Below are 72,089 nucleotides of genomic sequence, written 5' to 3'. Positions count from 1 at the left end.
TTTTCTATTCAGGACTTCCCTTACACTGGGATAGATTTTCGTGGTGACCCAGACATGGTTCTTCCACCAGGAGAGCAGTGGGATGATTCAGGTAAAATCATTTTCAACATTTTTACTATTTTAATTTTTTTTATTATTTTTCCATCGTCTCAAAACTGATAGTAAAAGTTTGAAATGCAGATGTGGGTCCACATCGACCAACCGCTCTCCGACCTTACGAGAGGAAACAACCAGTTGCACCTGCGCCAGCCCCACAAGACGAATCAGTAGAGGTTTTGGCCAAGTTGGAGGGTCATCTCGAGCGCTTGACAGGAGATATTCCGGAGACCACTATAGATGACATTCCTCGTCGACTTCAACGCTATGTGATTGGGGTCCCAGGACCTTTTTAGAGGTTCCTTTGCAAGGTGGCCCGTGCAGTGGTTTCTTATAGAAATCATCACCAGTGATAGGATGATCGCCTATTGTGGGCACATATGACATTTTTGTCTTTTGTACTTATCATTTTTGTCGATCATAAGGTGTTTTTCAACCTATGATCGAAGACGATGTATTTTTTGACACACTCCTATATATATATCACTATTATCGGCTTATATTGTAAATCATGTTATGGAATGGTTTTAAATTTACATGTATGATTATTGCAAATGTCTATTTAACATTCGAGAAGCAATTGCATCTGCTAATGTATTTAAAGATCTTGGAATATGCTGATATTCAATATAATCAAATTCACGTTCCAAGAGACACACTCTCAAAAATAATCTTAATAACACTGGATTTCTAATGGCATACACTCTATTAAGCTGTAATACAACGAGTTCAGAATCTAACCTCACTATCAAACTCCGAATCCCAAATGAAATAGATTCAAATAATAACTCAATCACTGCACTATACTCGGCAATGTTGTTCGTTGTTTGACCAAGGCTTACCCCATGCATAGATACTAACTCGTCAGAGGGTGAATAGATAACCCAAGCTGCGGAAGAAATGTTCTGTGTATTACGACAAGCACCATCAGCGAAACCAATGTATGTTTGGAGAGGCATCGACATCTGCAATATCAAGAGTAAAACCAAGATAAGTAGGAATAATGACGAAAAAACACTCTCTAAGCTAAGCACACTGTTTAAACTAAAACACACTAGCTAGAAAGAAAAATTATCCTAACTAAAAATCTCCATACCCATTCTTTAAGCATAATACCTCTTCAAGTAAAGACCATTTCTGGGTTTACCCAAAGAGTCCCCGTCAAAGTCTACCAATTCATAGGTCCCTTTTGCTAGCTTTCGCTTGACAACATAGGGACCATGCCACATAGGAATGAATTTTCCAGCGCCTAATTTATCATTAGCTTGATCGTAAACTAAGACTAGATCTCCTTCCGAAAAATTTCGAGGGCTCACATTTCGATCATACTGAGCTTTCATGCGTTTTGCGTGAGTCTCGATCGCCAATGCAGCATCACGTCGATTCTCATCTAATTGAGCTAAGTATAACAAACATTTTTCCTCTTTGGAAGTGGCTGGAATTAACTCGATGGTCATTTGCAGTGATGGGATTTCGCATTCAATGGGTAACACAGCTTCCAAACCATAGACTAGTTGGAAAGGAGTGAACCCTGTTGATGTTTTTACTAAAGTTCAGTATGCCCAAAGCGCTGAAAATAGCATGTTATGCCAATTCGACCGATGAATCCCAATGATTCGTCGGATCGTGATAACTAGAACTTTGTTGATGGATTCAACCAGACCATTAGCTTGTGGATAATAAGGGGTTGAACTATCGTGACGTAAACCAAGCTGGCCTGTAAGTTCGGTCATCATAACGTTTCAAAAATAACGCCCATGATCAGTGATTATCGCTTGCGGGACACCAAACCTAGCAATTATATGATTGAACATGAAAATTGCAGCTGTCTTGCCGTCTGCCTCAAGTGTAAGCATCGCCTCGGCCCACTTGGTAAAATAATCTACCGCAAGGATGATATACGCATGCCCCCCCCCCCCCCCCCCGAGTGAGGGTTACATGTAATAAAATCGATACCCCATTTGGCAAAAGGACCAACGGCAATTATAGGGTGGAGAGGAGAAGGTGGAGTGCGCATCTTTCGATCAAAAATTTGGCAGTTGTGGAATTTTCGGACCGCCGTAATACAATCTTTAAATAAAGACGACCAGAAATAGCCAGCGCGCAATATCTTTTGGGTTGTGGCATACCCAGACATATGGCCGCCACACGCTCCAGAGTGACAGTCATTTAGAACCCTTTCAGCTTCCTCGTGAGTTAAGCAACGTCGAAACACAGAGTCCGCCCCACCGCGATAAAGAGTATCTCCAATAATCCTGAATTTTTGGGACTGGAATCGAATTTTTCGACGTTCTGGCCTTGAAATTTCTGGCCGAAAGGATTGGGTCTGGAGATAAACGATGATATCCCAACCACGGATCTAAAGTGCTAATTAGAAACAAGGATTCGTCTGCAATGGGCTCCTTCGCCACAGATTCCATGTCAGCATGCGAGAAGTCACACATTAACTCCGCAAAAACTAAAGATTTCTTAGACTTGGATTTTTCGAATTCCAAGTCGAACTCCTGCAGGATAACAATCCATTTAGAGTACTTGCCCCCTAGCAATTGCTTGGTCAAAATGTAGATCATAGGGTTGCAATCCGAAATTACTGTAGTTTTACGTAGTAAAATGTAGTGACGAAAACGTTGGACAGCTTGAACAGCTGCCAATGCCAATTTCTCCACATGTGAGTATTTTAGCTCAGTTGGATTTAAAGTTCGACTAAGGTAATATATCACATGTTCAGTTCCGAATTCATTTTCCTGAACTAAGACCATTCCAATGGTGGAATGAGAGGCGGCGAGATACAAGAAGTAATCCTGGTTGTAGTTGGGAGGATGCAATAACGGTGCATGGGTCAACGCGTGTTTAAGTGCATCAAAATATTTCTGAGCTGTCTCATCCCAATAGAATTGAGTATTCTGCTTCAACAACCGGGTAAAACCCTTTGTAACCTTGGCGTAGTTAGGAACGAATCGTTGTAAAAAGTTTGCTTTCCCTTGCAAACTTTTGAGTTGGCGAAGACTCGAAGGAGGAGGCAATTTGATGATAGCTTCGACCTTCGAGGGATCAACGCGAATGCCGGCTTTCGAAACTACAAACCCCAGTAATCGACCCATTTCTATACAGAAGACACATTTGTGTGGGTTCAACCGAATCCAATAATGCCTACACCTCATAAAGATTGCTCGTAAATGGACGAGGTGATCAGCTTGATGTAATGAATGAGCAGGCAAGTCATCGAGATACGGTTGCAAAATGTGCTTGATGTCATGAAACGCATAAGACATGGCCCTTTGAAAAGTTGCTCCGGCATTCTTGAGCCCAAAAGGTAACTTGCAATAAGCAAATGTCCCCCATGGACAAATGAAAGTCGTTTTTGGTTGATCGGCAGGTAGAATATTGATTTGATTGTATCTGGAAAAACTATCCATGAAGGAGAATATTTCGTTGTCGGCACAATCATCAATAATTTGATCGATATAGGGAGTTGGGTAATTGTCCTTTGGACAGGCTCGATTAATGTCCCTATAATCGATGCATATTCTTATTGTTCCCTGCTTTTTGATAACCGGAACAATATTCTATACCCAATCTGTTAACGGGATCGGATAAATGAAACCTGCTTTCAATAATTTTTCAACTTCTGCTTTAATTGCAGCAGCTTTTCGTGGGTGAATCTGACGCAAACGTTGCCGGACGGGTTTAGCGTCCGGGTAAGTCTTGATCTCATGAACAACAATCGCGGGATCAATTCCTGGCATTTCCTCATAGGACCAGGCAAACACGTCGCAGAATTCTTGAAATAGGGCCTTATATAGCTGAATTTCGTCATATGTACACGAGGCACCTATATGAATGTTCTCAACAGTTCCGGGCTTAACCGAAATGTCAATAGGAATAGTTCGAGAGATGTTTCCCAAATTTAACTCTGAATCGGGATGTTTCATTGGATTCTGAGGTTCCTTGACATATTCAGTTGTAAAAATTGATGAGAAATCATTTTCAAAACGATCATCCTTGGGTAAAAACGAAGATCTGTGATGGAGATCTTCCCATGGAAAATCATCTACACATAGGATTTCACGAATCTTCTCATCAGAGTGAACAAGTTCAGAAAATGTGATTAAATCCGAGCTTGATGTGAAAAGTGATTCCTCACGTACCACATTCATGAAGTCAATTTCGGTTGAAGATGGGTCAGTAAACGATTGCACGAACTCATACGCAATTTCATATGGACTCAAAGGCATGACATCACCGAATGAGTCTATCTCAAATTCAAAAGGAATGATCCAAGGATCATCATAAACAATGTTGTCTGATGTAATCATATGAATGGTTGCAAATGAAGACGATGCGTTGATTGGAGGAAAAGGAAAAGTTCCCAGTAAACCAACATCTTTAACTAGTCCTACTCCAACATCCTTGTATGGGATAGTCGTTTTACCGACATGCTGAATACTCTCGGAAGAGGCTGGGTCGGATGAAAAGTAAGCCAACTGGTCTATTGTTACGATCTTTCCATTATGTGGAAACTTTATTACTCGAAAGACCGATGAAACGACCGCTGTCATAGCGTAAGACCAACTTCGACCCAAGAGAAGGTTGTAATCTAGAGGGGCATCAACCACCTCCACATCTAGACTAACGATTTTTCCTTCAACCCCTATAGGCAAATCCTGTAGAATGCCAAAAGGATGAAACGCACGGCCATAAAAGGCCTTTAGAATCGTCGGGGATTGGTTTAGCGAAGGAGAACCAAGCGATATCCAACACTGTATCGACATAATACATGTTAAGGCTCCTTCATCAATTACAGTCCGATGAATAGGCTTGTTTTTGACTATCACCGGAATCTCGAAAGCCATTTGATGAGGCAAACGCGGTGTACTATTTTCTAGATCGAAAATTATTAGGTTCGAGTCCTGAACGTCAACAGCTCCTATAGCTGACAAAACTAATTTACGTTGTGCTGGACATGATTGCAGCACTTCCAAAGCTGACATTGCTAAGGGTGAAACAGCTAAATCCTCAACAATGTTATAATTCTGAGCCGCTCTTGCATGTGGATTGAAAGTTGAATTTCGAAGTATACCCTTGGCGGGCGGTTTGATTACCAAGTCTGGATTAGGTTTCTCGATCTGTAGTGGATCAGAACCGAGAGCTGAGGTTGATGGATTAGAATGAGAAGATTCTGCTTCTTTACCATCAACAGGACTTTTACTACCATAATCTTGCGATCGAGTCGCAATCCTAACATGGGACATCATCAGTATGGGTTCTTCATTGGCACTCGAGGACGAACCTATCATCTTACTGTCTTGAGCTGGAAAAGGATCCTTCAAAACAGCATGAGTTTGGGAACCTTTGACAATCTTCGCAACCTCTGCATGATGAGGGCAGTCTCTTGTAAAATGTTCATCGTCACAAATGAGACAAGGATAACGAGGTTTGCGCTTTTCATCATTGGATTCCGATTTTTCAGGTTTCTCCTTTGAATTTTTGTCCATTTTATTCTTCTTCTTTCCTTTCTTCTTCCCACCGGATTTTGATTTGGCTGTAGATGACTCTACAATGTGAATATCGGCGGAAATCTCTGCAGAAGAATCTCCTGTTGGGGAATCAGGCAAGGTTATGATGGGAGAAGAATTCTTGGAATACTTCTTCTTATTTTTAGTGTTAACCGTGCCAATCATACCATCGGTGGCATGAGATCCCGAAAGAGCTGCAGCGATTTGATTTTTCTTGGGAAGATCGAGGATTTTCTCATGTAACGTACCTGACTGAGTATAGACCAAGTCAAAGTACTGTGCTTGAGCAATTACTTGCTCCTCAGTAACAACTTTGGCTTTAGCTACATCTTCAGTGATCTTTGGCAACAAAGATTTTACAAACCACTCGACCAAGATTTGATCCGGAATAAACACCTTCACTAAACACCGTCGACGTCTCCACTCATGGATATGATCTGAAATGTAAGTGGATGTCGATTGTTTTAACGAAGTTAACAATTCTGTGCCATTTTCATATTGGACTGGCAACTGAAAATGAGTTAAAAACGAGGTAGCTAACTGACTAAAATTGTAAAAAGTGCCTCTCGGTAACTCAATGTACCACTTGGCCGCGAGACCAATTAGAGTGTGCTGGAAAAGTCTAAGATAGATTGAATCATCTGAAATGGAGTTATACGCACACTAGAGGTGGTAAGTCATCACATGGTTCGACAGGTCCTCTCCTGGTTTACCTTCGAACTTAGGAATGTCACTGGGCAACTTATTCGGCATTGGCGGCCAAAACAGAAGATAATTAATGGGATCATTTGTTAGGCGTGACAAGTCAGGCAAGTCCAAAGTTGCGATAAACAGTAACTGCCGATTAGGATCCCTAAAACTCTGGGTCATGAGACCAGCCCCAGGAGGAGGATATCCAGGATAACTAGGAATAGGAATTGCATTTGGGATATTGTATCCTCCCGGAAAACCAGGATTAATCGGACCGTACTGGGGTTGTTGAGGTTGTTGATAAGTGTACCCAGGGTACGGTTGATACTGATAGACTGGCTGCTACACAGCAGGACCGAATTGGTACTATCCCTGGTACGGTTGATAAGTAAATTGTGGCTGACGTGTGACAAATGTACTTGAACCAGGTTGTCCTACAAGCATCTGAACCGAAGTTTGAATTGTAGATCCAGACGGTGGTAAAGATTTCTGAGGAGTAGATACAGAAATAGTAGAAACCGGAGCTGTCGATACTCCAGAAGTAGGTGGGGTATATTGAACAGATGTTGTGGCAGTTGTAGCAGTCGTTTGAGGCGGAGTACGAGGTGTACTAGGCCCAGGCTGAGAAACTACCGAAGGTACAGAAGTTTGAATGTTAGACTGGACTGGTTGCTGGGGTGTACCAGAAACTAAGGGTTGTCCAGTTTGAGATGACAACTGTACATTTGGATGCAACACCTGTTGAGTTTGCGATGGATCCCACACTATATTCATTCCGGGGTACTGACCCATAACAGGTTGAGAATACTGAGGACCATAACCGGGTTGAGGGTAGGATTGATAATTGAAAGGTACATTTCCCGTTCCTTGAACATACGTTTGACCAAAGGGTGGTTGGAAACCTTGGTTCGAGTACTGACCTTGGGGTTGATACCCTTGAGGCACGTACTGATACTGCGGTTGACCTTGAGGTATAAATTGATACTGGGGTTGACCTTGGGGTACATATTGAGTCTGGGGTTGACCTTGAGGAACATACTGTCAAGTAGGTATGTACTGTCCTTGAGGTTACCCCCAGATGCAAATTGGGTACCTTGAGGTTGCCCCCCAGGCGAGAATTGAGGCTGCCCCCTAGGCGGTAACTGGCCACCTTGAGGTTGAGGATTGGCAATAGAACCTAACATCATAAGAATGTCTTCTATGCTCAATGGCTTAGTACCATTGCTTCCAGTTAATAACCCTTGCTCAATGGGTTGAGGAGATGCTCCCGAAAAAGTACCAGAAAGGGACTGATACCCAGAGGGAACAGAAGGACCGCCGTACAAAAAGGATTCGGGCGATTGAGTAAACATGGACGACTGATTCGACATATTTAACGAAGGATAATAACCTCTAGGTGTTGGGTGATAAGGAGCGCGAGGTGGTGAAAAACTTAACCCTGGGTTTTCTAAGAAATTAGTCAAAGAAAGATACCAAGTACTGCTCCTAGGTGGACTGTAAAAAATTGATTCACGCTCCCTTAGCTCAATAACAGGTTGATTTTTAGGGATAGGTATGCCTACTTCTTCTTCTCGAGTAGCAAGTTCTTCAATAGCAATAAGTCCAGAAGGAAGATCTTGGGTGATTACTCTTTCTATCCTAGGTGAACCAGGACCACTAGAAGCTGGAGAAACAAACCCCGATGTCGGAGTAGCAGCAAATTCACTTTCAGGCTCGGATATTTTAGGTTCCTCACCTATATCACTAATAGATGAAAAGCTACCAGTAACTTCGGAAACAGACACTGACTGTGGATTATAATCTGCCGCTAACGTTTGAAAATCAGGATGTACTATAAAAGAAGATTCTCCTTCTTCAGGTGACCCAACTCTACTGTCTCTAAGAGTTACGAGGACTTTCAAGCCTTCAAGCTGGCTCAGTACTTCCTCAGGAGGTTTGCCTCGAAGTCTACGGGACTTCCTCAGTAACTCAACACGTTTACAAACTCAGGAGGTTGGCCCCGAAGTCTACTGGACAGCGTTGGAAATTTAGCCACAGTTAAAAACTTTTAACTACTTCACACGCAAACAAAGTAAAATCTCAATGAAAAACACCTAAAGTCTCTAAAGAACCAAACAAGTTTGAATCACACGTCTGAAGAATCTAGGAGATCAAACACACACAAACAGTAACTTTCCGTACTGAAAACACTAGTTGGTGATGAAATCCAACGTCACAGAGTTCAATACAGAAATGGCGGTTGGAACAGTTACCCCGGCAACTTGCTTAATGAATAGACTAGCACAAGTTCCTCCACTTAACCTTCTCGAGTGAAGAGAACCCCCCAGAAAATCCAAGTGAGTCTAGCCGACGTCTGCTCCAGGTACAGTGGGACCTTCCCACCACTGTCACCTTAGGATGAATCCTAGAGAATATGGCCACTAAGGTTACCAACTGAAACAAATACACCTGGGGGAACAGTCTACGATTCGATATGAACGCAAGGGCAGAGTAGCAAGCTCAATCCCCTTGAAGGCTCCTTGACATAATCCAAGGTTTACCAACAAGTGACCCCAGGCTCCTCGACAATGGTTAATCCGAGGTTTATCGTTTTTAATACGTGAATATCAGGCGTCGTTCCCAATGAGGAAGGATTGATTCCCACACTGGTTCGGACACGATCTCGTGCTTCTCCTTTAAGAGGAGCTTTCCCAGAGCATAAATGCAACAATTGGATTTCTTAACTACCACAAGATACATCTACTTGTTTGTTTTTATTGTCTTGGAGAGTTAATTACTCCCCTACTCCAAGACACTAGCCTAAGCTAAGTTGGTGTATTAGAGCCCTAGAAATAAAAATGTTACTAGATGAATTTTACTTTAAGCGTTATTTTTTATTGGTTTTTGTTTAAGTCAAAAGGTGCGGAGATGAAACTCGTGGTATGAAGACTCGACTCAAAATCACTAAAAATGCACCTAAGATGATTTAAACAATCTTTTTCTCTTCGATGAACTTCTAAACTAAGAAAGAGTTTGAGAATGCAAATACTTTGTAAACACAAATCCTTCTTAAGAAACAAATTAAAAGAAGAGCTTTTGTCCTTTCCAATGCACTCAAAACGAGACAACTAGTTATTTCACAAAAATTTCCCTTTTTCGTTTCAAAGCACTCAACCACTACAAAACAAACTTTTTCCAAAAGAGATTTTTTATATTTTTTATAAAACACTCAAAACTATGGAAATGACTAACTTTGAGATTTATAAATTATAAAAACCTACTTGAAGTCAAAGCCTACTAGATGTCTTTTTTAAGGATGTTTTACTTAGCTAGATGTAAGCTAAGGACCAATTTATGCAGAATCACAAATAAGTCAAGAACAACCAATTTTGTTTTCTTTTTGAAAATGAAAATCCAAACTTTCAAACACAAGCTTTTCGAAGTTTTGTAAAGAGAAAACTCAAAGCGGATTCCTCAACAAGGGGAGATTTCATAAATGGTCAGACTCATAAGAAGGCTGGTAGACACTAAGGTGATTTGAAGTCCCTACAGCTTCTAAGCTCAGAGCCACTACACAACCAAAATGAAAAACAAGCCCAACAAGCAAAACTCCTAGGAATTTCACCTAAAACCCTAACACTAATGAAACCAACCTATGGAAAGCTTCTGACAAGTTATATGCAGGTATGGGCAGTGGATAACAATTTCTAAACAAAAACTAAGCTGACTAACAGAGGAAATCTTTAGGTTTTTCAAAATTTTGACAGAGTCCGCAGGCCCACAGTTGACACAGGTGCGGTCCTGCTCTATGCTAAAAGCAAAGGTGTGGATAGGTACGCACTGTGTCAAAGGGTTAGGGTGCAGTCCTCTCCCAAAGCTATGAAAAACAAAAAATAACCCTGGATCTACAAACTCTACCCAATTTTACACACAACAAGCCAAAAACAGAAACAAAAACAAAGTTTCTTTGGTCAAAGTAAAAATAAGGAAAACAATCAAGTCCCCACCGGAGTTGCCATTTTGTCACACGGAATAAGTCGATCTTGCGGACAAGATAGACCTTCCTAGAATCTAAAGAAGACCTAATGACAAGCAAACCAACCAGACACTATCGTTCTCTAAATATGCTTTAATAAACAATGGCAAACAAGTGTTTTTAGGGCCTACCTTAGGTCCAACGCAAGTTTGTGGATGCCCTCGCTCCTTCGATCCAAATGAGCTCCTTTGTCGCGAATCTGCAAACAAAAACAAGGCAAACAAATTAAATAGCACCTGAAAAACCAATATCATAAAACATATTTAACATGAAAGTCAAGGAGTCCATGAAACAAATAACATGAGATACTTGTTGAGAAAAATGAGTTTGATTGTATTAATTCAAAAAGAAGAAGAAATTTACAACCTGTGACTTGACACTATACAAGCTCCTCCTAGGGTCCAGCAAGAAGTCTCCTCTACTTTTACAAGTTTCACTCACTCCCCAATGAATCCAAAAAGGTATGTGATCTCTCCTCTTAAGCTCAACTAGGAAGTCTTGATTTCAGCAGCATTTACCCTAAAAAATGTTCAGCTTCTAACCTCACCAGCAACCAGCCCAATGCCTATATTTATAGTGCAATGGAGGGAGGTTACTAGGTCCTCCTTCAAAGGGATAAATCCCTCCTTCAAAGGGATAGCTCCTCTCATCAAGGGATTAGCTCCTTCTCTTTTGGGATGCATGAACCACCTCAGAGCGAACAATCCACGTCAAAATTCCTTCTAGAATCCTCTAGAATTAACCCAAAGTGAGTTTTTTAAGATAAAACTTGCGCCTTTTGACTTTCACAGGGGTCTGCACCCACACCGTTAGGGACAGAGCGGGCAGGTCCGCAGTTTTTGTAAACAAAAGGTGTGAGACCGTAGGTGACAGTGAGAGAAAGTGCGGAACCAGAGTTTCATTGATTTTTAATGTCTTTCTCCCATTTTCAAAGCTTGACTTGAAGAGCTGAGGTCTGAGAATTGCTTAGGAGGACAATACAAGTGATGATAAACCCATACTGACTGCAAATAATCATGGTGACGATATTTTTGTGTAACATGTTCCATGTGTTGTTGTGCCCTCTTGATCCGAATTGGATCCATGAAAATTATTAGATTTCTATGACTGTATCAAATCAAGACAGACTTCAAACTTGCGAACAATGAGCTATCAAGAAGACCTCTAGACAGTGGCAGTTTGTACCCAGCAAGGAACGACGAGGACCTCGGTCAAAGCGCGTTGACCGAGGCCCATGGAGACCGCGCAGGACGCAAACTAGCAGTTAGGAAGTCCGGATCAGAAAACAAAGGCCGTTTCTGATGTGGGAAAAACCCCTCGAAATGGAAAGGCCCCAAGCGCTCGGTCACAAGGAAAAGTCGAAAACCGTGGGAAAAGCGCTAAAGTGAAAGGCGGGTCCCGCGCCCCAAAACCGGTGGAATATTGGAGGCATGTTGGGTGGTTAGCAGAATTGTCAGGAGACCCATCGATGCCATATAACGAACAACGTGTGGCCGGCGGATGAGAGAGAAAACCGCCTCTCATCGCGGGCTAATGTCTGAGCAAGTCAACTGCGTGACAAGAGCGAACACCGTAGGATCTGGGGGCTCCAAATCTAACGGCAGAGGATGCACCCGATGGGAAACCGGATCTGGAGGGAGAATTAAGTGACGACATATAAAAGTCTGAAGTCCGATTTGACCGCTAAGTTGGCAGATGAATTATTACACAGAGTAACCGAAATAGCGAACCATTTGAGGAAGAGATGGCACAGTTTGTGGGAGGACAAGTGGCCACTTCCCTGTGAGACGTTACATAGTGGCGATGACGCAGAGGCAGGGAACTCCAAGTGAACAGCAACAAGCGATCTGAAGGGGCAGAAGAGGAAATGAACAGTCATAAGACGTATTGGCTTTAAGCCATGAAAAGACAGAGAACAAAACAAGGGAGGAAGAAAAGAAACACTGTCAGAAAGAAGAGAACAGTGAAGAAGGAGACAGAAGCAGACACAGAGAGCCAAGCTAACCTACAGAGCTAAGGTAGCATCGAGCAGACAGAAAGCTTGAGAGGTTCAAGCAATCCCTGTGAGGATATCTGTCGAGAACTGGGTACCAAATTGGACTCATCCCATCAAGACTAGTTGAAGTCAAGACTTAGTAAGAAAGAGTCTATGCACTCTAGTGGCTTGGGGAATCCAAGAACCACCCTACTGAGCATCCTCAGTTTTGGGAGACTCAATTTTAGATCCTCGTTGTAAAAACTCTGCTTTAAGACACAATAAAAGAAGGCCACCAATGAAAGTTAGACCAGAGACGTAGCCCAGGAGGATTGGGTGAACTCCTTATTAATTTGTTGTTCTTGTATTTTCTTACTGTGTTTCTCTTACTATTTTCCATTTTCCCATGTCTATGTATTTTGCAATATTATCGATTCGTTGCCTAAGATAACATAGACACACACCAACACATGAGTCTGTAATGCCTTTATTCCTTCGTTACTTAACTGAGGTCACTCACGAGTGATTTCCATATCAAGTGGTATCAAAGCTCTAGGCTGTTAAAGTTAGACAAGCTTGTGTTGGATTTAGCTGTTGAATGCTAACTAGATCAAAGCTCAAATTAGGAGAAGGAGAGTTGGTCGAAACTAATCCTGAAATTGGGAGAGTCTATCCTTGGAAGACAATATCAGAGGAAGATTCTGTGGGGCCAAACCCTCAATTATTAGATAGTTTCCTAGCCCTAACGTCCATGGTAGAGGAAATGTATAAGGACTTTAGAAAACATAAACATGAAGATTCATCAGGCTCCAAACAAGACAAAGGAGAAGATGAGTCTCTCCTCCATGACCACCCAAAAGGCAAAGGGAAAGAAGAAAGCTTTCTCACACCTCTTAATAGCCCTGAACATAAAAGGAAGGCATATTTGATTAAACTAGATGTTAAATTTGATTTACCTATATATGATGGAGAGTTGAATGCAGAAAAGATGGACAATTGGATTAGACAAATTGATGTTTATTGCAGAGTGCAGAGTATCAACTTAGACAAGAGCAAGATTCAACTAGTAAGCCTATGCCTTGGAGGCACTGCCTTAGTTTGATGGGAAGGCAGGACCCAAGCTGACATGAAAAGACATGGTAAGACCATTTCTGTCTGGAGTGAATTTGTTTCTGCAATCAAAAAGTAGTTCTATCCATTGGCCTACATGCAGCAAGCCATGATGAGTTGGTAAACTCTTCGACAGTTGAAAGGGCAAAGTGTACAAGGATACACCCAAGAATTCATAAAGAGAGCCTTGATTCTATGAATCTCATTAGACTCACCTGAGACTCTGTTGAAGTACATTGGTGGTCTACATAGCTACATGAGGGACACTATCCTCATGTTTAATCCCACTAGTATAGATGAGGTATATGTTCAAGCTACTCATCTAGAAGCTAGAGGAAAGAATGGAAGTCCAGAAGTTGGGGGATCATCCCAACCCATTGCAAGAAAGAATAAGGAGAAAAGAAAACAGAAATGAACATCAAGGAAGGCTAACACTGCACATAAGAGCAAGTCTTCATGCACTCACTGTAAGAAGGATGGGCATGATGATGAGCACTGTTGGATTCTACATCTGGTGCTGAGACCTAAGAAGTTCGAGGGCAAGAAGAAGAAGATTGTTGTAGCTATTCCGAAAGATTTGGGGTCAGACTCAGGAGATGAAACAACTATTGCAGCCATAGGTATAAGAGGTAATAATTCTGAAGCATCTACTAGTAATTATGCACAATCTACTATTGATGAAGAAAATGAGAGAAAAAGACATGAACTTTTCCATATTCGAGTTATTTCCAAACATCAAAAGATTGATACTTTGTTTGATAGTGGCTCACAAGTAAATTTAATTTTTGAAGCAACTGTAAAGAAATTGGGATTAGTGACTACACCTCACAAGAAACCATACCCATTAGGATGGTTAAATGATAAATCACAACTACAAGTGACTAGACAATGCAAACTCAAGTTTTATTTTGGGTCAGCATTTGTAGATAATTTTGAGTTAGACATAATTCCTTTGGATATATGTGGAATTGTTTTAGGAAGTCCTTACATGTATGACAGAAAAGCTATTTTCTATAGAGCTGAGAATAAGTATCTACTTGTTAAATATGGAATCAAATACTTTGTAAGAGCTCATAAGCTCAAGAATAATTATACTCTCATAAACTCAGGGTAGATGAAACGAATGATAAATTCATGCAAACAATTCTTACTGATGGTTGTAAAGGAAAAGAAACCTGATAAAATCAATGTATTTGAGGGTTGTAATGTTAAACAACAAGTTGATTTAGAAAATGTTGTTTCAGAGTATGATATCTTGTTTCAAGAACCTAAAGGTCTACCACCCAAAAAGGAAATAATGCATGATATTATTTTGCAGCAAGATGCTCCATTGCCTAACATTGGAATGTACAAGTTTTCCGCTTTAGAGAATGCTGAAACGAAGAAGCAGGTGAGGAGTTGCTCGAGAAAGGGTTCATCAGACCTAGCACATCACCATGTGGGTCACCAATCATCTTGGTGAGAAAAAAAGATTGCTCGTGGAAAATGTGCATTGATTACCGAGCACTGAATAAGATAACAATAAAAAACCATTATCCCCTTCCTCGCATAGATGATCTTTTAGATCAATTGAAAGAAGCTGTTTATTTTTCCAAGTTAGACTTGCATAGTGGATACCATCAAGTCAGAGTTGCAGAACAAGATGCATGGAAGACCGCTTTCAAAATAAAGCAGGGATTGTATGAGTGGCTGGTTATGCCTTTTGGCTTAACTAATGCTCCTGCTACTTTCATGAGACTAATGAATGATGTACTCAAACCTTTTCTTGATGATTTTGTTATTGTGTATTTGGACAACACTCTGATAATTAGCAAAACATGGGAAGAACATTTAAAGCATGTTAAGCAGACACTAGATGTTTTGAAAAGGGAAAAACTTTATGTTAAACTCTCAAAATGTGAATTTGGTAAAACATCTCTGAATTATTTGGGACATATAGTAGGGGGTGGTGAATTGAAGATAGATCCCTCTAAAGTGGCAGTCATTGTGAACTGGCCTAAACCCAAATCTGCTACAGAAGCTAGAAGCTTCGTAGGAGCAACACAATATTGGAGAAAGTCCATTTCTAACTTCTCCTTAATTGTAGCTCCCTTACATGCTTTAACATTATTGAACAAGGTGTTTCAGTGGGGAGGCAAACAACAGAAAGCCTTTGACACCTTGAAAGAAAAGATTAGTATATCACCTGTACTAGCACTGCCTGATCTTGAAAGAGCATTTGAGATCCAAACGGATGCCAGTGATTATGCCATGGGAGCAGTGTTGACACAACATGGTAAACCCATATGTTATCGTTCTGAGACATTTAATTCTGCAGTAGTTAACAATCCTACATATGATAAATAATTGTTTGCATTAGTACAGAGTGTGAAAAAGTGGAAACATTACTTAATGGGCAAAGAGATAGTAATACATATTGATCATCAACCAATTCAATATCTACACTCCCAAACTAAGTTGCAGTAATGAAGACACTATAGATGGATGGGTTTTCTACAACAGTTTCATTTGATCATCAGATATAAGAAGGGAACACACAATAAAGTTGCAGATATGTTATAGACCCATTATAAATGCATCTACTATACTTAAGCATAATTTTGTGTTACATGAGAGCTACATTGAACAATATGCTCAAGATATAGACTTTAAAGATGTATATGCAACTTTAAGTCAAGTAAAACAAATAGAAGAATTGGATTATCATGTAAAGGACTAGCTCTTATATCATTGTGGGAAGATATGCATTCCACAAATTGAAAGAGTAGAGATAATTCGAGAAGCACACACTTCTCTAATATCAGGTCACTTTCGGATAAGTAAAACAGTTGCATAGATGCAAAGATTTTGTTATTGGCCAGAAATGAATGAGACAGTTTCTAGATATGTAAGAGGGTGTATTACGTGTGCTAAAAGCAAGCCCAACAATAGAAAAGTAGGCTTGTACACTCCATTACCAGTTCCTTCTCACCCTTGGGAAAGTGTTTCCATGGATTTTGTTGGAGGACTGCCTAAATCTAGGAAAGGTCATGATTATTTGTATGTTGTTGTGGATAGGTTCAGCAAAATGTGTATTTTGATACCTTTTAATAAACAGATTACAACTGAATAAACTGCAAAACTATTCTTTCAACATGTATGGGTTCATATTGGATTACCCACCTCCATTGTATCTGATCGTGACACCCAATTTGTGGGAAAGTTTTGGTCAAGTCTTTGGGAACTAATGGACACCAAACTGAAGAAAAGCACAACTTTTCATCCACAAACCGATGGCCAGATAGAAGTAGTTAACAGGACAGTGATCCAGTTGCTCAGAGGATATTGCAGCAAGCATCCTAAGCTTTGGGATGAACATTTGTGTTATGTGCAACATGCTTGCAATAGAGCAAAACATTCTTCTACATAGAGATCTCCTTTTGAGACCTGTTTTGGTTTCACACCAAGGTCTCCTTTGGATTTTGTCTTTGGTAAAGACACCATAGTTGAGGGACACAGCGATGTGGACAGGGCAACTAGGTTCATTGAACAAATCCAAGAGATCCACCAGGTAGTACAAAAACAATTGGAAAAGAGCCAAGCCAAATACAAGGCCAGGCATGACAAGCATTGGATGGAGCATAGTTTCCAAGTTGATGACCAAGTCTGGTTGTATATCAGTAAGGACAGAATGCAAGGTGAAGGTAAAAAGCTAAAGCCTATCAGGTATGAACCTTTCAAGATACTTGAGAAAATTGGTGAGAATGCTTTTCGCCTTGATCTACCAGCTTACATGCACATCTACTCAGTCGTAAATCCAGATTGCTTGAGACTATTTGAACCTTCACTAATTGAGGATCCCAAAGAGCAGATTCAATTGCCTTCTATTGATGACCTGTTACCTGAATATCTTTATGAATTGCAGGAAGACACAGTTCTAGACAGAAAGGTAAGGATAACGTGCGGGGGAGATGTTGAGTACCTCAGAGTTGGGCTCAAGGGTTCAAAGCCAAGCAGTGCAAAGTGGATAAAGATTGGAAAAGTGAGACAATTTTACCCTCACGTAGTCGATGCTTGAAAACCAACTTTTGGTGGTCCAAAAGCTTTTTCAGTGGGAAGGCCGTGATCCGAATTGGATCCATGAAAATTATTAGAGTTCTATGAATGTATCAAATCAGGACAGACTTCAAACTTCTGAACAATGAGCTATCATGAAGACCTCTGGACAATGGCAGTTTGTAGCCAGCAAGGAACGACGAGGACCTCGATCAAAGTGTGCTGACCGAGGCCCATGGAGACCGCACAAGACACAAACTAGCAGTTAAGAAGTCTGGATCAGAAAACAGAGGCCGTTTCTGATGCGCGATTAGCGCTAAGCACTAATCCCACACTGGGAAAAACCCCTCGAAATGGAAAGGCCCCGAGCGCTCGGTCATAAGAAAAAGTCGAAAACCGTGGGAAAAGCGCTAAAGTGAAAGGCAAGTCCCGCGCCCCAAAACCGATAGAATATCGGAGGCATGTTGGGTGGTAAGCGGAATTGTCAGGAGACCCAGTGATGCCATATAGTGAACGACGCATGTCCAGCGGATGAGAGAGAAAACCACCTCTCATCGCGGGCTAATGTCCGAGCAAGTTAACCGGGCGATAAGAGAGAACATCGCTGGGGGCTTTAGATATAATGGCGAAGGATGCGCCTGATGGGAAACCAGATCTAGAGGGAGAATTAAGCGACAACATATAAAAGTCTGAAGTCCGATTTGATCGCTTAGCTGGTGGATGAATTATTACATAGAGTAACCGAAATACCGAACCGTTTGAGGAGGAGTTGGTGCAGTTCGTGGGAGGACAAGTGGCCACTTCCCTGTGAGATGTTACACAGTGGTGATGATGCAGAGGCAGGGAACTCCAAGCAAATAGTAGCAGGCGATCCGAAGGGGTAGAAGAGGAAACGAACAGTCATGAGACGTATTGGCTTTAAGCCATGAATAGACAGAGAACAAAAGAGGGGAGGAAGAAAAAAAACACTATCAGAAAGAAGAGAACAGTGAAGAAGGAGACATAAGAGATAGAAGCAGACGTAGAGAGCCGAGCTGACCTGCAGAGCTAAGGCAACATATAGCAGACAGAAGGCTTGAGAGGTTCAAGAAATCCTTGTGAGTATATCTGTCGGGAACTGAGTACCAAATTGGACTCATCCCATCAAGACCAGTTGAAATCGAGACTTAGTAAGAAAGAGTCTATGCACTCTAGTGGCTTCGGGAATCGAAGAACCACCCTACTAAGCATCCTTAGTTTCAAGAGACTCAATTTGAGCTCCTCGCTGTAAAAACTCTGCTTTAAGACACAATTAAAGAAGACCACCATTGAAAGCTGGACCGGAGACGTAGCCCAGGAGGATTGGGTGAACTCCTTATTAATTTGTTGTGTTCTTGTATATGCTTACTGTGTTTCTCTTACTGTTTTCCATTTTCCCGTGTCTATGTAGTTTGCAATCTTATCGATCCATTGCCTAAGATAACATAGACACACACGAGCACATGAGTTTGTAATACCTTCATTCCTTCATTAATTAACTGAGGTCACTCACGAGTGATTTTCAAATCACCTCTAGCCTTTGCCTCTTTACAAGGCTTGCTAGTTTGTGCAGCAAAAATCCATAATGTTATATGCATTAAGTCAATTTTGACATCACATAGGAAAATTGTATTGGATGTTGAATGTTTCTGATTTCATCTCACTTTAGTTATCAAACACGAGTCAATTTATTTTGTATTGTTACCATTTCTTTTGGATAACTCAAAAAATTAACAATATTCTTCTTGTCTTATATTAATAGGAACAACTATTTTTCATATACAAAGCCACAAAGAATTTTTACCAGCACTGCAATAATATGAATCTATTTATTTTGGTTCAGAATTATCTGCGAGAGTAAAAAAAATGTACATATGTTCAAGGCTTGATTTTTGGATACATAAGTGACTGGTGAAGAATTATAAGGGCATGCTCTCCAAAGGTTTGACCAAACAGTCATATCACCTTAGTACACCCCTTTTTTTGTTACCCTTTAGAGATAAAAAAAAATCGAGTGTAAAAAGGTGCTCCTCAAGTAAGGTCAGTAGAGTATCAAACATAATTAAACATACAATGGAAATAAAAAAAATCTTCGAAAGTGCATACAAAGTTGAGAGAAAACATAAGGGTTAGTCAAACAAAATAGACCATATACACATAGAGAGACAAACTAAACTCTATGAAACTAGAAAAAATGTAGTAAATTTTGCTACCTAATAACCACTTACAGGATCCGTTGATGCAGAAATGGCATTTATCATGTTCCATGTTAATGTTCAGAAACCCTTGCAACAACTTTGACAAATATCTTGGCTGCAGTTAGCCATAATTCAACCAGGACCAGAACGTATTTGTCTGAAAATAAAAGATTCCAATAAAAGTAAAAATTGTCATCCACACAATTTGAGAAAAAGGGGATTTCTTACAAATAAAGAAATGATAATATTAGTCTATAAAACCTTTAGGACATGCATCAGAAACTACAATGAATGCAATACATGTGTTCTGACCATTCTCTAAACAACAACTTGTAATACATGTTTTCTGACCATTCTCTAAATAACAACAAGCAAAGTGAAAATACCTGATAAGATAGCTATCAAAAAATAGAATAAGAGTAGTAGACATTATTCAACCACTATCAGAAAGCATGGTTTCCAATATGACAAAAAAAACGAGACTATACCAACCCATTTTGATTGGAGAGGGTGGAACTCTTTAAAACACTAGCTTTACAACAGGCTCACCTTTGGCTTTGAAGTAGCCACTAAGGTGCCAGAACATTGAACTATTTTGTGAGAAAAATAAAGAAAATTTTCAATATAAAAAAAAAAAAGAAAATTAAATAATCAAGTAGTTATAACAAAGCTTGAACAAGAAGAATGCATGCTTGTAGGTTGTGCGTCTCCCTCTAATCTCATAGTAGATAGAGCATCAAAAAATGCTCCTCCATCTCCAGCTTTGTGAAGAAACGAGACCAGAGAAATCCCCTACTTGGCCCTGCTTGGCCTTATTGATCGAACTAAGGTAGGCAGGTGAGTTAGCGTGGAAACATACATATTTCTCTCTGATCTATACATTCAATAAACAATTTTTTTTGTCATATGTAAGAATGAATGAGAATGTTAAAAATAAAAATAATAAAGTCAATTAAATTAAATTAAATAGAGACATTGCCACACCAAGATCATGCTTCCCAAGTGTTGGAGGCATGGATTTACAAGTTCCGATGTGTAAGGGTCACATCTCCCACCAATGTCCTTGGCGGGGAGATCTTTGACCTTCACGACCCGAACATACAAATACTGCATATGATCTACCAGATCATAAGTGCTGCCTGTCTTATCTCGAATCGTGGTTCCTACACCACCACCACCAAGCTGAGGATAAGTTTGCTTCAGTGCAAACTCCATCGGCGGACTGGGACCCAGGAACAGAACCCATACCAGGACCATGACTACTCATATGCATCACTGCAGGCCTCACTTCCAATTTCTTCTCCTGCACAGACTTCACCGGTGTCTGAGCCGCCTGAGCTGCCTGGTGCATTACATTCGTAATGATGCTTGGTTTACTTGCAACTTCTTTCTTCATCTTCTCATCAGAAATCTTCTTCTCTTCCTTGGATTCTTTCTTACCCTTTCCCTTATTGTTCTCCTTCCCCTCTTTCCCATCCTTAACTGTACTCTCTCCTCCAGATTGCTTTGCACCTCCAACATTAATGCCAACATTAGATTAGGTAGTATTTTTACGAGTTTCAAAATATCAAGCAAACAAAAAATTATAACCTATTCTTTTAGCTTCGATCCTCGAGAAGAGGTCAAGTAACATGATAAACCAATATGTGTCTGCAAACTTTGTTTATAGTTGATAAGCAAGAACTGAAGGCAGTGCATATAATACTAAAGTGCTCATTTCCAATTATTATAGTCCCATGATGAGACAAGAAGGACTAAAAAAGAGTAAAAACAACGACAACTAAAGTATGCCAACATCTTCTATTCTTAATCATAATATCAAAATTTTAAGTAAAAGAAAGAGAAATTAATATATCAATTTTCAATAATATATATATATATATATATATATATATATATATATATTATTATTTTTTCCTAAAAATATAATAGCTAAAATAGAAAAAAAATTATAATCTATAATTACCAAAGTTTAACAATAATTGTTATGAAAAATTTAAAGTATTTTTCAAGAGACTTCTTAGTGGATAAAACTTTAAAAAAATAATTAGTTTTTAAAACGTATTAGTTTTAAATTATGTGTGTTTATTTATTAATTAAAAATAATTAAATGAATTATAAATATATAATTAAATGATTTATTTAATGTAAATGTGAATGAATAAAAGTTGAGTAAAATTTCTAGAAAAGTAAATATGAAATTGATTATATACATTAGTTTAGATCTATTTTATTTCTAGATTTATCAAGTTCTCAGAGGGATCAAATCTTATTTCATTCCAAAAGAGATTTCTATCTAAAGTGATTTGATCTCTCTTAGTGCTTAGTAGATTTAAAGCTAAGATGGATCTAGACTAGTTTTATTATTAATTATAATTTATTATATTTATAAATGTAATTATTAATTATTATTTTATTTTATTTTTAATTTTAGTTTTATGTAATATGTAAGATATGTTCTAATGTGTTGTCCTATAAATAAATATTTCGAGTAAGACAAAAAAAAATAACCCTATATTTTTATTATATTAATTTGAAGTTACATTTATATATTATCGTTATTATTATTGATGATGATGATGATGATGATTAACGTCCACTGAGACCAATGCAATTATCTGACCTTGAGAAAAGAAAAATAATCCAATTATGATTATTCAAAAAATTATTTCTATGATAAAAAATAAGGGAAAGAAGTGCTCCAAAATCGCTATAATTGGGTTGGCTTAACAAGTCAAGAAGATTGGAAGTGTGGCAGATGTTAGGGAATTGGGAGTGGATGTGAGTAAGAGTTGAAAAGTCTAAAAGGAAGTGTTTTTCATCTTCTGCCATCTTATTATCACAAATTTGACAGATTCTGTTGTCCCATGGGAGTCTTGGGAGTATACCACTGCCGAGTTTTACTTTGAAGCTCATGAGAATTAGTTCTTATCCTAGCGATGTTAAATTTTTTTCTTAGTGCTGGTCAGCATAGAGATGTAATTTTGGTTATCAAGGGTAGGGTTGATCACCTCCTTATAGTATCTTAGCTTTCTTTTACCCTCCAACTCCTTATTATCTCATAGCTTATCCTTAAAATTGGAGATAATAGTACCTTTGAATCTATCTTTTCTTCCCATGATGATCTCCTCCTTTATCCCCCAATGGTTGAGCCAAGACTGGGAATCCTTATGCCACCCATGCTTGAGGTGAAGGTGAGGGTTTTGACTCAAGTTAGAAGCATTTTTTCGGAGCCTCTTGGATTCCATGTTGTAAAGATTTTTCTTATACATCAAATATCTAAACATAGCATTATGCAAACAACTCCCAAAATAAAAGAGGATATAGATCAACGACTTCAAAATAAGCTTCTTCAAGGGGGCAACTTTCTTTACATGACACAAATGAACAATCCTTGGATCATTCAAATGGAAAAAATTCCTTTCTATATATAGGAGTCTAAGCGGTCACAATATAATCAAAGATGGCCTAACAATAGTAATGTAAGGACACAACAATAATAATAGTGGGCTTCTATCACGCTTCTATGGGACACCGAAATAACAATATGTAGAGTACATGGGCAAAACAATAACAATCAGGGGCTACACTAGTAGTATAGGGACCTAACATGCATAACATTTGGTGTCAGAGCTTTGGATTCTAGGGTTTCATTGCTTCAAACAGTGACACGTGGCATGTCGTACAAGTTCACTCTACTGAACGATTATATAATCAGGTGATCACGGGAGATTTGACATAAATATTTCTTGGAGAATCCAATGTCGATCAGATTTGTGGGGTTAGAAAGATGACTAAGAGGTCTACCATAGGAAGAAATTGCAGGCCTTGGATATCCAAAATTACACAGATACAACAGATTCAAGATCGAGCTCCTAAAAGCAAGAGAAATAATGACTCGAATAAAGAAAATAGAAACACCCAGTAAGAAAAATTGGAGGGGGTTTCACTAATAAGAATTAGGGGCTACACTAGTAGTATAGGGACCTAGCACATAGCCATGATTTCAATGGGAGACATATCATCTTTGATTAGGAGAATATGATAGGGAGCATTTCCCTTGATCTTGAGGTTGTAGGTTATGAATTGCTTTTGGATCATCTCAATATTTCTCCATGACTATGTGGATATACTGCAACCCCAAACTTCACATTCGTATAAGACAATAGCGGTGACAAGAGTCTCAAAGAGGAATTTATTTTTACTCCAAATATAAAGATCGGCCGACTTACAATTGTTTTAAAAAATGAGGCTTGGCTAAGGTGTGGCTAATCATAATGGTCCTATAGTTGCAGGGAACTAGTTTGTCCCCATGTTTAAAGATAGTCACAATAAGGTTTTGGGTCCAAGGCTTAGGGAAGCCATGATTTATTGCCAAATTGAGAAGCTTGTGGACATGAGGAATGAGGATATATCTTCCAATTTTAAAGATCTCATCTTGGTATCATTCAATATCTTTAACTTTTGCATTAGCAAACTTATTAATCCTAGACTCAACATCTTCTAGAGGAAATATATCTTCCTTAATAGGAGTGTTTATGATGGTGCCCATGGTGTCCGAAGAGTCATATTGTTTCTTAATATAGTTGTCCCAATTTTCTAAGAGGGTTGAATGATTATCTTTAGCTTTACGAATAAGTACATTCTACCAAAACTTCATGAGCGCAACTTTAGAAAGGTGGAGAAGATTCTTTTTTCTATTATTAATATATGACCTCTTATTCCTTTCGATGAGAGATTTGTATATACTTATATTTCATAGCTTAAAAAATTTATTAGGAGTGTCTTTGATCACTTTCCTGGCAATTTTACAGTGTTTGTCATACCAAAGGTTAGAAGTTTTGTATTTTTGCTTATACGAAGTCTCATTAGAGAAATTTCTAATGGTAGTGGAAAGGGTAGTAGTAAAATTGTAATAAATTTGTTCAATGTTGTTTATTATTAGCCATGGAGCCTAAATCCCTTAAGAAAAGGTCGAAATTACTTCTATCGAAGTGAGTGTGTCTTTTTCGTTCACTGGTCTTCTGCATGTGGATGGTATGCATAACAAGATTGAGGGTTAAAGACAAAGGCATGTGGTCAGAGTCAGGCTCGTAACCGTTAAGTAGCTCAATGTTTGCAATACGGTTGAGGACATGGGCATCAGAAATTACATAGTCCACAACATTACTACCCATCACATGGAAACATGTCATCTAGCTGGAGGAAGACAACTTGTTAATACCATTACAAATAATTAGGTCTTGGGAACTACAAAGCTTGAGGAGCTCGGTGCCGAATAAGTTCTTGATTATGTCTTCAAAGTTTATCTTGAATCTATTAGCTAAGTTACCATCTTCTTCGAGCCACAAGGGGTCAGAGTTAGAGTTGTTACTTAACATAATAGCTTGGTTAGGAGTAATTCTAGCATTCAAGTCCCCAATCAAAAGGATATTACCTTCATTCCTTTGGTTGTGGATGCAACACCGCTCTTCACTGATTTTGGTGAGCTGATGCAACAACTTTCTTAAAAGTGGGTGCTAGTGGCTCAATGAGAAAGAAAACTCTTCAGAGATTTTATGTAGACCTCAACGGATTCTGAGATCACATACAACAATATACAACATCTATCCCTGGTCTTACACCATAGTACACAGCTTCACGATGTTCCAAGCTTGGCAAACTTCATAGGTCACTGGTACCCAACATAAACAAATAAAAAATCACTTGGTCTTGGATATGGGTAGTTAAGGTAAATTTGACTTGGTGAAGTCACCTATGGTTTTTGAGCTCTAGGTTTAAGAGTACCCATGGTAAGTACTCATGGTATTCATGTCGAATATAATCTTTTTAAAGGAGGAAATTAAAACAAACTAGATCCATCTTAACTCTGGATCTATTAAGCCTTTAGAGATCAAACTTCTAGGAATGCAAACCCATTTTAGAGTGAAAATGGACCCCTTTTAGAGTGAAAATAGATTTTTTTACCTAGAATGGATTTAATTATTTAGATTACTTTCTTTTTATTATCAATTGAGTCACCATTTAAATATTTACGCTCATTCGGAAACATAACAACATATACTTGTATATTATTTTTACCTTTTTATTATTTTCTAATTGAGCGCACATGTAAATGTTTCAAACATTTACACCACCACAACATCTTCCTCATACTTTTTGCTTTTAGATTTAATTTTAAAAACATTATAAAATAAAATTAAAATAAAATATTTTGATTTTGAAATGTATTATGGTTTTCGGGCATGTGCTATTGGTAAACCATGGTGTTGGTCCATAGTACTATAACAAATCCTATTTTGAAGTAAATAATATTCATGGTAAAGTATGGGTGAATATGTATGGTTAAGAATCTTGTTATATTGTAAGTTTATTGTAAGTATTAAATTTTTATGTGCTTATTAATTAAATTTAAATATGGTTACGAAATCATCATTTTAATTTATATGCTAAACGGAATCTTAATTTATAACTACTATTTATATATTATATATTTTAATGAGATGTATATTATGATTTTCTTTTATCTAAAAATTTATTCATAATTTTATTAATAAAAACAAAATTACAATAAAAAATTATTGAATTTAAAAGCATAGTAATTGTTTTACAAAATAAATTAAAAAATCCTTATAAATTAATGCAAGACAATTGTGAAAGAAAATATATAGGGAAAAACATATGTCATTTTATTACTAATTGAAATTTTATGTATAATCAAGATTAACTTAAATAGTTTCAACAACTAGAATAAGTTATTTAGTTTATTGATTCTTATACTTAGGTTGTTCGGAAATATTAGTTATAATTTGCAAATAAATAAGATATAAAGTAAAAACACAAAATTTACCTAAGAGTAAAAGCCTCTAATTTCATCACAAGGGGCAACTTAATTGGTGATTGAAGTGATACCAAGTTATGGAAACTAAGAGTTCCAACCTGGTCTATAGAGAGGAGGATAAGTGGTAGGCCCCTAGAAATATAGTGGTAGTGGCCATAAGCGACCCAATTTCACAAAACGATGAGACTAACCTAATTTCACATTCCTCTTAATTACAAAAAAAAAAAAAAAAAACACAAAAAACCTCTACTTTCATCTTAATTTTGGACATTAAATTGTAATATGTTTGTTGCTAAAATTATTAAGCTATTAAAATACAAAGAGAATGAGCTAAAATGTGATGTGATGAAAGTGTTTAACCTATTCCTTTTAAATACATTCTAAAAATTAATTCTTAGGTTTTTCATTTAGAGATTGAAAGAGTGGGAATTTTGAAAGCGGTCAAGTAACATAAAATTACAGCCCTAGGTTTATCATTTTTATTAAATTAATTAATACAAACTGAAATTAATTCTGTTGATGTAAATATTCATTAAAGTCCATTTAAAGATAATTTCAAATTTAACAACTTACCCGTTCTATTTCACATTATCATATATATATCTATATATATATAGAGAGAGAGAGAGAGAGAGATAATTTAATTGTGTAATATCATTAGTATCTTGAAATATAACTAACCTCAAACCATCAACTCTATCCAATTGTGTTATATAATCCATCAAACTCATTATATTTCAGGCTCTTCCTACATTAGTGAAATGAAAAACACAACCCATTATACATTTTATCCAAAATGAAACACCGCACATTATATTTATGGTAAAATCATTATAGTAAAATCTAAATTAATAAAGTAGCATTGTTAAGAACATTAAAAATTTCTAAAAGATATAAGTACCCACTCAAATACATCATTCTCAAAAGGTGTAATTATTTCTAGTGATAATACGCATATTGAGTTCCACGTTGGACTCTCCACTGTTTTTTTTCCCTTTGTGATCAATGATAAATGAAACTTCTTTACTTTAATTACTCAAAATCATGTTGTACTCTCCACTTCTTCCTTTGTAATTAGTGATAGATAAAACTTCTTTACCTTAATTACCTAGGATCATATTTATTGTGAACAGTGATATCAAATAAACTTTATATTTTAGAATGCATAACTAATTATTAAAAATATCTATATGACATATAGAGTAAATATAGAAAAAGAATCCAAAAAAATAAGGAAAACCATTATATATATATAATGGTATGACAAAGATTGTAAAAATGCGAGGAGAGCAATTAAGGAAGTTGTTGATGATTCTCTTAAAATGGACAAGATAAGAATATACAAAGCCCTAATTAAAAGGAAAAAGAGGTAGTACATTCGTCAAAGACAGGAGAATCTCTTACACCTCTCTAAGGTATCTCCTAAGAAATTTTGGAGGCAGATTCTGACTAGGAAGACTAAGGATAATAATAAAATTGCTCTTCACGATTGGAATTCTTATCTTAAAAAGCTTTATGAATCTCCTAATGTCATGGATAATTTAGAAACCCTGCTCACAACGAAAGAAGTCTTCTCTTTAGAAGACATTAAGTTTGGGGTTAATCGCCTCGCGAATGGGAAAGCTAAGGACATTGAAGGTTACCAGGCAGAAATCTTAAAAATTGGAGGCCCTATCTTCATCCCCCACATCCACAAGCTTTTCAACCAAGCTGTTAAGCAAGGGTTCCCTAAACCTTGGACTGAGAGCCTCATTATCCCTATTTTTAAAAGTGGAGATACAAATAACCCCTCTAATTATCGGACAATTATGATCAGCCCTCTCTTAGCCAAGTTGTATGGTAGTATTCTGGAAAAAAAGTTAAGCATATGGCTTGAAAGTGAAGGTAAGCGGGCTAAAGGCCAAGCAGGTTTCAGAAGGCATCACTCAACAACAGACCACCTTGTTACGCTTAGGATCATTGCGGAAGAATGTCGTAATGATAAATCCAATTTATTTTGCTGCTTTGTAGACTTTAGAAAGGCTTTCGATACGGTTCCTAGATACAACCTTTGGAATAGGTTAGAAGAGCTAAAGGTTCCTCTTGAGTTGAGAGCTGCTGCTATAAGGCTATACGAGAATGTAATTGCCAAGCTAAAGAACAATGAGGGGTGGTCAAAAGATATTAAGTGTAACATCGGAGTTAAACAAGGTTGCCCCCTCTGCCCTACCCTATTTGGCATTTACATCGATAAGCTTGAAGGTTATTTAGAAGAAGCAGGATGTGGTGGCACAATCTTAGCTGGGATAGTCGTTATCCTTCTTCTCTATGCTGACGATATTGTTCTTTTGGCAAGGTGCCCTTCTGATCTTGATAAGCAACTCAAGCTTCTTAAGGATTTCTGCTCTACCATGGGTATGACTGTTAACACTGACAAAACAAAAGTTATGATTATCAAATCCAAGAAGGACACTTGCGCTAATTTTATGTATGACAATAATAACTTGGAGGAAGTGTATTCTTACAAGTACCTAGGAATTGATATCCATCACAAGCTCAACTGGAACCATAGCATTGAGAAAATGATCAATGGGGGATGGAAAGCTTATTTTGGTCTTGAAAATAATTGTAAAACAGCAAACCTCGTAATGTGGGATAAAAAGAAGTTCCTCTTTGAAACTTTAGTCATCCCTGTTATCTTATATGGCTGTGAAGTTTGGGGCTGCAGCATCTCCAGAGAATCATGGAGAAAGATTGAGCAAATCCAGAAGCGTTTTATAATTTATAACCTGAAAATTAAAAATAATACACCCTATCCTATTCTCCTTATAGAAGCAGGTCTTTCTCCTATTGAGAGCCTAGCTATGCTCAGGTTTCTGGTGTACAAGCACAAGCTCAATAACATAGACAATCATAGACTTCCTAAGCTAGCTTTAAATTCCAGCCAAAACCACCTAAGGCTTAACCGAGGATGGCATAAGGACACAAGGGCCTGGTTAAACTATTGGGAAATCAATGAGAATGATGCTTTGCAAAACATAAATAACATTAAAGATATTGTTACTTCTAAGTTCAAAGAAAAATTGTGGTGTGAGAAAGATTTAGCGTCTAAAAGAAAATTAAGTTATTATAAGAAGGTCATCAACCCCACCCTTGAAGATCAAAAGTATCTCTCTATTTTAACTAGCTCAAAGAAGAAAATTAATATAGCAAAGATTAGAACGAATTCTCATGAGCTCCATAGTGAAACTGGCCGTTGGGCAGTTCCTAAAACGCCATGGATAGAAAGGATCTGCCATATTTGTGAGAATAGGAGCATCGAGGATGAAAACCACTTCCTCTTAGAGTGCCCTGCATACAACCACATTAGATCTCAATTTCACAACCTTTGTTACAATACTGACCTTCCTAGCCTTTTACAATGCCAAAATTATAGTGAACTCGGGAGGCTTCTCTCCAAGCTTTTTGAGAATAGGAATAAAATCTTAAATCAAAATAAATAATTTGTCTTTTTAGGTCCGATAGATCATTATTTGGTCTCAGCGGACGTTAACCACCATCATCATCATCATACTCTTAGATTTGAAATGTACTAATAGTATTTTTATTTTATAATTGTTGTAATTGTTTAATAAAAAATGAATTAAGAAAATAATAATAAAAAATTATAATTATTTATTATTTATTTTCTTAATTTATTTTTTATTAAATAATTACAACAACTATAAAACAAAAATATTCATATTACATTTCAAACTTTACTAACTTTACTAACATTATAACATTTCTTATTATCAAGTTTAATTAAAAAAAAAAAAAGCATACAAACTCATCCTTATTTCATTTTAATATTAACAACCTAAATTATACTTGTAAGGATTTTTGAATTTATGGTTGCCCCACACAAAATTAACTATGCAAAAAAATGTGCATTCAAATTTTAGAAACAACATGCAAATTAATATAATTCTAAAAAAGTTACTAGACAATATAACTACTTTGGTTATAGCTTATTAGGTATATATCACTAAACATCAGAAACAAAATGTTTTTTTAACCTTATATAAAAGGAGTTAGTTAATTAACTATGCAAACAAAATTAACTATGCAAAAATATGTGCATTCAAATTTTAGAAACAACATGCAAATTAATATAATTCTAAAAAAGTTACTAGACAATATAACTACTTCTACTTTGGTTATAGCTTATTAGGTATATATCACTAAACATCAGAAACAAAATGTTTTTTTTACCTTATATAAAAGGAGTTAGTTTTCAATACTTTTAAATATTGTGCATAATTTTTAAGGAATTTTATTACAATCTCATACATAACATGATTATCCCAATAAAGAGACGATTAAATTCTTATACAACATTTAATAATAAAGGTAATTAATTTTTGTACACCAAAGTAACAAAAATGTCAATTGGACATGGTTAGAGTTCATTGTATATAATGAACAACAATATCAATGAAAAAAAACCCTTATCAATCAAACCTTAAACTTTAGTAGATTTTATACGAATAACATAAATAATATACCATTGAACTTGTCGTGGCTTGCACTCAACACTATTAAAGATGAAATTTTCCCTGATACATAATATTTAAAAAGACCAATAAAAATCACATGTATATTTTATGTTAACTGCTAGTAATTAAAAAACTTCATTATTATAACAAAATTTCATTATATATGATATTTGAAAAGACCAAAAAAATGTCGCATGTATATTTTATATTAAATAAATATAAATACTAATAATTAATGAGAAAACTTAATTATCATAACAAAATTCACATATATGTTATGCAAATTCTAGACATTGAATCGCCAAATTACCATAACCAAAATATCACCCAAATATTATAAAACCACTACCAACAATGCGACAAAAAAAATTAAAATGAAATGCCTTTAATCCTCTTCATTTCGCTTAAACCACAATAGCTCAACTAAGGAAAAAAGTTTCGATAGTCCAGAATATGAGGTGTGTCACTATGGCTGCGAGAGGGAGCACCGTCCTGGCGGCCAACCAGCGTTCTTCGCTCTGTCATTCATCCAATGGGCTTCTCTGCTTTGAGCTATTTGCTTCATGCGAGGTGGCTATGTTCCCTCTAGCCTGATTTACATGGCGCTTGGAGGTTTTCCATTCTCGGAAGTTCTCAAATCCCATTAGAGTCGGCGCACTACCATTCGTCTTTTTCTTATAGGCTCCTTTGTCTTCTTGCATGAGATACCATCTGTCATCTCATGGAGACATTTCTGCATGAGACACCATCTATCTCCTCCCGGTGTCTCTATCTGCAGGCTAAACCTGGTGGCAGTCTATATATAACAATCTTAGTTTTTCTTCCATTATCGGTTTTGGTCTCCCCTTCCCCCTTCGCGCTTTTGCGCGGGGAGGCCTGTTATGTTTTCTCTCATTTTTATAAGTCTTCTTCGCCCTCGCCATAACATCTGATATACAGATTATTGGGTGGTTTTCCGGATTCACACTTATACTCGGTTTCAGTTTAGCATGTTATTTTCTCTTTCATAGCTTTTTCGAAGCTGCAGGGATGATTTCGGGCTGGTGGTGTATTGCTGGCTATGGCGGTGCTCGTCTCTTCGCGGTTGCATTATTATGAAGGTTAGTATCATTGTTTTTCCATTAACTCAATTTAGATGTTGGTGAGCTGATTTTTCTCCGAATATGGAGTGTGATGGATATTCAGAGTGAGATGGTATATACAGTGTTAGAATTCTTTTCTGCATGACTATATTTTCATCCTTATAGATTACGATCATATATCATCCTGAATTTCAGTTTTTGGTTATCTATTGTTTAGCTATATACATTCCTGGATGATAGGTTGGTTATCTCTGTATGTCGGTCTCTTCTCTATCTAGTTCTTTCATTTGGTCTATATTTTACAGTGTGATTTGGGCACCTTTCCCGAACATCAAAAATTATATAGTGCGGTCTAAACCATGTTCTGATTACAGTATCAAAAGACGCCTGCCACCTTCTCCACTTAGCCTTCGTCGATCCGGGAACGTGGTACATCGACGTTCACCTGCGCATGCACGCCTCTCGTCTTTCGGGGTTAAGGCCCACCTTCGCTCTCCTTACATAATCCAGCTCAAAGCAGACTAATCGGTTTTCCTCCTCCAGCCTTCAGTGCTGGAGGCTCATTTCCTCACTGTCTTTCTGCTTGGCCGCTCCGTTTCCTCTGGTTGTTTGGCGCTCCCCGCATGGTTTCGGCTGTCTGCTCCTGGTGTTGCGTGGCTCCCTGTCCAGGTTTGCACATCTTCTATCTCGTCTTTTCCTTATCTGTGTTTTTTAGTGCATATTACGGGGTTAAGTTCAGTTTTGTGCATATTATGGGGCTACTTTCAGTGTTTTCATAGAGGCTATCATACAGAAGTTAAAACATGGGTAGGTTTCTGCGGCTTTGAGGGGACCTCTTTCAGAGGACTTATTACAACACCAGTCTTCCCTCGGTTCACACAAGTCCCCCACGGGCAGTGAAGTTATCTTTTGCCAATTCTAGGAGGGCTCTGGTCTCCTTTCACTGAGATTCTTCCTCCCCATTAAGGTAAAAATGTTAAAAGGCCTCATCAGCAGAATTAGAGCCTCCTTTTTCATTTACAGCCCTTGTCAGGATATTCGCTTTCGCATAGGAAAATGGTGGTGTGTCTTCCAAATCTTCTGCTGCTGTTTCGACTGCAACAGCCCATCTGAAGCGAAATAGCTTCTCTGGTTCAGCCTTCGAATCCCCTCGGGTCTCCAGGGATTTCCGGCTTCTTTTTCCGGCAACAAGAAATTCAAATCATTTTTCCGGGGTCACATATCTCATCCATCTGAATTCTCAGGCTTTTTCCTCTTGTTTCCATTAATGATCCTACCACCCTTTTGCTTGAACATGGCTTTTTGGCGGCTGGTTTTCGTCACAAATCCCTTCAAGGTACTTTTCTAGAGTCTTCCCTTTTCAGTATTTTGTCCTTCTCTCTGCCAGAGACTCTGGAGTTTGACCTAATCCTGTACCTTTCATAGTTCCCTCCCTGCAGAAGTTTTATTATCCAGGTTACATTCTCTGTTTGGCTTCCTTTCCTTGGGATCTTCCAAGGTACGGGAGATCCCCTTTTGGGATTTTTCTTCTGACCAATGATGGCAGAAGAAAGTGACTCTCCCGCCACGAAAGCTCTTTTCGCCGCGGCCATTGAGGCTGAGTCTGCTCGGAACCTTGCCAGTGGGAATCCAAGGTGGCACAACTCGTTGTCAGACTCTCTCCCCCCGGGGCTGAGGGACCCTCCCATTCTTGGGAACCTTGATCTACATAGGGGTCGCTATAAGCATAAAGCACCGGTCAAGACGGTTCCTCCTCCCAAGGCGATCTCTGTCTCGGGTCCCTCCCTGGTGGATCGCATTGAGAGTCTCCAAAAGCTTGCACTGGTGGGGAAATGGTTCTTCCCGGAATTGGACGAGGACCAAATAAGGAACTGGGTTACAAAGTCTTGGTCTCCTATCATTGGATACACTCCGATTATCTCACGCCTCATGAAGGACTGGTTCTCGTTCCACTTTCAAAAGGAGGCTGACTTGGAGCTGGTTTTGAATAGACCATGGGTCTCGGGCAGAAGTTTTCTCTCTCTTTCAAGATGGTACCTCGGCTTCGATCCTCTCAAAAATACTCCCTCTCATAGCATGATCTGGGTAAAGCTCCCTAATCTCCCTCTTGAACTGTGGACGCCGGAGATTTTAGCCACCATCGGAGATGCCATTGGCAAGTTCATTTACGTCGACCCATGGGTCCGGGGGGAGAGGGATAAAAGAATCGCCTGGATTCTCATTGAAAGACCATACAAGGGCGGATATCCCGACCATATAGAAATTTCTTGGGAGGGCTCAAAGATATGTCAAAGGCTTGATTTTTGGGGCATCCCGTTCCGCTGCTCCTCTTGCCATCGAACGGGTCACCTCATTAGAGATTGCCAATTCCGCCGACATAGGAAATTATCTCTTCTCTCACAAAAGGTAGCGCAAAAGGATTCTGACTCCCGCTCTGAAAAAGCCAGTCCCCCGGGGGAAAACTTCTCCTTCAAGTCCACAGATCTTCGAAGCTCGCAGGATGATTCTCTGTTTAGGCCTGAGTCGCCTAATTTTGCAGGTTTTAAGAGCTCCCCATTATCGGCCGCTCTCAATGAAGCAGCTCCCTCCCCTCCACTCATGAACGCGGCCGGTTTCTCCAGTCCTCCAGTCTTAGAACAGTTTGAAGAGGACGCGGTCCCCCCTCCTCCGGCGATGAACGTGGCTGATTTTGTAGTGGGATCTCACCCAATTCTCATCTCCTCTTCCTCGCCATCTCCCATTCGATCGCCTCCTCACATCCAAAAAGGGAAAGAAGTTCTGTTGTCCCCGACCCCGTTCAACTCTCCATCTGACTCTCCGCTCAACAATTTTGACAGTGATATAGACCAGCTTCTCAATCGTCATCCTTCCATTCTCGAACCACTCACTATCCACAAGCCTTCCTTCCCCAACATTAGTCCCAACTCTGCCAAAAATATCACTGTAAGGAAAAAGCATAGAGGTGGGAGCCGTCATTTCAGAGGTAGGACCATCGCCTCCGAATTGGGTATCTCAAATCTCCCCCTGATAGATGTTCCAATCTTCGAGTCATCTCCTCCTCAGCCTCTTAGAGCGAGCGCGGCTGGTCAGCCATCTAAATGACCTTCCTTATCTCTTATAACATCAGGGGTCTGGGAGCCGCCCCAAAATTTTTGGCTCTAAGAGAGACTCTTGTTTCTGCTCGGCCCTCCATTATCTTCATCCAAGAAACAATGCATTCCAGCACGGCTTCATTGGCTTTCTTCAGAAAGATGTTTCCATCATGGCACATGGCCGCCACAAATGCAGAAGGGCTGTCTGGAGGTTTGGTGGCTATGTGGGATCCGCTCATGATCAAGGCAAAAGCCTATAAGTGCAGCGCCGACATTCTCATCTCGGCCTCCATCAGAGGAAGATCACAAATCCTTAATATGTTGAACATATATGCGCCCTACAGGCACAGACTCCCTTTCTGGGATTCTTTGTTCAATTCGGAAATTTTAGACATTGACTCTTTGCTTATTGCAGGTGATTTTAACCTCACTCTCAGCTCGGAAGAGTGCTGGGGTCACTGCCGACCTGTGGACAGTATGGCCGACAGGATGAGAAGGGAGTTCCTAAATAGGGACCTAGTCGATATACCCCCAGAAATCATGACTCCCACATGGGACAATGGTAGGCTGGGCACAGCCTACATCGCAAAAAGAATTGACCGCTTTCTCCTACACTCCAGCATCATCCAAAAGTGGGGAATGCCAGTCGCAAAAACTGGAGGGGACTTTTCTTCGGACCACAAGGCCATTTTCCTGGACTGGGGGCATTCCGACCGCAGAATGGGCTACTCCTTCAAATTCAACTCTACCCATCTCCAGGACGAATCCTTCAACGAATTCATCAAGTCCAGTTGGGGGGACATCATCCATGCACAGGACGCTTCTTTTCTCACTTTTCGTGACAAGATTCAACTGCTTAGGGAGAAAACAAAAACATGGCAGTTTGAAAAGAAGCGAAGCGATTCACAGGATCTTCTCCACACCAAGCTAGAATTAAGTCGGCTGGCTTCTTCAATTCATCTCAGTGGCCTGACGTTCGATAAAGCAACTCTCATCAGCTCCCTCAAAAGAAAGAAACAAGATCTGCTCAAGAAAGAGGAAGCATCTTGGAGGTTAAAAAGCCGAGCTATTTGGCTCAAGGAGGGGGACAGGAACACTAGATTCTTTCACAACTTCGCAAACGCCCGCAGAACAAAAAATGCAATATGGAAAATCGAGGACGGGAATGGGGATTTTCTTTTCTCCCAACAGGATATATCCGCAGAAGCTACAAGATTCTTCAGGGAGCAATACAAAAGGCAACACAGTGATCTAAATGACATGCTATGGGCAGTAGACCACTTGCCGGTTATGTTTGACGATGCTGCCAATGATGATTTCTACAGGCCCATCACGGAGGGGGAGCTTTCCGAGACTCTCAAGAGCTTCAAAAAAGAAAAGAGTCCCGGGCCAGACGGCTGGCCGGTGGAATTCTTCACTCATTTTTATGACCTCTTTAAAAATGATCTGTTGGGCATGGTGGACGCCACTCGCCTTTCTGGTAGCATTAACAGTGCTCTTTCGGCCACTTTTATTGCTTTAATTCCCAAGCAAGACAAATCTACATCATTTGGGGATTTCAGGCCGATCGCTCTATGCAATTCTCTATACAAGATCATCTCCAAAATTATTGCTGAAAGAATGAAGAAGTTTCTAAACATCTTCATAACAAAGGACCAGCATGCATTCCTAAAGGACAGGCTCATCATGGACGCGGTCGCTATGGCTCAGGAATGCCTCTTCTCTATTTGCACAAAGAACACTGATGCTGCAGCTCTCAAAATTGATCTCAAAAAGGCTTTCGATTGCGTGGATTGGAGCTTTCTTAGATTTCTCCTTGCAAAAATCGGTCTAAGGCCCATGGCAATCAGCTGGATCATGGCGTGCGTCGAAAGTGTCCGCTTTTCAGTGATTATAAATGGAATCCCGTCCACTTTTTTTCAGGCTGAGAGAGGGCTCCGACAGGGATGCCCTCTCTCCCCCCTCCTTTTTATCTTAGTGATGAATTGTCTTAGTTCGCATATCAACCATGCTGTTGCCGAAGGTAGATGCAAGCCTGTTAAAATCTGCAAAGACATCTCCCTTTCCCACAATCTTTTCGTTGACGATATCTTAATCTTTGCTATTCTATGCAAATCCACCTGGGCCTGCCTTTTCGTGATTTTCAAGAAGTTTCAGAATGCTACAGGCCTCAAGATCAACTGCGGGAAATCAACGCTATACCATAATGATACAAACCCCATTATTGCCCAGTGGATTGCCGACCGCTTTCAGATCAATCTTGCCCAAATAAAAGATGGTTTCACTTATCTGGGGTTCCGCTTAAAAGCCAAGGGATATCGATGTCGGGACTGGACTTGGCTGGTTGATCGTTTCTACAACAAGATCTCAAGATGGGAAATGCGTTTTCTGTCCCTTGCTGGCAGATACATCTTGGTTCAGGCGGTACTCTCCCAACTAGCGGTGTATTGGAGTCATCTATTCCTCCTCCCAGCTTCTGTTATCAAGAATATGAAATCCATAGCAGCTAATTTTCTGTGGGGAGGTCGATCGTTCCACTCTAAAATCCACCTTGTCAAGATGGACTCAATTACCAGACCGAAAAAAAATGGTGGATGGGGCCTTCTGAACATGAGTCTTTTTGGGAAAGCGCTCATTTGCAAATCTCTCCACAGGGGTTTATATGGGAACAGTCCATGGAGTACTCTGATCAATCAAAAGTACCTCAAAGGTCGGAATCTGGCTTACTGGCTCAGAAGGTCCTCTCTCGGCATCAGGAATGGATCCCCCATCTGGCTCAGCTTCAAAAAGATCCAATCCTTTTTCCTGCAGAATTTAAAATGGACCTTTTTCTCAGGCTCTAGCGTCTTCATTGGCATAGATCCCACCTTATATAATCTAGAATCCATGATCCCTCCAATTTTACTTTCCTTTTTTCACTCTAGGGGCATTTTCACCTGGGACAAACTTATTCTTTCTTGGTCCTCTCTTGAGCCTATTTGGAAATCTGATATCCAGCTAGCCATCCCCCCTCCCCTTCGACCTCTTTGGCTCTCATTCACATCCAGATCTTCACAACGAGGGATTCTCCAATTAGGTACCAAGGATGAACTGATCTGGTCTATTGGCTCCTCAATCCATCCCATTTCCGTCCGGTCCCTCTACTCTGCTCTATCAGCTGTCTTCCCTCCTCTTCCCTCTGTCTTTCCTGTCAAACTCTGGAAAGCCCCTTGTCCTCTAAAATCCATCCTTTTTTCATGGCTCCTCTTCTCCAACAGGAACCTCTCCTGGGATGTTCTTCAAAGGAAAGGATGGATCGGACCTGGCAGATGTCAACTTTGCCTTGCGGAGCTGGAAACGAACAATCACATGTTCTTTCTCTGCCCCGCCTCCTCTGCTATCTGGTTTGATCTATCCTTGTTTTATGGTTTTCCTCACAGGTTGTTTTCCTCTGTTCAGGAAGCTTTCTTATGGTGGGGCTCCCAATGCCCCTCCTGGCATGCTCTCTTCATTATTACATGCTGGAACATCTGGAAGTGGAGGAACAGTCGCATCTTCCAGGACTGTCGCCTGCCGCTTGTCTCAATTATTCCAACCATTATGGGATCTATGCCCACTTCGCTCTAATTCGGTTCCTTTTGCTTTCTATTTTTAGTCATGCAACATATTATCGCTAACAGCGCATCTGTATTTTTGCTTTTATATTAGTTTTTTGTCACAACTGGACCAGCGCCTCCAGATCTTTTTGGATGATTCTCTCTGGTCGCACATCTCTCTGTTTCTATATGTAATTTTGGATGATACTCTCTGGTCACATATCTGTCTGTTTCTATATGTAATTTCCAGTTGAGGCTATTCGCTTCCATGTATTCACAAACCATCCGTCTAATTGGGGGCCCAACTGATCTGCTATTTTTCCTTTGTTAGACTGTTTGAGGCATGATGCCTCCATGTATTCCGATCATTATATATTCTTAATATAATATATATCGCTTTTCTCTTCTGAAAAAACATTTCCAGAGTCGTCATAGTTTTCCCTATGGTAGATCTTCTACTTTCTTGATATCCCTGGGGTCATATCCCTCTGGGGATCTGAAATTCGAATTTTGAATTTTCTGTAATACTTTTCTTATCTAACGACGTTAAGGGGAGTAATACCTATAATCAATGTTAGCCATCATCATGGTTTTCCCGAGGTTTTCCCGAAGCTCCTCCTCTTGACATTGTGTCTTTTCCATTTATTTAGGATGTCAGTATCGGATCCATCCTTATAGTTTATTACTCATCTTGGTCAAGGCATTTCATGTGTTTTTGAGGGTGATTCCTATTTCCGCCACAATTCTTTAATTAATGCCCCCTGACATGCGGGGGCATTAAGGAAATATAACGCGAGCTGTTTTTTTTTCACCTCCAGTTTTTTCAGCTCGCGTTATATTTCCCTAATGCCCCCGCATGTCAGGGGGCATTAATTAAAGAATTGTGGCGGAAATAGGAATCGCCGTTTTTGAGATTCTAAATCCTTTTCCGTAGAACGCCATTCCTTGTATATCGTCATGGGATTATTATAATATCTTTTGAGATTTAGGGTACTCTGCATCCCTTGGATAGTATCTTCTGGGCTGTCAACACTGATTTCCGTTGGTCTTATCAGATCATTTTTTATATTTTCCATCCTATCCTGATTTCTTGTAGTTTCCTTCATTTGATATGGACACGTTTTCTAATCCTTCTATCACATCGGCCATGGTACGAGCGACCATGGAGGCTGAACAAAAAGGTGGTGGGACATCCTCAAAGGTGAACAAACTACGTTGTCTGAACATCTAATTCCTCAATCATACTTTCCCATCTCATTCCTCAAGCATACTTTCCCAATCTTGACTATCCTAATGCCGATTCTAGCTATCAGTCGCATTGTGGGAATCAGCGTCTTGCCAAAACTTCATCCCCTCCCTTGGCTGTGCATTTTTTTTATCGGACAGGATTGTCACTCTTCAGAAGAGAGCATTGGTTGGTCGTTGGCACTTTCCATCTATGGAGGATGGTCAGTTCAGAATATGGATCGGAAATAAATGGAATGTTTTATTGGGTTATATTCCTACCATCGTTAGATTAATGAACAACTATTACAACTTCCATTTTTAAATCCATTTTTAAAAAGAAGAAGAGAGCATTGGTTTTTAAATCCATTTTTAAAAAGAAGAAGAGAGCATTGGTTGGTCGTTGGCACTTTCCATCTATGGAGGATGGTCAGTTCAAAATCTGGATCGGAAATAAATGGAATGCTTTATTGGGTTATATTCCGACAATAGTTAGATTAATGAACAACTAGTACAACTTCCATTTTTAAAAAGAACGTGACCTTGAGAAGATTTTCTCTCTCCCTTGGGTTCATGATAAGAGTTCTATGACATTACATAAATGGTACGTAGCTTTAATCCTTTAAGATCCACTCCACAAAATAACTATATTTGGGTTAAGCTTCCAGGCCTTCCCATTGAATTATGGTCCAAAGAAACCCTTGCTATGATTGGAAATGCCATTGGTAAGTTTATCTATGTAGATCTGAAGCTTCCAGGCCTTCCCATTGAATTATGGTCCAAAGAAACCCTTGCTATGATTGGAAATGCCATTGGTAAGTTTATCTATGTAGATCCGAAATGTCTTGCAGCTAAAGATAAATGTGTGGCTTGGATCTTAATTGAAATTGAATATGGGGGTTTTCCCGAACACATCGAATTATATTGGGATAGTCTTCCATTCATTAGCGTCTGGACTATTGGGGGATTCGTTTTAGGTGCGCAATATGCCACAAAACTAGACATCTTGAGGCTTTTTTTCCTCGTCGTTCGGATGGCTAGAAAAGAGGCAAGGATTATATCAGATTATCCACTGGTTCTAAAGCTGTTTTACATAGCTCAGATCATACTGGTGACTTGGATATTGACAAAATCCCCAATGTAGTTAACATCCGTCCTTCGATTTCTAGGGATATCACTCAGGAGAAATCATCTTGCAGTCCTATCAGAAAGTCTAAATCTTTAGAAAACATCAGGCAAGATCTTTGTTCCCCTGAGGAGATCAATTATATTTCTCCTCACAAATCATCGTTTCCACATTCATTATATGTCTCTTCCACAGATAAGAGGTCTCATTTCTCTGTTGTTCCCTCTCCTCTCGAGCCTGATCTTGATCGAGCTATTCCCTCTCCTCTCCCGGTGCCACATCCTCTGAGTGATTTCCCTTCGGTTCCCAATGTCACTTACATTTCATCTTCTCCTCAATCTCTTGATCATCGTCCTAGTGTGCATAAGCGGGTGGTTTCCCCTCGTCCCTTAGCACCCTCCTCTGCTGCTCCATCAACGAAGATTGACATCAAAGGCAAGGCTGCGGAATTGACTTATACTCCTCATAATTCACCTATATACTCCTCATAATTCACCTGGCTCCTCCCCAAATAATACATTTGATGATGATCTAGATATCCTGTTGAAATGTGATTCACTTAATTTACTTCCACTGTCAATATCTAAGCCTCATAATCCTATTTCTCCTTCAATTAGTCCAAATTCGGATGCAAATATTACAGTCAGGAGGACTCAGAACAGGGGTAGCAGACACTTCAGGGGTAGAAAAGGTAGAGTGGATTTGCATATTAGGGATCTCTCTTTGATTGATGTCCCCATTGTGGACCTTGCTGGTAACGAGCCGCTTAGAGCAAGTATGCCTGGTGAATGTTCCAAATGATAAGCAAAATATCTATGAATATAAGGGGTCTTGGTGTAGGCCTGAAATTTTTGGCACTCAAGGAACTTTTCAGATCTTCAAACTCTAAGATTATTCTTATGCAAGAAACCATGCATGGTGGTCAGGATTCAATATCATATTTTAGGCGTATGTTTCCCACCTGGCATATTGCTACCACAGATTCATCTGGTCTCTCTGGTGGGTTGGCAATTTTATGGGATCCACTTTGGATCTCAGCATTGGCTTTCAATGGCTTTGCAGGTATTCTTCTTCTGGAAAAATTCAGAGGATATAATGGTCCTTTTCACATTCTCAATATATATGCTCCGTATAAAGACCGCTTTCCTTTTTGGGACCGATTCTTATCTTCTGAGTTTTTTGACATAAACTCTTTGATCATTGGGGGGATTTCAATTGTACTCTGAGCATCGATGAGGTCTGGGGTAAAGGCAAGAAAATGGATCATGTGGGATTCAGGCTTAGAGAAGCCATTCTGATTCATAACTTTGTTGATGTTCTCCCTTCCAGAAGCGAGCCTACATGGGACAATGGGAGATTGAATGAAGCATTCCTTGCTAAGAGATTGGATCGTTTTCTCATTCACAAATCTTGATTGACCATCTGGGATCTCCCTCTGTTATAAATATTCCCAGTTTCATATCTGATCATCGTCCTATCTCAATCAATTGGAATCTGGTGGGTCATAGGCAGGGTTATCCATTTAAATTTAATATCTGGTGGGTCATAGGCAGGGTTATCCATTTAAATTTAATAGGGTCTGGCTGGAGGATGAGCAATTTAACTTGATCATTAAGGAATACTGGTCATCTCACTCTCTTTCTAATTCATCCAGGAAGTCAAAATCTTTTCTGGATCATTTAAAGGGCTTAAGATCTTGTGTAAAATGTTGGCAACGAGGTAGGGTGATTTCCAACAGAAAAGAACTAAAGAATATTAACGAAGAATTGGGAGTATTATCAGAACGACTTATTTCAAATAATGTTTCATCTGATACGAGGGCTAAGATCAGGGACCTAGAGAGAAAAAAGAAGAACTTGTTGGCTATTGAGGAGGCTTCTTGGAGGCTCAAGAGCAGAGCCATTTGGCTCAAAGATCATGGGAATAAGAATTCAAGAATTTTTCATCGATTTGCGAACAAGAGGAGAGAAATAAATTCTATTTGGGAGATTCAAGATGAGATGGGTGGCTCGGTTTTTTCTCAGCAAACATATCTAGAGAGGTTGTTAAATAATTTCAATAGGCATATAGCAGCAAGGGGGGATGTGAATTTCCAGATATTTTTTGGGGCATTGAGCCATATCCCACTATGTTTAATGAGGAGCAGAATGATCTTCTCTTTGCCCCGGTCACTGAGTCGGAACTCTTGGCCATCATGAAATCATTTCAAAAAGATAAGAGCCTGGGTCCTGATGGTTGGACCATTGATTTTTTTATCCACTTCTTTGATATTATGAAATCAGATCTTTTGAATATGGTGGAGGAATCCAGGACAAAGGGCACTATTCCTCATTCTATTACATCTACATATATTGCCTTAATTCCTAAAAAGAAGCTATCCCTTTCATTTAAGGATTTTAGGCCCATCTCTCTCTATAATACTATTTACAAGATAATTTCTAAAATTATTGCAGTTAGGATGAGAAATATGCTCTCTATGTACATTACTCCTGATTAGCATGGCTTCCTGAAGGATAGGAACATTTTAGAGGCTGTTGCCATTACACAAGAGGGTCTCCACTCTATGCACACTAGGAAGGTAGAAGTTGCTTTTTAAAAAATTGACCTCAAAAAAGCATTTGATTGTATAGATTGGGGTTTCCTTAGATGCCTTCTCATCAAAATTGGCTCATCAAAATTGGCATTAATAGTAATAGTTTGAATTGGATCATGACTTGTGTGATTGATGTGAACTTCGCTGTTCTAGTTAATGGTATCCCTACATCCTTTTTCCTGGCAGCCAGGGGTCTACGGCACGGATGTTCTTTGTGCCTGCTCCTTTTTATTTTAGTTATGGATTCACTCAGTCTTCACATAAGGAGGGCCATCAGTGTTAAGGCATGCAATCCGATGGCTATTTGCAGCAATATTTCTTACTCTCATAATCTATTTGTTGATGATATCTTATTGGTGGCCATGCTGTGCTGTGTTTCTTGGGAGTGTTTCCACTCTATCTTGGTGAAAATTCAGAAAGACACAGGGCTTTGTATTAATGAGGATAAATCATCTTTTTACATGAAGGATACTAACTCTGAGATAGCTATGTATCTCTCCAATCTCTTTCATATTCAGGTGTCTCCCCTCCATGCGGGCTTGAAATACCTCGGCTTCCATCTCAAGCCAGTCGGTTACACCTCTGCAGATTGGTCTTGGATTCATGATAGATTCATCCAGAGAATCACGGGATGGGAATTCAAATGTCTCTCTCTGGTAGGTAGATATATTTTATCTCAATCGGTCTTGGTTCAGTTATTGGTTTATTGGGCTCACCTTTTTTATATCCCTACTAAGATCATCCATAAATTGAACCGGAGCATGGCTAATTTCATTTGGGGAGCTAACAGGCATCATAGAAAATTTCATTTAACTAAGCTTGTGAACCTATCACGGCCAAAAGCCCTTGGGGGCTGGGGTATTCTGAATATAAGCTTATTCAATTCTGCTCTTCTTTGCAGATCTCTATGGAAGGCAATTTTCAGGTCCAGTACTTGGAGCATCATAATCAAAGCTAAATATTTGGATAACAGAGATATTCATTTTCGGTATAGACAGGGTTCATTTGGTCCTCCTAAAGGTTCTGCCATTTGGCATAGTTTTCATAGAATCAAAGGATTTTTTCTAAAAAACCTGGCATGGAATTTCCAATTGGGCAAAAGATCCTTATTGGCTTGGATCCTTTAGTGGGAGAGGCTTCGGATTTTAATATTCCTCATCACCTACTACATCATCTTTAGAATATGGGTTTTATTTTATTGGGATCGGGTTATAGATAAATGGGTGGGCTCAATTCCAATTTGGAAGTCTGCTGAAATGATTGGACTATATGGTTCTCAGTCTTCACAATGGAACAAGATAATATCTTATATGCAAGGCAGGGGTATCTTCAAATCATCTGAGGAAGATTATCTTTTATGGAATGGTCTTAGGGGGCGATCAACTGTTTTTGTAAAAGACATCTATCTCATGTTTCAGATGGAGTTCCCTACTACCACAAGCAATATTTTCCCATCTATTTTCTGGAAAGCAAACTGCCCTACCAAGGTGATCTTATTTGCATGGCTGGTTTTTAACAATAAGAATTTGACGTGGGATAATTTGCAAAAAAGAAATTGGCATGGGCCAGCTATTTGTCCCATTTGCAAAGCAAATGCAGAATCGAATTATCATATTTTTCTGGTTTGTCCTCTTGCTAAAATGATATGGAAATCTTTGGCTGATCAATTTGGGTTGAATAGGATTTCATTCACAACAATTAGAGAGGCTTTTCAGTGGTGGAGCAAAATGAGACCGGACTGGAGGCATATTCCCTTGATCACTATTTGGACCATTTGGAAATCGAGAAATAAGGTTCTATTTCATGAAAGGAAGATATTATTTGCTCATATTATAGACTCAATCATATTTCTGATCCCAGCAAGAATCCTCAAAATCATCATTCTGCCAAAGATCAAATAGGTCGCACAATGGACCTTTCAGTTCTTCCTTGGGCATTTTTTGATGGGGCAGCCTAGAATGGAATCTATGCTTGTGGAGTTTTCATTATTCCTTTCATGGATCAGTGTATCAAAATCTCATGGAATGGTGGCAAGGGATCGAACAACAAAGCAGAGGCTATGGCCTTAGCTAGTCTCCTGAGTTTTTGTGTCTTCCTTGGAATCCGAGGCTTGCACCTTTTTGGAGATTCCAAGGTGATCATTGATCACGTGAAAGCTGTACATCTCATTCAGAATATCAATCTCATGGGGTGGCTGGAAAGAATTACATCTATATGGAAGGCTCACCAGGATTATTTTATACATCACATTGGAAGGTCATTCAACTCAGAGGTAGATGCACTGTCCAAAGAAGGTCTTTCCTCTTCATCTGAATCTTGGCAGGTTTCCATCACTGTTGGAGATATTCAGCACAATATTTAGGAGTTCCGCCTCACCTGTACATAGCATATAAAATTCTCTTCTCTTTTCTGGTACATTGAAGGCACATACTTCTTCTAAAATTTTGAATCCCCATATATGGTACGTAGCTTAACCTGTTATATTATGTATTTCCTCTCTGCTTCATCATTTTTCTATTCATCTTCATCTTTTCTGATGTTAATTATACAGCACATCGTTATTATATTTTGATATGTTTAGAGACAGTATCTGTCATATACCGAAAATTTTGAATCCCCATATATGGTACGTAGCTTAACCTGTTTATATTATGTATTTCCTCTCTGCTTCATCATTTTTCTATTTTTTCATCTTTTCTGATATTAATTATACAGCACATCGTTATTATATTTTGATATGTTTAGAGACAGTATCTGTCATATACTGATCTGATTGGGAACTATATCATTCCTCTGCTATTGGCATCTTATAATTTTTTTTACACAAAATTTTCTTCATGAGCTATTTGGGTTACTTCCTACTATCTGCCATATGATGTATATTCAGAAATATATATGAATATAATTCAGCTTTTTTAACTGAAAAAGGCTTTGATTGAAGTCACGACTAAAAAACTAAGGAAATCATTGTCAATCAAAATGCACCATGGCTAAAAACTTATAGCGATTGTAAAGTAAGTAATAACAAAGATATAAACCGAACGATCGGAGGTCAAGTGCACGCAAGAGGTTGAATAATATAATTGGATCTTTGCAAAAGCGTTGGCTCTAACCAACAAAATTGAACTACAAATATTGTTGGGAGCTAAATGATAACATAAAACACTTATTATAAATTTTTAATATAAATAAGGAATGAAACTAACTTAGTTATGTAAAATAGAAATTAATTGTTAAGGATCGATTGTTTTTATTCCATTATTCCAAATTCAATTTATAAACTTAAAATATGTAATCAAATTAGGCACTTATCATAAAATAAATATATAAACTTAACAGAAAAGACCCAATATTTAAGTGAGAAATCGAACTCCGAATGATTCTAACAAAAATCCAAACTCAAAAATTTTTAATACAAAACACAAAACCAACACATATATCACTTAGCTTGAAAGGAGGAATTACAAAGAGTAACTCTAATGACAAAGTGGTAAAAATGTCAAATGCAAATATATGGACTGAGGTAGGGAAAATACATTGTAAAACCATCGAAACACTGAAGATGCACTCCTCACATGCTTGAGTTGCACATTATTTCAACATCATAATCATGATATAACATGACAAGGAAGAGGTATGAAAACCAAACATTTACCGTATCAGATCCTAATATGATTTTCAATTTTGTCTAGGTCAACTTTCTTCTGTCGATCATTTTTATAATTAGTATTTTGACATTTAGTCTCGGAGGTGATGGATTAGTTTGGTGTGAAAACTCTCGAAGCAGAAAAGGAAATCGGATTGTTAAATATATTTTTTTCCTCCTCCTCATATTCAGAGGACATTTATCACTGATGTTCTTCTTTAATATAGTGGCTTTTACGAATGGAGCAGAGGTCATTGCAGGGAATGATTAATATACTCTGGCATGTTTACCCTGCAGTACTAGCACCCTCACCTCTTCACATAACAATGCTTTTAATTTCCATGGTGACAGAAACAGTCTACAACCACAACATTTTTAATGGATTATTGAAGAGAGGCAACGTCAACAAGGATTTTTAATGGATTATTGAAGAGAGGCAACGTCAACAATCCTTGGGTGAGGGTTTTAATCTAACATTGCTTTTTAATTTCTAATGGTTAACGTGATTCTTTATCTTGGCCTGAGAAGCTTCATTTTCTAAGACGTGTGGATCTTCCTCTATACCTGTATTGCACGTCATCCCAATAATTCAAAAACTGATAACTTCAAAAAATCTCTACAGGATGATTTGTCACAATTACATACATGGACTTCACCAAGAACCTGCAACATGGCATACAACATTGCTATTGATCGTCATTGATTAAGAATCTATATTGCTCACTGTTTTCTTGCTTTATTCTTTTCTTTATATATTAGTTAGTGATGTTTATTATACTGAAGAGGCTAGTGTATATTGGAATTGTTTTGAACCAGTATTTTGCCTCTTTAAATAAATTTTAATTTGTTTATAAAGGTTTTTTTTTTATAGCATTTTTCGTGTATATATATATATATATATACAGCATTAGTGTTTAATATGTTTTTTTTTTATTGATTTTAATTATGACAAAAGTCATTTTATAAAACGAACCATTCAATTAAAAATACATTTGTCTAAAAAAAATAACTTATATAGTTTCACATAATCCTCTATTGAAATATGAGTAGAACGGAACTGTACAGCTCACTCTACTTCGATTGATTATTCACACTACCTCCCTTGTTTATTACACAGACTGAGTTCGATGTACTCCAACCAGAAAGGTTTGGACCGCGGGAAATTTGCAAGATTTTTTGGTATGGTAATTTTTTAATGTTAATTTAGAATTATTACAAAATTGCGTTGAGATTTGAGATTTTAGCATTTGAATAATATCATAGTATAAATATGAATATGTCAAATTGATAACAAGATAAAGGGACTATTTAGGACATGTAATTATTTATGCTAGAGAATATTTTTTATATTTTTTATGAAGCTAATTAGTTGGATAGAATTTTTTAAACTCGATTAGATTTAACCATTTTTTAAAAACTAGAAACAAATTCTTTATCATAGAGATGAAATGTACTTAATAATGACCAATAATTTTATTACTCAATGACATAGGGGTGAATGCATGAAGATGGGTTACACTTCCCGAATGTAATGATGAAATTTCAATTTTTTTCTCTTTTATGGCACTGAAGCTCTCAAAATTCATAATAGCATTGTGAATTTTGATTGGGAGTAAAAAGATAATATGTGGAGAATTATGTTGTTGTCCTAATGAAATCTTTTGCAATAACTTTTAGTGTTGTATAATCTCTCAATTCTCCATTAAATGCAATACTTGTCCTTCAAAATTTTGGCACATCTGAAAAGGTATTCCGGTCAAAATTTTGGCACATCTTAAAAGGTATTCCGGTGTTCACATATAGCATGATCTACACATAGAGAACTAAGTTTTTCATATTAAAAATTTAGATTTTTATGCAAAATTATATTTTTTATTATTTTTTGAAGTTGGCTAAGTAACACGTGTTATAGTAAGAATTTTTTTCTATTCTTTAAATAAATTTAAAAACTAAGAGTACCCTTTCGATGAGGAAAACTATTTGTACTTTTTGAATTTTTTTCGTTTTGTATATTTTATGTTATTGATTTTTTATTGAGCCTCTTTGAAACTTTATGTTTACAAGAAATTAGATGAAAAATATCATATGAATTCAAAAATTTCAAACTCATATACCATTTGGATAATGGATTCTTTCATGAATCCAACATGATCAACTCCGCTACATAAGGACAAATTTTGTCTGAAGTCCGCTTGAGTACAAAATGGTGTCGTAGAGAAATATGCAAAAGGGGAGCTAAAACTCCATTTTTAGGTCCTCAACGGCTCGTTAGAGCACTTAAAAATATTGATCAAGCACTTAAGATAAAATTTGAAATAGCTCAATTGAGGGTTTAACAAATCCTCAATAGAGCTCTTGACATGGTTTAAAAAAGGGCTTGATCGAGTCCTTTAAAGCATAAACTCCTCGTTGTGTTTTAGGAAGGAAGTTTGAAAATAGCTCGATCGAGCTACTTTTTCCTCCCTTTCAACTCATGCGCTTTCCAAAAAAATGTAACCCAACTCCATGCGCTCACCCAAGTAAGAGTTACATAATCCAAAACTCTCCCTTAATTGTAACCCAACTCCATGCTCTCACCCAAGTAAGAGTTACATAATCCAAAACTCTCCCTTAATTATTATGGCCTAAGCTTCATCTACTGAGGTTTTCAATGTCTTCTCCTATACAACAAATGCTTCACTAGCAATTGAAGAACATCCTTAATAGTAAATTCCATATGGGTCTACCCACGAAGGTGGTTTACAAAACTCTCCCTTAATTGTAACCCAACTCCATGTGCTCACCCAAGTAAGAGTTACCTAATCCAAAACTCTCCCTTAATTATTAGTTGGCCTAAGCTTCATCTACTGAGGTTTTCAATGTCTTTCTCCTATACAACAAATGCTTCACTAGCAATTGAAGAACATCCTTAATAGCAAATTCCATATGGGTTTACCCACGAAGGTGGTTTACAATTTTTGGCAAGTGACAAGACTATGGGGTGAATAAAAGCAGCTTTATCAAGTGCTTTTTAAGCATCCAATTGAGCTATTCGAGGGCTTAACTATTGCTCTATCGGGCAATAAAAAAAACCCTCGATCGAGCTCCTATGTAACTCGTGATTACTTATTGGCTCTATCAAGAAATTATTTCAAATTTCCGTCTGAATCAAAGTGGGTGTGGAATAGATTGATCGAGCCTAGATCTTGATCGAGCACTACGGTCGATCGAACCTCCTTTTTTTATATAAACACCCTGATCGTGGTCTGCACAGGCCATTTTTGGTGTGCATACCACAGAGTTTAGCCCTCGACCAAGCCATTTAAGATCTTCAATGAGGAACCAAAGCTAAACCCAAGCTAAACACAGATGCCCAAATCCTATCTTGACCAAGGAGTGCACAAATTGCAAAATTTCTAGCCCTCGACCAAGCCATTTAAGAGCTTCAATGAGGAACCAAAGCTAAACCCAAGCTAAACACAGATGCCCAAATCCTATCTTGACCAAGGAGTGCACAAATTGCAAAATTTCTAAAAGTAGCAGTAGACTTTTCTACCATTGTATGATTATTTTATTTTATTTTCTTGCAAATAAAGAAATTAATTAATTTTAAATAAAAACCATCACAAAAACCACCATATAAAACCACAATTTAAAACCACAGAAAACCACCCAGATAAAAACCGTATTTTTTTTAGTTTGAGTGTTTTGAAACACAAACCAATTCATTTTCATTCTCTCCGGGTTGATATGTGAATTAAAATAATAGTTATTTGCTTGGATAATAATACTTTATAATAAACTCTCTATTGTTTATCATGTACTTTCTTTGTTGGTGAAAACCAATTCATTTTCATTCTCTCCTAGTTGATATGTGAATTAAAATAATAGTTATTTTCTTGGATAATAATAATTTATAATAAACTCTCTATGGTCTATCATGTACTTTCTTTGTTGGTGAAAATGATGTGGAAGAAGGCCAAAAGTGGGTAATATATATGTTAATTATATACATCAATCGAATCCAAAATGTTGAGATTAAAATTCAAACTAAGATATTCAGGGGGATAAACAACATCCTTCTTAGAATTTTCCATGAATTACAACCAATTTGGATTTATTTTTATTTTTAGTTTGATCAAATAAAATTTTCAAAGTGGATATAGTTTTGTATTCATGTTCTACACAATTAGATTCCTAGATTTATGTATTAATTATAGTAGATTTATGTATTAGTTATAGAAAAGTATTGTAATTCTTGGTGTTTTTATATAAATATAATGTATAAACATCTAATTATGCGTCTTTCTGGTTTAATTTGTGAATATTCAGTCCGATATTAGTTATTATAAAATCCTCTTGGTGCTTAAAATTCTCATGTTGTCGAGCATGTAAGGAGGAGGTTCTAGTTTCATTAAGTTGATGGATTTGTATTGAAAATGAGGTTGGTATACATAGAACATAGGAGAACATATGAGATGTTAATGAGATAGTGCTAACAATATCATACATGTATTGGGAAGGTGTATTGGGTTTGTATTGGTAGGAGGTTAAATAATGTGTTTTTATAAGTATTTTCTAATATATAGTTAAATTAAGGGTATTGTTTAGCATGGCATGAACTCACGTGATATGGTAGAGAGTCATTGAGTGAAGTCTCTATGATGAAACTAAGGTATAGCTTGGAAATTTAAAACAACATTGATACACATATCCTTTCTTTTAAAACTGTGGTTTGGTTTGCTAGAGAATTTGGCTTTAAATGCTATGATACATAACTCCCCTAGTTTTAAATGTCCGGTCTCTTTTGCTAGAAAATTTGGCTTAGAATATCATTGATCAATATCTCCAATAATTTCAAATTCATGGTCTCGTTTTCTATAGAATTTGGTTATTCTTTTATTTCTCACCTAGTTTTAAATGTCTGGTCTCTTTTGCTAGAAAGTTTGGCTTAGAATATCATTGATCAATATCTCCAATAATTTCAAATTCATGGTCTCGTTTTCTATAGAATTTGGTTATTCTTTTATTTCTCACAAAACATAGAAGGAAATCCTTTGAAAGCTATGAGTTTCATACTAAGCTTTTTCTAAAATAGATGGAATTTTGCAATAGTTTAAAGATATGGTCTCAGATCAGTTGGCTTAAAATACTATTGATACATATCTACCATACTTTCAAGGTTATAGTCTTAGTTTCAAGAGAATTTCAAGGTTATAGTCTTAGTTTCAAGAGAATTAGCTTGTTTGTTAATTTTTTACAAAACCTAGAAGAAAAAAAGCTTTCTAAAAATATGAGTTTCACTTTCAACCACCACAGCTCTTTCCAAGACATATACACCTTTACCTTTATAATGCTTGAAGTTGTTTCAGTTTTTCCTCTAAAATCTTCACTTTCAACCACCACATCTCTTTCCAAGACATATACACCTTTATAATGCTTGAAGTTGTTTCAGTTTTTCCTCTAAAATCATAAGATTTTAAAATTTTGAAATAACAACTTCAGTTTTTCCTCTAAAATCTTCACTTTCAACCACCACATCTCTTTCCAAGACATATACACCTTTATAATGCTTGAAGTTGTTTCAGTTTTTCCTCTAAAATCATAAGATTTTAAAATTTTGAAATAATAAAAAAAGTTGTTTCAGTTTTTCCTCTAAAATCATAAGATTTTAAAATTTTGAAATAATAAAAAAAAGTTGTTTCAGTTTTTCCTATAAAATCATAAGATTTTAAAAATTTCAAATAATAAAGAAAACATAAATATTAATGATGATAATCATCTAACTATTATTTGGAATATTCATTAATAATAAAAAATAATAATATTTAATTTAAATGATTTGTTATTACATTTTTATATAACAAAAATAATTATTAATAATAAAAAATAATAATATTTAATTTAAATGATTTGTTATTACATTTTTTATATAACAAAAATAATTATTTTAAGAGTTTTTGAATTTCTTTTTCCTATCCTTAAAAGAATGAAATATTTGAAAATGTGTGAGAAGGTTTTATAAATAATATTTAATAAATTATTAAAAAATTGTATATTATTTTAAGAGTTTTTGAATTTCTTTTTCCTATCCCTAAAAGAATGAAATGTGTGAGAAGGTTTTATAAATAATATTTAATATATTATTAAAAAATTGTATATTATTTTAAATATTTTTAGGTTTAAAATTCATTGAAAATTTTCACTCTTTTTTAAAACATGAAACCAAAATATAAAATATGTTATAAATTGCATTTTGTATTTGCTATAAATATTTTTATTTATAATATAGATAAATATTTTTATTTATACATATATTATAAAGGAGTTGTCATTTTAGTTGTTTTTAGTGTGACTTTTTGGAGTTTGGGGTGTTAGAATTTGGTGGGAACAATTGTGGTGAAATCTTGATTTGTGTTATTTAAACTAGTTTTTGGACTATATATATGAATTCAATGCCATGAAAAATCCCTAGGACATTTCTATTGTGCAGGGTTATCCATCAAACTTGTTATTTCAATGAATTCGATTTTAGAGAAATTAAAAGAATGAAATATTTGAAAATGTGTGAGAAGGTTTTATAAATAATATGTGATAAATTATTAAAAAATTGTATATTATTTTAAATATTTTTAGGCTTAAAATTCATTGAAAATTTTCACTCTTTTTAAAACATGAAACTAAAATATAAAATATGTTATAAATTGCATTTTGTATTTGCTATAAATATTTTTATTTATACATATATTATAAAGGAGTTGTCTTTTTAGTTGTATTTAGTGTGACTTTTTGGAGTTGGGGTGCTAGAATTTGGTGAAAAAAATTGTGGTGAAATCTTGATTTGTGTTGTTTAAACTAGTTTTTGGATTGTATATATGGATTCAACGCCATGAAAAACCCCTAGGACATTTCTATTGTGCAGGGTTATTCATCAAACTTGTTATTTCAATGGATTCCATTTTAGAGAAATTAAACCCGAAAAATCCACCAAAAAAAACTTCCAAAAAATTACACTAAAAACAATTTGTATTATTGCAAATTATTACATTTAACATGTTTTTTTAATAAAAATATTATATGAATTTTAATAATAAAATAATATGTTTTAGTTATTAAATTTTTAATAATAACAACTAATTACAAAATATAATATAATATTTTAATTGAATATGAATGAATAATTATTTTAATCCTAATAATTAAATAAAGAAACGATAATTTTAAAAATATTCACAATTAAATTTAAATTTTGAAAAATAAAGTTATTATATTTTTTAAATTATTTTATTATAAAAACAAAATTAAAATTACATTATTTAATTTAATAATGTTGTTTAATCATTTTCTCCTTCTGAGGTTATTAAGAAGTTTATAGGTTAAAAATTAATCTATAATTTTTTATTAACTTGTGATTGGAATCTCCAAGTCTTTGTAACTTTAAGGGTTTTATATAGCTTTAGGATTTTGTAAGGTGCAGGGTGAATTTATAAGAAGAAATTTGTGACCTTTTTAGTGGAATATGATAGTGTTGACATAAGTTTTTCATATCATATATTGAATTTTCCAGAGATTTTAGTCAAATTTTGATCTAATTCATTAATCGGTTCAACATTGATTAATTTATGAAAGCAAGTTATTTAATTCCATTTACTTCAATTTATTTATATTATTTTTTGTCAAAAGAAAGTTAGCAAGAAACCCTTAACTCTAAATATTTCTTGTAAAATATTATCAACAATATTGGAAGTAGGTTTCTTAGAAATTAACCTACCTTTAAAAAAGTCTTATTGAGGAAGTTAATGACAATAAATATGATTGCATGGGACCATTGGAGGCATGCCTCACTAAGAAAATACCTATTATAAAGTCTTATTGATGAATTTAATGACAATAAATATAGTTTCATGGGACCATTGGAGGCATGTCTTACTAAGAAAATACCTATTATTTACTTTCCCTTGGATATGAATTATGAATTAGATATGTAGTGTGTTCTAGAAACATTGTCTTCATATGCTTACACCTAGTATGTCATGTGTCAAAGTCAAACATTATAAGAACTTGTCTTATGGAGTACTTGGTTGGCATGAAATTTTATTAGTTTAGCAAATAGGTTTATTTTGTTTTTTTTACATATATTTACATATCTATGCTCTATGAATAAAATGCATGATTTAGAAATGGGAAAAAGTGTCAAGTTAGATTTGATTACTTCTTTCAATTGTGTTTGCATGGAACTCAATACTTTGGGTGATAAATAATGAAAAAAGATACTCTAATCTTTAGGAAGGATAAATGATTAGAAATGTTATTCTTGTAAACATTCTTTAGTCAATCTAAACTTTCTATTTATATGTTATTATTTTTTTGGATTAGTTTATATATGTATTATATGTATTATTATTTTTTTTCAATTATAAAGATCTATGATGGAAGCTTATATGGCTTAGATGGCAATAACATACTTAAAATAAAATTATATTGCTTCTATTCCTCTATAATTTGATTGTATTATATTATTTAACTCTATAACTCTTACAATCAATCCTCTTCCAGTGAAATTTGTGTAGAGCCTTGTCCCATCCCACCCTCATCCTCAGGACATTGGAGTGTGAGGAGATTATTTACACATGGTTGAACTCGTCAAAGATCATATAGCCTGACCAGAGTTTGCATTCCACTCATAGATCCTATCTCCAACACCTATAGGAGTGTTAGAGGCACTATTTCTATATCTATGTTGATGGTGTTACATATAGTCCATATTCACTTGTAGTAGGTATAACTCCTACATTTTTAAATCCAAATTGTCTTTAATTTTTAAATCGCCTTCAATTTATATGTTTGAATTTAATGTATATGTTATTATTTTTAATTTGTTATATATATGTTAAATCATATTTATGATTTGTAGAGCTTGAGAAGGGCGGAGCTAAGGGTCACAATGTATCGTCGATCCCTTCGTGGGATGATGCTAAAATCCCATGGAACCATTTCCTTATCCCATGAGATTGGTGTAACTAGAATCCAAGTAGATGCATTCATTGGTTGTCCAAGAGCCCATGGAACCATTTGTTATTGTGGAAATATTTATTAGTATTGAAATACTCACTTTATATTACCTATAGTAAATAAACCACAACTATTTGTGTAGCTTCCCATATTGTTTCTACTTAGTGTTACTTGCTTAACATGTGAACAATGAAAATGTATGAAATGTTGCATGCTTAACATGTAAACAAGGAAAAAGCATGAAATAAAACCTCAAGTGAACCTACTTTGTGTACCAATAAATTAAGTGTGAATTTGAATAGAATGAAATGGTTAGGGTTTTAGACACATGTCAATATACCTATTTCTTAAGTAATCTAGTCCCACAACTAATAATCCCTCTTTACTCTCCCCCAACACATGTTTAAGAAATGAAAAAACTTAACCATTTGGGTATAGGATAGAAGGGTGTGTGATAAGAGTGATCTATTGTTCTATAACCCCAAAGTTTTACTAGTGAAGAGGTTTGAAGCTTTGTTTGGTTTCAAAACAAGTCACATGTACCAAGTGAAAAGCTTTGTTTGGTTTCAAAACAAGTCACATGTACCAAGTGAAGCATTTGACCTTTTTCAAAATTAGTTCTTCTGAGAAACAACTTTTCATTTCTTCAAAAGACTATATAAATCCTAAACTAAAAGTGATTCATGCAACAAGGATGGTATTATATTTTTTTTTCATATATCTCATTCACCAAACATTTCAATTAAAATCCAATTTCCTGTAAAATGGATTGAGAGAAGAGAAAGAAATAGAAAAAGTGATTAAAAAAGAATAGGTGTTACGAATAAAATTATAAGAATTCGAGAGTAAGTAAAAACCTAAATAAGCCAAAGAGAGTAACTAAAAAATGAGAAGAGGATGATGATAGAAAAGTTGATGAAGAAGATAATGTATAATAATTTGCAAGGTTGTTGAAGTAAAGACTAATAGAAGTTAAAGTTTATTCTTATATAGTAAGTCTAAATACATATTGAGGGAATTATTACTAACTTAATGATATGGATAATATTTTGAATTTGAGAGAATGGAAAATTCTTGAAAAATCAAGCTAGTGATTACTAAATTGAAGTGCTATGTTCATTTCATGAGAGCAATATATATCTATCTATATATATATATATATATATATATATATATATATATATATATATATTTATATAAATTTAATTATAAGATATTTTGTGACTAAAAAAACATACAATTCATAAATACACACTCCATACAAGAATGAACCTATTCAATTTTTTTTAAGTATGTTAATATTTGAAATTTACTATTCAAGATCAAATTAGTTGGAAACAAATTTCTTCATTAGAGGCACCATATCATTTAGTGTTAAATGTATAACTAAAATTACCATAAAAAAATAGTAAGAAGAACATTATTCAATGAAGAATGTATCATAACTACAAAGAATTTCAAAATTCCAAACAAAAAGTGGAAGAAGTGTGGGATGAGAAGTATGAGAAGACCAATGAAATTGTTGATAAGGAAACAAAAGGAAATTGTGATAGATGTTTTAGCATATTTAGAGAACAAGGAATATGCTTTGGTCTTATCAACTGATCCAGGTGGATATTGGTGGCCACCTACCCAATCCACTTGGATCCCCACCATTGTTTTTTTAAGCTTTTCAGTTTCCTTAATTGTAACACAGTTTACTATTTTTAGTAGTTTTTCGGGTCTTGAACTTCTGGAGCTGTTTTGAAGCCCTAAACAACCTTTCTTGGGAAAATTGGGAGCAACATGGGTCCATCGACCTATGTTGTTCTTCCCAAAGTTTTAGTTCTTGGATAGATATTTCTAACGAGATATTGGGCGCGTCAAATAGAGATCATATGCCAAAGTTACGACCCCGGGAAGTTGATGTACCAATTTACCCAAACGGGGCCCACAATTTGGTGTTTCATCTTCTAGGGTTAGGTTTTTGGATGTTTAGGCTTGTCCATTATTTCTCAATAATAAATAGGCCTTCAAGCCTCATTATAACACAGTTCAGAGGCATGTAGCTGCCACATCTCTTCTCAGAGATAAGCTACCATCGCCCTAGCTAATTTATTTCCATTATTGTTTGTAAGCATATTTCAATATTTTACATTAATGAAATGAAGTATTATTTCCATTGCATATCCGTGTTTATGGTTATCTCTGTAATTTGTTGCATCCCTGTTTAAATCTGGATCATTGGTACTAGAGTGATATGCTTTTTCTATGTTTTTCTTTACATGTCCCCAACGAGGTTAGGATATAGGGAGTTAGGGCTTGAACTGGTCAAACCTTTGCAAGACCAGCCTCGTAATCCCGACGGCCTCCCATGGGGGATGAAAAGAAAGATGAGGGGGCAAGAGATCATATCAAAATCTTGCTCGAAGAAGCCCTCGAGCGACAAAGGAATGCGATGATGGACAACTTTGCCCAGATCTTTCAGCGACTATCGAGGGGTGATGCATTGGTTTCCAACAGCTACTATGGAAATGCCACACAATTTAAGGTACAAGTTAATTTTGAAATCCCCATATTCGAGGGTCAGATAGACGTAGATGCCATCAATAAATGGTTAAATCTGTTAGAGGGTTATTTTTCTGTTCATGATTTTTCCAGTGGAGAAAAGATTATTTTCGCTCTTCTCAAAGCAGGCCCCCACGTCAACGACTGGTGGGAAACCTACTGCGAGTAGAAGGATGAAAGTACAGGCTCACTATTTTCAGTTACACCCACTTAGGATTCATTCTGGGATGCCATCAAGGAGAAGTACTACCCTGTCGAAAGATATGAGGATCAATACATAAAGTGGACCATGCTTTGGCAGGCAAGGGACCAAGATGTGCTAGAGTTTACCAATATTTTCCATACCCTTCAGACAAAGTTGGGTATCAAGGATGCTGAGCAGCATTTGGTACTCAAATACCACAGTTGCCTGCACAAGTACATCCAGGAAGAAATAGAATTCCTGAACATCCCCTTGCTCGGCTGTTAAGGTCGAGCAAAATTTTAAACAGAAGAAGCGAGACTTTAGATCTGCGAATCTGAGGCAAGGGAAAGGTGCCCCCAAACCGTAAAACAAAGGACAAAGCCAAGACAGGGCGGCCCAAGACAACCCGCCAAAGCTGCAAGCAAAGAACAACGCCGTGAAGCCAAAAAAGGACACAAGAAAGTGGTGTGAGTTCCATAAGAGCTCCACTCACAACACAAGTGAGTGTCAGGCCAAACAATCATTGGTGGCCAAGCTAAAGGTTTCAGAATCAGATGCATGTTCCAACTCTGAGTCAGAACCCAACAAGGGGAATGACAAAGGGAGGCAGATTATTGATGCGGAGCCCAACGCCACCATTGCCACCATGACGATCAAGAAGGATGAACCTGAAGATCCATAGGAGGAGGAGTGTCTCTTCCACTCCTATATGTGGGTAAAGGGCTCCCCATTACAGTTCATTGTCGACAGTGGGAGCCAAAAGAACCTCATTTTAGCAGAGGTCGTGAAGCGGCTGGGCTTATCGACCACAACACATCCATAACCGTACACCATCGGGTGGTTTCACCAAGGACGGGATCTTTGCGTGAGCCAGTAGTGTTGCCTTCCATACAACATCAAGCTCTTCACGGATGAGGTATTGTGTGACATTGCTCCCCTTGAATTTTATGATGTATTATTATGACAACCATACTTGTGGAAGCGACATGCTGTGTATGAATCAAGGCCCCATGCTATTATTGTTACTTTGGGAAATAAGTTGTGTAGGATACCAAAGGTAGCACTGCCTACTGCCATCTTTTTGATTACTGCAAAACAATGCAGTAAGGTCGTTTCCAAAACTGGGAAATTTGTTTTCCTGATGATACACCCTTAAGGAAAGAAGAAGACGATGGCCGCGACCTTCAAACAGGGCCCCTTCGCATGACAACTACAGATGGACAAGGTCGTGGAGGAGTACGAGGACATCTTCACCTCCCCCACAGGGGTTCCTCTACACTGTCAGGTCAAGCACTCCATCGATCTGACCCCAGGTGCATCACTAACCAATGGACCAATATATCGACGCTCCGTTCTGGAGAATGATGAAATCAAGAGGCATATTCAAGATCTGCTGAAGAAAGGTCACATCCGTATGAGTTCATCACCCTGTGGGAGCCTCGTCATGTTGGTACAGAAGAACGATGGGACTTGGAGACTCTGTATTGACTATCAGGGGCTGAACAAGATCACTCTTCGTAATAGGTACCTGATCCCACAGATGGATGATCTCTGGGACCAACTGAAGGGGGGAAAATATTTCAGCAAGATCGATTTGAAGTTAGGATATCACCAGGTACTAATCGAACCCTCTGATGTGTGGAAGACTGCCTTCAAAGCCAAGGAGGGCCTTTTTGAATGGTTGGTTATGCCTTTCGAATTGACAAATGCTCCTGCAACCTTGATGAGGCTAATGGATGACATCTTGTCACCATTCACTAACTCATTTGTAGTGGTATACTTGGATGACATCCTGATCTTTAGCCAGAGTTGGGAAGAGCACCTCCACCACATCCTACAGGTTCTCCAAACATTGCGACAACATAAGTTATGTGCCAATTTGGAGAAATGCACTTTTGACATGACCCAGGTTCAGTATTTGGGATACATTATTGATAAATAGGGGGTGCATGTGGATCCAACCAAGATCCAAGTCATTCAAGATTGGCCATCTCCAACCACTCTGATAGAGCTTTGCAGCTTTCTAGGTCTTGCGAACTTCTACCGCAAGTTCGTGTTGGGATTTTCTCATATCACTTGGCCCTTGAGTCAAGTCACCAAGGGAGGAGCGAAAGCAAAATTCTTTTGGTCTGAATCTCAACAGAAGGCATTCATAGAGTTGAAAGATCACCTCTGCATGACACTAGTGCTCACATTACCAGACTTGCAACAACCATTTGAGGCCGTGACAGATGCCTCTGACTCTGCTATTGGGGCAGTCCTTACTCAACACAGGCATCCAGTGGCATATCACATGAGACACTTTCAGAAACAGTCTGGAAGTATCCCACTTATGACAAAGAGATGTATTCCGTTCTGCAGGCTTACCGACAATGGAAGTATTACATCTTGGGGAAGGAAACGGTCATCCACACAGACCACCAAACCTTGTAGTTCATACAGACCCAAGGGAAATTGCATAATGATCACCATCAGAAGTGGTCCACATACCTGCAATAGTTCCATTTGAATATCAAGTATAAGAAGGGTAGAACAAATAATGTTGCAAATTGCCTCAGTCGACCACCGATCATGGCATTAACCACTGTGCTCAACTCTTGTGGGAACGAGACTTCTGATTGGCCACTTCCCTACAAAAGTGACCCAGAATTAGGCCACACATACTAGACACTCTTGGAGGATCAGCATGTTCCATATTTTCACCTCCAGGATGCCCTGCTATGACACCTAGGTCACCTTTGTGCTCCTTCAAGCGAGTGTGCCAAGATGATTTGGTAAGCACACTACAGTCGGGGTGTTGGACATTTCGGGGTCGAGAAAACGGTGGCAGTACCGCAGAAGTATTTCTATTGGCCAAATCTTCAACAGGATGTCGGGAAGTACATTAGATCATGCACTGCCTGCGCCATTGCCAAACCAACCATCAAGAAGCAAGGCCTCTATACCCCGCTACCTACCCCTAGTCGACCTTGGGAATTCATCTCCATGGATTACATGTCAGACCTTCCTTCCACAAAGCATGGAAACCACTGTGTTTTTGTGGTTGTCAACAAGTTATCGAAGATGGCCATTATGGCTGTTAGGTCCCTATAATACTAGTGATTACCCCATTACTATTTTATTTGTATCCCTTATTAATATTGTTGTGCCACTATTGTCCCCATATTGTTATTACTGTGCCCCATAGAATCCCTCTATTGTTATGTTTATGCCTTTATATTACTATTGTTAGGTCGGCTGGGTTATATTATGACTCCTTAGACTCCTATAAATAGAAAGGAGGTTTTGTCATTTGAATCATCAAAGAATCATTCATTTGTGTAATGTAAAGGAGGTTTCCCCCTTGAAGAGGCTGAATTCTAAGGCGTGGATATATCTTTTCTATATTTTTGAGAGCTGCTTTCATAACATTTGGTATTGGAGCTTTGGATTCTAGGGTTTTGTTGCTCCAAATATGTCATCGTGGCATTTTCACTATAAATTTTTTTATGCAACGTTTCAAAAGGAAAAAAAAACACATTTGAGATGAAATAGCATTGAATCTCAGGTCCGAATTTTAGGGATTTTTGCGCTATATTTGCAGAGATATGATCTAAGGAAGTTGGTCTTTTTGCAGACTCCTGAATTACATTCCAAACAGGTGACCTGAGGAAAATCATCATAACTTTCTCTCTGAGCATCATATTGAAGTTTCGTAAGAAGGTATAGAAAGAGGATGGACTGTAGTTTCTTGTATATAGTTTTCAGAGCCAAAAGTCAAAACAGGGATACGTGGCATGTCGCACAAGTTTGCTCTACTGAACTAGTCTATAATCAGGTCACTGTGGGAGATTTCGCATAACTCTTCCTTGGAGAATCCAATTTGGATCAGACTGGTGGCATTGGAAAGAGGAAACAAAGGGCTACTATAGATCTCAATTTTAGAACTGGATGATTTGAAATTATAGAGATACATCAGAGGCAATATCGAGCTCCTACAAAGTGAAAAAAGGTGTGTAGAATTTTTAAAATTTTTGCTTAAGCTTCGTTTGAAAATTTATTTTGAAGGAATTCAAAGGGCATAGTAGAGCATTATTATCAGTAATTGATGCCTCAAGGAAAGAAAATGCAAACACCTAGTAAGCAACCTGAAAGCTCTAACATGACTCATGAAGAAGAGGAAGAAATGCTACATGATATATCAAAATTACAAGACCAAGTGCAACAAATGTCACTCTCACAAAAGCTAACAGAAGCTAAGATAAATGGCATGAAATCTAAGATAAAGGGTGTGGAAGCTAAGATGGACGATTTGAAGATAGATTTGAGGACAGATTTGAAGAGAAACATGGCAGATTTGAAGACAGATTTGACAAATTTTCTACAAGAAATACTTACTAATAGTGAAAGGGTAGTAAATGAAACTCATGATGCGAACAAAAGAAATTTTAATCATGATTTCATAGACTCTAATGTGGGATCGAAGATCCACCATATTCCAAAAATCGATATGAGGAAGTTTGATGGCAAGGATCCCGCAACATGGATATTACAGATGGAGCAATTTTTCAATCTCAATAATGTGCAAAACACACAAAAGGTACGTATTGCAACTTTATATTTGGAACCAAATCAGTTTGTATGGTATCAATGGCTTTGCTCTCCTAAACAAATTGTCACTTGGGGAAGAATTGACAGCACATTATGAGGATACAAAAAGCAACACTTTTTTTAGCCAATTTATAAGTCTCAAACAAAAGGGTTCAATAATGGAGCACATTGAGGAGTTCCAAAAATTGAACATAAGGGTAAAAAATATTCTAGAGGAGCATAGGATTGATCTGTTCATAGGGACTTTAAAGGATAATATCCAACATGATGTTCACCTTTGGGAACCTGATTCATTAGAGAAGACATTCAGGTTAGCAAGAAAAATGGGAAGAAAAATTATGGCAATCAGGAAGCATACCACTCACAACTATAAAGATGGAAGTATTGTTGCCCCTAGTCTTCCACAACCTATAAGGTTGACACCACAAAAATAGGAAGAAAAAAGAGCAAAAATGCTTTGTTACAATTGTGATAGCAAATACACTAAAGGTTATAAGTGTGCTGAGAAGAAATTATTCTACATAGATTGTGAAGAGGAAGAAGAAAATGAGCAAGAAAGGTCAAAAGAAGAGGATATTCTCTAGGAACAAAGCCTAGATAAAGAAGAAATGAATCCGTCATATCTTGTAATGCATTGGCGGGAATTACTACTCCTCAAACCATCAAGATAGAAGGACAAATCAAGAAGAAAAAGGTAATAGTGTTGATTGATTCAAGAAGTACCCACAATTTTATTCATTGTAAGGTAGCAAAAGAATTGAATTGCTTCCTATATCCAGCACCAGTGTGTCAAGTGATGGTTGCCAATGGAGGAGCAATAAATTACTCTGGAAAGTGCCATAATATCAAGCTATCCATGGGAGAATATGTATTGACTAGCCCAATGCTTTCCATTCCAATGGGAGGTGCTGATGTTGTACTAGGAGTCCAATGGCTACAATCCTTGGGTACAATAGCTTTTAATTTTCAAAAACTTTTCATAAAATTTTTTGCGGAAGGAAAGGAAGTTGAATTAAGGGGTATTGCAGGGAAACTAGGAAAGATAATCAGCTCTAACGATATGAAAAAGCTTCTAAAAAAGGAACAAAGAGGTGTAATTTCACAATTATGTTCACTAGATGTTTCCACATCGAAATCATCTATTTCTCCAAATCTCCAAAAAGTCTTGGACAATCATTCCAAGGTATTTGAGACTCCCAAAGGTCTCCCACCTATTCGTGATCATGATCATGCTATTCATCTAATTTCAAGAAGTGTTCCTCCAAACATCAGGCCGTACAGATATCCCTATGCCCAAAAGAGTGAAATTGAACGTATGGTTGCAGAAATGCTAGAGGTTGGTATAATTCAACCTAGTCAAAGTTCTGTCTCTGCTCTAGTAGTATTGGTGCACAAGAAGGATGGATCATGGTGCATGTTTCTGGATTATAGGGAGCTCAACAGGCTCACTATTAAAGATAAGTTTCCCATTCCTGTCATTGATGAACTACTGGATGAATTGCATGGATCAATTTACTTCACCAAGTTGGATCTTCATTTAGGATATCATCAAATCGGAATGAAAACTAAAGACATTCCGAAAACAACATTTAGAACTCATGAGGGTCATTATGAATTTTTGGTCATGCCTTTTGGCCTTACCAATGCACCTTCTACATTTCAAGGTTTGATGAATTCCATTTTCAAACCCTTCCTTAGAAAATTTGCGTTACTATTTTTTGATGATAGACTAATCTATAACAAGTCTTGGAAGGATCATGTTGAACATGTTGACAGGGTGCTACAACTATTGGAGGAGGAACAATTATACGCAAAAAGATCCAAATGTTTCTTTGGAGTACAAGAGGTGGAATATCTTGGTCATATTGTATCTCATGAAGGAGTTAAGGTAGACCCTAGCAAAATTAAAACCATTAAGGAATGGAAAATTCCCACATCCATAAAGAATCTGTGAGGATTTCTTGGGTTGACAAGGTATTATCGCAAGTTTGTTAAGAATTATGGGAGAATAGCAGCACCTCTAACAACATTATTGAAGAAAGATGCATTTTCATGGACTCTAGAAGCAACAAAGGCCTTCAAACATCTTAAAGAGGCAATGTGCCAAGCACCGATCGATATTAGCTACACCGAACTTCACAAAAACCTTTATTGTGGAACGTGATGCTCTAGGAAATGGAATTGGTGTTGTTTTAATGCAAGATGAAAGACCCATTGGTTTTGAAAGTTGTCCAGTCAAGGGAAAGTTTTTACACAAAGCTATTTATGAGTAGGAAATGTTGGCAATACTACATGCACTTAAGAAATGGAAACCCTACCTACTGGGAAGACACTTCAAGGTAAAAACGGATCATGATAACCTTAAATACTTTTTAGAACAAAGATTATCCTCTGAAGAGCAACAAAAGTGGGTCACAAAGATGTTGGGTTATGACTTTGAAATCATCTACAAAAAAGGGAAGCAAAATGTGGTGGCAGATGCACTCTCAAGAAAGGATGAGGATGTGGAAGCATTGTTGTGTGCCATTTCTATTATCCAACTAGATTGGATAAATGAAGCAAGGGAGGAATAGAAGAATGATGAAGATGTGTGGGCACTTATTCAAAATTTACAACAATATTCCAATACATCTGATACATTTAGCTGGAAAAATGATTCGTTATGGTACAAAGATCGCTTATACCTCTGTAAGAATTCCCAACTCAAACAAAAGATTCTTATGGAATTGCACACTTCTCCCTGAGGAGGGCACTCAGGATTTTTAAAAACTTACCACAAGGTTAAGAAGGAATTTTTTTAGGATGGCCTTAAATCGGATATTCAAAAGTTTGTGGCAGAATGTTTGGTTTGCCAACAAAATAAAGTTGAAACAATTAAGACCCTAGGTCTATTACAACCTTTATCCATTCCAAGCCAACGTTGGGAGGAGGTTTCAATGGATTTCATCACAGGTTTACCCAATTCTGAGGGAAAGAGTGTCATCATGGTGGTAGTTGACAGACTTACCAAGTATGCACACTTTTGTGCATTATCACATCCATTTAAATCCAGTATAGTTTCTACTGCATTTATGGAAACAATTCAAAAGCTACATGGAAACACAAAGATTATTGTAAGTGAAGAGATCCCATTTTCACTGGAAATTTTTGGACAATTATTTTCTTGTCTCGGTACTCAGTTAGCTCATAGCTTATATTATCATCCTGTTGTGGCCACCCAAAACCCCCCTCCTTATTTAGTATTAGCAATAAAACTAGGTAAGTGGGGACCCTTAGTAAAAAATTCAAAAAATCAATTAAGGCTCATGTATTTTACTCCTTAAAAAAAACATTGCATCGCACGAGGAATGATAGGACATTTCCTTATGAGTAAAAATGATAAACTGTGAGATTGCGACGCGAACTCCATCGCATCGCATGCATCAATAAAAAACTCACATTGGAAAACCTTAAAAATAAATCGCCGATGTGCGATATCGCATGTCACATCTCGCAAAAAATTACATGAAAAACATATAACGATTTAACGATTACAACGATCAGCGATATTGCGATATTGCGATCCGCGATCTTGTGATAGCGCGATCAAGCAACCTTGCAATAACACAACACGATGAAATTGCAACAATGCGATATTGCGAAATGAGATGCTGCGATGCAAATCACAGAAACATTCCATCGCAGATTTTCCCTGGCTCAACATTCAAGAAAAGTTTTCCATACACTAAGAACTGGATACGCGCTTTAATGATAATTAATGAATTATACGCCAGTTGTTAATGAAAGATGGTTTTGTGTTGTACAAAGAGCCAGTTTACGTCAAGTGTCATGTTTTTGCATATCCGTAGCATTTAAAAGCTTTCCTGTCGATTTTTATTTTCATTACTCTCTCCTCACTTTTATACTGCAGGAAGGAAAAACAAAAGCTTACACAAAGCAATGTGCAGGAAGCTATGAGGAAAAGGGGTAAAACTCCAATGTTGAAATATAGAGAAAAGACGCCCACATGCAACAGAGCCGCAGATTCACAAAACGTTGCTGAGCCATCCATTACAGATCTTTCATTTACAACAATGGTTGAATGAGTGTTGAACAATGCAGGTATCAATAAGCAGTTTAACGCTCAAGGTCAAGAGCTCACAAAAGCATTATTTTTACAAATTTTGAAGCTTTGTACCCAGTAAAGAAAACGGCTCCAAAGGCGAAAAACGCATCAAAGAGGCCCGGATCAAAGAACGGAGGCAGTTTCCAATGCGCGATTATCGCCTAGCGCTAATCACGCATCGCTGAGAAAATTGCTCAAAAAGCAAAGCCTCTAACTGCTCAGTCACTTGTAGCCCGAAAAATGCAAGAAAGCAATGGTAAAGAACAAACTGGCAACATAAAGCTAAAAGAAAAGGCAGAAGCGATTCAAGGGTTAACCAAGTTGAACTTACATTATTACTGGGCATACACAGTAAATCCACATAATCAGAGGATGACTCTCGAGTATATCATCGATTTTGCTGAAAAGATGGTGCCAACGCTTACCATTTCTGTTTACTTAGCTCAACCAAAAGCAGAATACAGTCAGTCGACTCTCCCAGGCAGATACTGAATGCTTGCAACGTTAAGGAGCAAATGCAGAAATAGTTAGATATTAGATTTAATTTTTAGAAATAATTTTCGCTTAGAAAAAGGGCGGTCATTTAAACCGTATCCTGAATCTGTGTAATTAAGTTATTTAGTTAGTAGTATTTAAATCCTTCGCATGCATTTAGAGAAGGGTCCAGAAATTTATCAAAAACTTGTCCTCAGAACATGCACTTTTGCACCCTCCAAGGAGGTTTTGGTGAATGAATGGATCAAGATTTGTTGATGTTTGCATTTGATATCTGCTATTGATGTTGCACTTCTGTACTCTTAGTGGATGTTAGAGAAAGGAGAGATAAATCATTGTCGCTTGAAGCTTATGAGTAGGACTAGTCATAAATGGTACTTTTATCTCTTGACCGTTTCTGCTTATATGTTAAAGTGATATACATTTTTTAGTTGTTTATGTATTATTGCATGAATGCCTGAGTTATCATTTGGCACTTTTGTACGGTGATAGCTATTTATTTATGCGTAATGTATGAATAGCTCATTATGCGATATGTTTTTCACAACTGTTTTGTCTAAATTTTTGTGCGAAGTGGTTCACCTTTACTGATTTCCTTTCTTATAATCGCTGAATGATATTTATTACCAGTTGTTATTTGAAATCTCTGTAGATCGCATAATAGAAAAATTACATCCCGAGTTAGTATAGATTTAGATGTGTTGTTTATTAGATTACAATAGCATAGAATTAGAGTAAAGATAGAATTAGAATATCTTAGATAGGAACTGTTAGATCAACAACATCAAATTCTACACACACACACTCATAGATTGGGAAACTGGTCGCATTATCCCCAGTTGAACCCACTATACCAAACGGATAAGGAGCTGCCAACCAAGGTCCAGACCGGGCAGGTATCCCCCTTGTTGTCGACCCGATTTTCGGGGCTTCAACATATTTGGCGCTAGAAGGAGGGCCTGAACTATGAATGGCAAGTAAATCCAAATCTGAATACCATTCTAAGAGTAAATTGCCCTCATCATCTCCCCCGACTCCTCCATTACACTTAAATCCTGAGTTAGAAGTCGCTCGAGTATCAACCACTGCTACACACCCTGATATTTCAGAACAATCTACCGTTGAACTTCCTGAAGTCGAATCCTTGATTCACAAACTTCAGCGATTTTCCATTTCTCCACAAAGGTCTGCTAAATCTCAAGGCAGCGTGACTTCGCAGTACAATCCTGCTCATCCCCTGACCAGGCTAAAGAGTGAAAAGTTTGGCGTTCAGCCAACCAAATTACCTCTTCTCACTAGGAAAAGAGCAACGAAATCACCTAAAGAGTCTGACAGTGAGACTCTTTTTTCAACATCATCCATCTCAACGTCTTCACCGCGAAGTCAACCATCCACTCCAACACTCCAGATCATCGTCCATACGTCCACTGGAACCCTCACAACTCCTCTTCAATCATCTACAATTGTAGTATCCTCATCTTCCCAGCCACAGGGATCATCTTCTGTACTTTCCTCTGTTAGCAGTTCAATAATGGCCCAGTCTCCATGGAATAACCCTGGGGCAATCTTAATGTCTGCACCCTTGAGTCAAATACTGGCCCATCCTAAGAAATGGCTGCTTAAATTTAATCCCGAGGCAGGCATGCTAGCAGAAGAGCACATAAACTACTTCGTGCTATCCATTAATCTCAATAGGGTTACTAATGAAGATGTTGTTGTTCGGCTTTTTCCTTATACTCTGCAAGGAACAGCTGGGTCATGGTATTTTTCATTACCCTCTGGTTCCATCATTAGTTGGGACATCTTCTAGGAGCAATTCCTAACCAAGTTTGGTGATGACCGGTCTACGACAACGCTAATCAATGACCTATCCAACCTTAGAGCTGAAACTAGAGAGCCCATCAAGGATTTCAATTTATGTTTCAACAAAATTTTCAACAAAATTCCTACTACTTCCCAGCCCAGTGAAGAAGTACGATGTGAGTGGTATATCACCGCTCTACCATTGAATATAGCAATCTTCGTGGACAGGGCCAATAAAACCACCTTAGTCGATAACATGAAAGAAGCAATAGCAGTAGAGAAACGAATAATAGCCCTGGAAAGGAAATCCACTATAGAGGAACGTAAATCCAAAAAAGTCACCTTCAAGGAAGACTCCAAGAAGAAACAAGCAAAAGATCCATTTGATTTGGAAGGATTGCAGAAAGTTCTAAAGACCATGTCTAATGAAATGGTCAACATCAAAAAGCAAGTAGCAGAAACTTCTTCAAAAAATCCTTACAGAGCTTTTAAAAGAGGTCCTTCAACAGATGCAAAGCCACCCAATGCCATTTCAAACGCTGAATCCGAGGAAGAGGAAGAGGAAATTGCCACTGAAGGGCAGACTGATGAAGAAGAAGTTGTGGAATTACAAGGAATGTGGGATTTCATCCTCCCACAAGAAGAAGATCAAGAAGTATTTCCAATTACCACGCGGAGCAAAAATCAGCTTGATCCTCCCCAAACTACCCCTAAGCCGAAGAGCACAAGCTCTTCAATAAAGGATAAAGTCGCAACAAAGAAAACGACATCTAAAGCGACTCAAACCAGCCCAGTCCAAACAGATGAAACAACTCCATCTAAAACACTGGTCGTGTCGGATGAAATTGAGTACAATATTATAGAATACATGAAGAAGACTAGGGCTAACATCACCCTTTACGAACTGAGCAAATTGAAGCATCAACAGAAGATAATGATGAAAGAATTACATGTTGTGCCAATTGCACCTTTGCCCGCCGCTGTACTTTCTCAAGCTTCCCATAACATGGGAAGACCTCCAACTAACGCGATCAATAAGATTGATCCAAATGACATCGCTCTAATTGGAGGAAGATCAATATCTCACACTCCCCCGTTTCTCCTTACTTATGAAATCTTCAATAAAAATGTGCACAATTGTTTGGTAGACTTTGGTGCTTCATCGAATATTTTACCCAAATCCATATGTGCCAAGTTAAATGTTCAACCGCAGAAGTCCGTTGTGCGCATAGTTCAGCTAGATCGATCTCAAGTTGAAGTGATCGACGAACTAAGTCAAGTAACCATAAGGTTTTTATCCAACCCAAAGGTATGTCAAGTTATTGACATTTTAGTTGCTGACATTCCTGAATTCTATGGCCTGATTCTTAGCAGGGATTGGTCAGAAAAACTTCATGGATACTTCGCAACCGACTGGTCGCACATGTGGCTGCCCTACAATGGTAAACTGAATCAAATAAAAGTTGAACGAGAGCTACATCAGAAGTACATAGTAACAGAGCTAGAGGGAGAAAATGAACCAGTAGCGTATAACAACAGCATTATTGGCAATTACTCAGTAGATTCTTTCCTCGGCAATTTCAATGCTCATGCGTCACCCTATTTAGAACACTTTGTTTTGTCTGAAGTCGAAAATTTTTCTCGAACTGATAGTTCGAAATGTATCAATTTTTTAGATAAACCTATAAATAAATCTTTGTTTTGGAAATTATTTTTTGATGGTTCTAGATCTAACGAAGGAGCAGGAGCAGGATGCATTCTGATTAGTCCAGAAGGAGGTAAAATGATGCTCACATGCAGACTCGAATTCGATTGCACCAACAATACAACAGAACATGAGGCTTTGGTCCAAGGCTTGTACAAAGCAATCGGGTTAGACGTCAAGTATCTTCAAGTCTTTGGAGACTCTGAGATTGTGATTAAATAGGTACGTAACACTATACATTGCTTATCAGGTCATTTAAAACATTATCAATCCTTAGTTCAAGATCTGACTGAGCATTTCATAGCGTTTAATATTTCTTC

General features: G+C 37.5%; 1 long non-coding RNA gene across 1 annotated transcript; it reads left to right on the top strand.

Moving 5' to 3' along the window:
- Positions 1-31,857: 31,857 nt before the first annotated feature.
- On the top strand, positions 31,858-48,595 carry LOC149196404 (uncharacterized). The gene is made up of 2 exons (XR_016254130.1): positions 31,858-32,111; positions 48,467-48,595. It is a non-coding gene; the product is annotated as an uncharacterized LOC149196404 (long non-coding RNA).
- The last annotated feature ends 23,494 nt before the right edge of the window (positions 48,596-72,089 follow it).

Source organism: Pinus tabuliformis, chromosome 2_2 (genome assembly GCF_031772625.1).
Source record: "Pinus tabuliformis cultivar Carrire ecotype Pingquan chromosome 2_2, CPIR1, whole genome shotgun sequence".
Lineage (NCBI taxonomy): Eukaryota > Viridiplantae > Streptophyta > Pinopsida > Pinales > Pinaceae > Pinus > Pinus tabuliformis.
This window is presented reverse-complemented; position numbering and strand designations above follow the sequence as displayed.